The following is a 69983-nucleotide window of genomic DNA, read 5'->3' on the forward strand; positions in this document are numbered from 1 at the left end:
TTGTCTGTATGTGTGAGTGGGATATATTTTCACAGAAGCTTCTAAGAACTTCAAATATGTCATAATTATTCCTACCGTGTGCAATCAGTGTTCTTCTGTCTAATAAAGTGCACGGCAGAGTCTTGTACCTATAGGCTTTACAATGTTACTTGACAGGAAAGAGTCTTATCTGTAGATCTGATTCTCTCCGTCCCCTCCCCATAGGAGGCACTGTAATCAGTAGGTTCAGAGTCTGGTTGAGTTGGGGGAGCTCTGGCTCAGGGTCATCTGGGACGTTGGCAGGCAAGCTAGCAACCGAATTGACAGTTAGCTCAAGGCATAGATGGGTGGGAACAGACTTCCAAGATAATTTACCTGGTTAGTGGCAGGTCTCCCCTCCCCCCCACATGTGAACCTCTCCACTTCTCAGGATTAACTCAAGATCCCAGGAAACCACCTAAAATAGAAGTCACAGATTTTTCGTTTGGTTGTTGTTATTGTTGTTTGCCTCCAGGGTTGTCGCTGGGGCTCGGTGCCTACACTACGAATCCACTGCTCCTGGAGGCCATTTTTTCCAATTTATTGGATAGGACAGAGAGAAATTGAGAGGAGTGGGGGAGACAGAGGGAGAGAGAGAGAGAGAGACAGACGCCTGCAGACCTGCTTCAGCACATATGAATCAGATCTCCTGCAGATGGTGATGGGCTGGGGTTCGAACCAGGATTCTTGCGTGGGTCCTTGTGCTTTGGACTATGTGCTTTTAACTGGGTGCCCCCTCCCCAGCCCCCACCTCCCCCCGTCACAGTGTCTTTCTAACTTAATCTCAGAGGGGAGGTGGTGTGTCCTGTCTGTCATCTTTGATTCGTTAGAAAGGAGTCCGTGAGACCCATCCTCTCTCTGGGGAGGGAATGATACTGGGCAGGGATGCCAGGAAGCAGGCACCACTGGGCGCCTCCTAAGCAAAGCCCAGCTCAGTCCCCCAGAAACTGAAGGCTTCACTCTGGAAGGGGCTTCCAGGACCTCGAATGCCGCCTGTCCTGGTGCACATGTTTCATCAGTTGCTAAACAACACACATAGCACCCTTCCTGGTCCACAGTACAGTTCAGCTAGTTCTGGGGTCGCTGCCTGATGCAGGGGCACGGTGGTGGGATGCAGAAGTTATACAGCATGGCTCCTGTCCTCAGAGAGTACATGGCTGAGTGGGTGGCAGAGAAACAGACCAATCAGAGGGTCTGGCTAGATGGAGATGAGGCCCAGGTACCGTTACCAGGAGCAGAGGCACCTCAAAGTCGATGACAGCCTGGCAGCAACGGGGAGTCCTACAAATACAAAAGGGGATGGAGGGACAGGTGGTGGCGCATCTGGATGAGCAACCATATTACAGTGCTCAAGGATCCAGGTTCAAGCCCCTGGTCCCCACCTACAGGGGGAATGCTTCACAAGTGGTGAAGCAGGGCTGCAGGTGTCTCTCTGTCTCTCTCCCTCTATCTGCCCCCACTCCTCTCAATTTCTCTATCCAATAATAAGTAAATTAGAGGTTAAAAGAGAGAGAGATATAGAGAGAGAGCATTTAAAATAGGGAGGGGGTGGGGCCAGGTGGTGGCACATTTGTTTGAGTGTACATGGTACAGAGATTTGGGTTTGAGTCCCAGTCCCCACCTGCAGGGGGAAAGTTTTGCAAGTCGTGAAGAAGGGCTGCAGGTCTCTCTCTCTCTCTCTCTCTCTCTCTCTCTCTCTCTTCCCCTTCCCTCTTGATTTCTGGCTTTCTATCCAATAACTAAATAAAGATATTAGAATTTTTTTCTAAAAAAGGAAAGAATATATTTTTAAAAAAGGGAATGGAAAGGAGTCACGAATGACACTTGGAACTATGTTTGGTAGGTGTGTGTGTGTGTGTGTGTGTGTGTGTGTGTGTGTGTGTGTGTGTGTGTTGTGAGTGCAGGATCTAGAACTAGGCTCAGGCCAACTGCTTTTTGCTCCAAGCTAAGGGCTATTTCAGGGTCAGCAGAAGACAGGGAACCAGGAACGATATGGTTGACTTTGGATCACAGCATGCTCAGCGAGGCAGAGACAAGGAAGGGAAAGGCAACGAACAGGGGTCTAGAGGCTGCAGCGGGGAGAATAGTTACAGCATTTTGCTGTTCTTGGCAAGACATGAGAAGAGCCAGAGTCATGGTGGCAGCAGTGGATCTGGGGAGAAAGGGGCTGGTTTTAGACTTCAGGAGGCAGAATCAACAAGCCTGAGTGGCCAAGTGGGGTCCGGGAGGAGAGGATGGAGTACAGTGAAGCCCAGGATATAACTGAGGCCAGAGGGGGTGTTGATTCCTGCCTAAAAAGAGGACAGCTTCTTCAAAGGACAAAGCTACAAAGGACAAAGTGAATTCTGTTTTAATTTCTTTCTTTCTTTATCCTTCTTTCCTTCCTCCCCTTTCTTCTTTCTTTCTTTCTTTCTTTCTTTCTTTCTTTCTTTCTTTCTTTCTTCTCTTTCTTTTACCAGAGCACTGCTCAGCTCTGGCTGATGGTGGTATGGGGATTGAACTTGGGACTTTGGAACCTCAGGAATGAGAGTCTCTTTGCAGAACCATTATGCTATCTACCCCCAGCCCAGTGGGTTCTGTCTTAAGCGTGTTAAACCCAAGATACCTTTGGTCAGTCTGCTGCAGTAAACAGGTGACGGAGAAGCATACGCGAGCCCAGGACCATCAGTTCTCTTCTTCTACACAGAACTCTCTGAGTTAGATGGAACTTCCCACGGCCCATGAGTCAGATGGTAAAGTAGACGCGGATCCCCTACAGCAACACTGTCTAGTAAAATCTGTGATGATGGATAGGTAGGTGGGGAATTCCCAATATGGCAGCTAAGTAAGACTGTGGAGTACTAACACAGGCAAGAATTGGACTTTGGATTGGATTGGATTTAACTGATTTATTTCTTTTATTATTATTAATTGTTTTATCTTACAAAATTACCTGTCAAGAGGGGGTTGAAGTCCACACCATTCCCACCACCAGAGTTCTGAATCTTCAATCTTCCCACTGCAATCCACCACAGTTCCCCTAAGTTTGTAGACATGGGCCAACCATTCTCTCTGCAACTACCTGTCTACATTTTATACATAGCTGCCCCCTATTTTCCCTGATTCAATCCTCTCTTCCCCTCCAAGCCACTCATGACATTGTAGCAACTTCCATATGTCCCTCTCTCCTTTTCCTTCTCTCTCTCTGGGTGCTTATGCAGCTGGAGTGCAGAGTCCTCTTGTCTTCATCCTATCACTTCTCCCTCGCTGGGAGTATGGATCAAGGTTGATTATGGGAAGCAGAAGGTGGGAGTTCTGGCTTCTGTAGCTGCTTCTCCACTGAGCATGGGCACCGGCGGGTGGATCCATATCCCCAGCCTGTTTCTGTCTTTTCCTAGTGGACCAGAGCTCTGGAGATGTGAGGGTCCAGGACACATTGGTGAGGTCATCTGCCCAGAGAAGTCAGGATAGAGTCATGGTAGTATCTGTAACTTGGTGTCTGGAAGGTGGTATGGCATTGTGGTCACATGGTGATCTGGAAAGAGAGAGCTAACTGATTTCTTTCTATATTTATTTATTTATTTTCCCTTTTGTTGCCCTTGTTGTTTTATTGTTGTAGTTATTATTGTTGTTATTGTTGTTGATGTCATCATTGTTGGATAAGACAGAGAGAAATGGAGAGAGGAGGGGAAGACAGAGAGGGGGAGGGAAAGAAAGACACCTGCAGACCTACTTCACCGCCTGTGAAGTGACTGCCCTGCAGGTGGGGAGCCGGGGGGGGGGGGGGGGGGTTGAACAGGGATCCTTGTGCTTTGTGCCAGGTGCGCTTAACCCGCTGCGCTACTGCCCAACCCCCTGTGGTTTCTTTTTCATACATCTATTTTTACTTCTTTCATGGCAGAGGTTGGCCATGGCAGGCAGGATGCCAGAATGGAGTCTGGGGCCCAGGCAACTACCAGGCACCCATGTCTATTAATGTCGGCGTACACCGCCATTGGTGGTGAGGGGCATTACACTGAGCAGTGCAGTGACAGTGAAACCATCTCTGGTTAGAGAGCAGGGAAGTGACCCGGAAACACTTCTTGGGAAACTAGGCTAGATGGCTCAGAAGAGTTTTCAAGGGGAAAGAGTCCAGAGAAAGTGAGGAGGGAAAAGTAGGGAGAGGAGAGGAGGAGGAAGAGCAGCTGGAGAGGGAGGCGGTGGTCCTTGTAAGTGAGAGGGATTGGGGGCAGATAAGAGGCAGATCTGCTTTGTGAAACCATCCGTCAAAATGGTCCCAGGTGATCAAACAGTTAAAAAGCGGCTTCAGGGAGTCTGGCACTAGCACAGCGGGTTAAGCGCAAGGACCAGTGTAAGGATCACGGTTCGAGCCCCCGGCTCCCCAACTGCAGGGGAGTCGCCTCACAGCCGGTGAAGCAGGTCTGCAGGTGTCTGTCTTTCTCTCCCGCTCTCTGTCTTCCCCTCCTCTCTCCATTTCTCTCTGTCCTATCCAGCAACGACGACATCAACAACAATAACCACCACAACAATAAAATAACAAGGACAACAAAAGGGAAAATAAATAAATAAGTATTTTTTAAAAAGTGGCTGCAAATGGTTTCCATGGGCTGGAGACTACAATGCTTTGATGGACAGGTGAGAGGGGGAGGGACTATGGACAGCAAACATAGACTATTCTGTATTGTTATTATTACTGTTGTTATTAGTTGTGGTGCTGGGGTCTTAAGCGTGCATGATTCCACTGCTCCCAGGCCCATTTTATCATTCTCTTTATTTAAGACCTATGGAGAGGGGTTGGGTGGTGATGCACTGGGTGAAGTGCACATAGTACAAAGAGCAAGGACCGAGCAAGGATCCCGGTTCAAGCCCCCCCCCCCACCCTCGGCTCCCCACCTGTAGGGGAGTCGCTTCACAAGCAGTGAAGCAGGATTGCAGGTGTCTCTCTTTCTCTCCCCTTCTCTATCTCCCTCTCCTCTCTCAAGTTCTCTCTGTCCTGTCCAATAAAATGAAAAAATAAAATAAAATAAAAAGGCTTCCAGGTGCAGTGGATTTATAGTGCAGGCACCCAGCCCCAGCGATGACCCTGCAGGCAGAAATAAATAAATAAATAAATAAATAAATAAATAAATAAATAAATAAATAAATAGGATCTATGGAGTGGAGATCCATAAGGAGAGACAGAGACACAAGAATAGGTACCACAGCAAGCCTCCCTGGTGCCGCTGCCTGTGCAGGTAACCTACATCCAGGACCTGACCTGGGGGAGCTTCGGGGGTGGGGAGGAGAGATCTGCAAACCTCCCAGATGCTCTGGGGCTTCCGTCAGCCAGGCCACATGCCCACTGGGACTCATCCTTTCCAGCACAGGGTAGCGTCCAATGTGCACACGTACTGAAACCGAAACAAGAGACACTGGCAAGAAAGAATAAAGCAAGTGATTGATTACCTGCTCAGCAAAGCTCCACTTTCCAGAAACGAGCAGGATTAAACATCAGGAGCAGAGGTGGGAGAAAAAGGCTGCTGTGAGTGCTTACATACACACACGTAGCAGCAGTCTCCCATATTCCCCAGCTGGGGTGATGACTGGTTTTTTTTTTTTTTTCTATATTTTCTCATAGCCTTTTCTGAAAACAGCTATTGTATGTGTATGTGTCTGGTTGACACGATGGAGAAGATAAGATAAAACAAACAACTTTTTTCTGGATTTTTTTTTTTTTTACCAGAGCACTGCTTAGCTCTGGTATATGGTGGTGTGAAGGTTTGAACCTGGGACTGGTGTGAGAGTCTGTTTGCATAACTATTATGCTACCTACCCCATCCCCACATTTTTAAAAAGATTAAAAAATTTTTTTTAACTTATTTTATTGATTTATTCCTTTTTGTTGTTGTATTGTTGTAGTTATTATTGTCGTCGTCGTTGTTGGATAGGACAGAGAGAAAATGGAGAGAGGAGAGGAAGACGGGGGGGTGGGGGGAGAAAGACAGACACCTGCAGACCTGCTTCACCGCCTGTGAAGCGACGCCCCTGCAGGTGGGGAGCTGGGGACTCGAACCGGGATCCTTACGCCAGTTCTTGTGCTTTGTGCCATGTGCGCTTAACCTGCTGCACTGCCACCCGACTCCCTTTTTTTTTTTTTTTTTTTTTTTAACACTAATGATCTGTTCTGGTTACAAACTCAGGCAAATCCCAAAAAGCCAAACTTCAGGATGATGACTGACAAGGTAGATGTTGACAAACCAGCAGTCTGTAGCTCCCTTTACACTGAATAATATCACAAACAAATCAAGTCAGGGAGTTTGAAAGCATCATCTTGTGTGCTTAACTTTGGCAAACCAGAAATGATCATTTGTATCATTTGCAGGATGAGTAAGTTCCTCCCAGGTCTTGTCTAGATAGAACTTCCTAAGGGGAACTTTACTTTTTTCTTTCTTTTTTTTAAATATATTTTATTTATTCATGAGAGAGATAGGAGAGAGAAAGAACCAGACATCACTCTGGCACATGTGCTGCCAGGGATCAAACTCAGGACCTCATGCTTAAGAGTCCAAAGCTTTATCACTGCGTTACCTCCCAGACCACTCTTTTTTCTTTATTTCATTCTTTACTTTTATTTTTATTTTTTTGCTTATGGCTTCAAAATCTCCCCCAGAATATCCTCAACAACCCTCCTCCCCCCCAAAACAAGGGAAGAGGAAGCAGGGAGAGAGAATGGCAGGAAGTGAAATGGCCTGTCCCGCTCCTCCTGGTGGGCTCTGGCAGAGTCACATCTCCCTCAGGTAGGCCACCCAGGTGCCCACAGAAATGTCTGCCACTGGAGGAAGCGCCCCTGGGACAACCTGGGGAGGAGTGACCCAGTTTCCAGGACCAGGCTGTAGGGACGGGTAGGATAGAATGAAATATGCTCTTATGGAATTATTGCAGGCTGAAATCCTGTAGTGACCCTTTCAGGAAAGCACCCCCCCCAAAATCCTGTTTATGATCCCTGCCCTGGAAATTAAACACTCCCATTGCTTCTCCAATGCTTAATGCCCCTTTAGGGGGATCTGCCATGGGTCTTCTCACCAAGACACTGGAGGAGAAGCATGGGCCCCAGGCAGGGTGGGCTGGCTCAACTCAAACACAGGCAAAGTGGTCTTGGGACAGGGGCTTTACTGGCTTAGTTAGAAGACTGATATTTCATCTGAGGCAACTGGATAGGATGACCACTGAGTGTTGGTAGGAGGCCACAGGCCCCCTTGTCTCTGGCCCAGGCCCTTTCTGCAAATGAGCTGATGGGGTGAGTCAGGGAGGACCCAGTGTCATTCTGCAGGACCCCTTCTGCCTGCTTCCAGACTCCCAACTGGAGGGGAGCTTTACACTGCAGGCGGGAAGCTTCTTCCCAGAACAGAGAAGAGGCTGTTGAGGTTAACAGGGTGACACACACACTCAAGTAACCACCATGTGGCGCGGAGTGTGTGTCCTTCAACCTCCTGGACATGAGCCCACAGCTCCGGCTGACGGCAGCCCCGTGCGGGTGTGCTGTCCACGCTACAGGTGCCCACATGTGTGTGTGGGTGGGGGGGGGGTTGTTCAGAGCTGTTGGGTGGCCTGCCCTCTGCTCTCCTCTCGGGGAAAGGTTACCTGTGTCTCTCTCCACCTCCCTCAACAAAGGTACATGGTCTAAGGTAGCACTGTTCCAAAAACTGGGTCTGAGCTGGTGTGACTTCCCATCCAAAGGGCTTCTGGGTGGGTAGGTGGGTGAGCAGACCAGATGCTTCATAGTTGCTGCCTTTCTAGTCAGCCTGGTGCATAATTCCAGAAAAAGAACGATTCTGTTTTATTTATTTTTAAATATTTATTTATTTCCTTTTGTTGCCCTTGTTTTATTGTAGTTCTTATGGTTGTTGTTGTTATTGATGTTGTCATTGTTGGATAGGGCAGAGAGAAATGGAGAGAGGAGGGAAAGACAGAGAGGGGGAGAGAAAGACAGACACCTGCAGACCTGCTTCACCGCCTGTGAAGTGACTCCCCTGCAGGTGGGGAGCCGGGGCTAGAATTGGGGTCTTTAATCCCAATTCCAGTCCTTGCACTCTGTGCCACGTGCATTTACCCCCTGCGCTAACGCCCGAATCCCAGGACTCTGCTTTATTAAACTTGTCTGCACTCAGGTAAAGTGGTTTGTTTATCCTTTGCACAGCTTTCCTTTAAAATGGAGTGTATGTATGTGTGTGTGTGGGGGGGGGTGTGGAACAGGGGGACTGAAGAGTGAGCATGTGCAGAGTGTGTGTGTGTGTGTGTGTGTGTGTGTGTGTGACAGGGGACTGAGGAGTGAGCATGTGCAGAGTGTGTGTGTGGGGGGGGGGACAGAGGACTGAGGAGTGAGCATGTGCAGTGTGTGTGTGTGTGTGTGTGTGTGTGTGTGTGTGTGTGAGACAGGGGACTGAGGAGTGAGCATGTGCAGAGTGTGTGTGTGTGTGTGTGTGTGTGTGTGTGTGTGTGTGTGTGTGAGACAGGGGACTGAGGAGTGAGCATGTGCAGAGTGTGTGTGTGTGTGTGTATGTGTGTGTGACAGGGGACTGAGGAGTGAGCGTGTGCAGAGTGTGTGTGTGTGTGTGTGACGGGACTGAGGAGTGAGCATGTGCAAAGTGTGTGTGTGGGGGGGACAGGGGACTGAGGAGTGAGCATGTGCAGAGTGTGTGTGTGTGTGTGTGTGTGACAGGGGACTGAGGAGTGAGCATGTGCAAAGTGTGTGTGTGTGTGTGTGTGTGTGTGTGTGTGACGGGACTGAGCATGTACAGTGTGTGTGTGTGTGTGTGTGTGTGTATGACAGGGGACTGAGGAGTGAGCATGTGCAGAGTGTGTGTGTGGGGGGGACAGGGGACTGAGGAGTGAGCATGTGCAGAGTGTGTGTGTGTGTGTGTGTGTGTGTGTGTGTGACAGGGGACTGAGGAGCATGTGCAGAGTGTGTGTGTGTGTGTGTGACAGGGGACTGAGGAGTGAGCATGTGCAGAGTGTGTGTGTGTGTGTGTGTGTGTGTGTGTGTGTGTGACAGGGGGACTGAGGAGTGAGCATGTGCAGAGTGTGTGTGTGTGTGTGTGTGTGTGTGTGTGTGTGAGACACGGGGACTGAGGAGTGAGCATGTGCGGAAATCCATCACCTTGCTTTTCAGTTTCCAGGCAACCATGCAGGATTACAACAGGTCACATGATCTCCCTGCTGCCAGGGAGAAGGGGAAATGGAACACTGTGCTGTAGGGAGACAGGGGCTGGATGTAAGCTAAGGACTCTGGGATTCTTCTCCAGAAATATCATCAACAAGTCGTCAAGGACCAGGTGGCCAGAAAGGACTCCTGGCTTCTCACCATAAGCTTACCCCAGCCTCCCATCAGGTGGAAACATGCCACCAGATAGGAAGTGGGGGTCGGGGTGGAGAGAGGCTTTTTGCCCAAGGTGACCCAGCACCTGGTGTGGAAACTGGGCCCTAGCTGGGGGCTGTTACAGAAGATCCTGTCTCATCCAGGCCCTGCTCTCTGTGTCCAGCTCCCATCCCTCCCTGGGATAAGGGGGAAGCGGGAATGTTTGAGGAGAAAGCTGAGCCTGTGATGATGGGGGGGGGGGGCGGGGGAGGACAGTGTGGGTCAGTGGAGACAGCCTGGAGCCTGGAGGGGAGGACCACCACCTATGAAGACCCAATCTCCACTCCCCCCCCCCTTTTTATTTAAAGTCTCCTCTTTCGGATCATTGTTGATTTTGATTTTGGATGTTCTGATTTTTCTGTCTCCCTCCCCTACACTGTGTATGTGTGTGAGTGTGTGTTTATGTGCATACAACTGTGTAAACAACTGCTGTTGTTTACACTATAGATGCTTCTAAGGCAATTCGTTCTCCTCTGTATACACTTTTGTTCCGATAATAACACCCTCTGTGGCCTGGAACCACAAGGACAGCTTTGCTCTCAGCTCTCTGGGGGTCCCTTAAGGGAGGGGGGGTGTTGGGGGCGGGTGGGTGTGCCCTTGGCCTGGATCCCACATACCAGCATTCCTGAAGGGAAGGCAATTGGACCAGCAATCTGAAGTGGATTGGCTTCCAGTTTCCTCACACCCAGCAGTTGTCTTAAGACAAAGATGAGTCACCAGGCCACCCTCTCTCAGCAGCTCCCCTGGTTAGCCCAGAGGGAGTTGGATGTCATAGGCTGAGGCAGGCCAGGGCTCTATGGCAGCCTGGCCACCTGGGGTAGTGAGTCTAGAGGTGGGCCCTCAGCAGAGAAACAGATATTTGGGGGTGAAAGGTGCCACCTGCCACGGTGCTCAAGAGCTGAGAAGTCCTGTACTGCAGACTGCAAGGACTCTTGTCCCCGTCACAATCTTGTAGGCAAGGAGGTAACTTGTCCCTTCCTATTAAGTGATGAGTGACACACTTCCCTTCTCTTTACTGATGAAAACCTGAACAGAACAACATGGCTGTTGCATGGCTTAGTAGTGGGAGTCCCTGACAGCTGGTGAGAGAGGCATGTGTGTTTCAATAAAGGGTCTGCCATCTATTAAGTTGAACAAAAAGGCATATGAAGAGTAGAGAGTCCATGTCTGCCCTGCCCCCAGCTCTAACGACACCCTCTTCTTCCGTTCACTTCTTGAAACTGATGGCTTTACACGTTTGTATTTTTAAAAATAGTTATTTCTTTATTCCCTTTTGTTGCCCTTGTTTGTTTTTTATTGTTGTTGTAGTTCTTGTTGTTATTGATGTCATCGTCCTTGGCTAGGACAGAGAGAAATGGAGAGAGGATGGGAAGACAGAGAGGGGGAGAGAAAGACAGACACCTGTAGACCTGCTTCACGGCCTGTGAAGCGACTCCCCTGCAGGTGGGGATCCGGGGGCTTGAACCCAGATCCTTATGCTGGTCCTTGCGCTTTGTGCCACCTGTGCTTAACCCGCTGCGCTACCGCCCAACTCCCACGTTTGTATTTTTTTAAGAGGAAGAAAAGTTAAGTATTAGTTCATCCTAGGAAGGATCATTCTGTAACAACAGAAAGAAAAAATGAATACATTTCTGAGTCCATGGCATATTTCCTTTTTTAGTTCGAGTAAGAAGCAAAGGTTGTGCTTCATACGCATTGTTATGGGAAGGCAGAAGAAGAATTCAAAGGTGACAGTGGGTGAAAAGTTTTCAGTCCATTACAAACTAGGGTGTATGGGTCGGGTGGGGGGGTGACATTCCATGTCTTTACGCGTGACATATGGGAGGCTGCCGGAGGCTGGGAAGGGAGCCTGGGTATGCATTAGGTTTGAGTTAGCCAAGGCTGTCAAGGAGGGTTCTGATGGCCAGGCTGGGGTGTGTGGGGGTCATCCTCCAGGGAACGGAGGCATGCTTCCCCCTCCTCCCTTCAACCTGCCCCATCCTCTCCCTGCTCCTCGCACACGCACAGAGCACCACGCTGCAGACCCACGCGGGACACCGCAGGACTACAACTACCTTTCCAGGACTCGAGTTCCCCCCCGGGGGGGGGGGCGGGAACAGACACTCAAACAAACAAACAAACCAAACAACCTCCAATTTGCGGCCGAAAAGCATCTGGTGATAGAGAAAGGGCCAAATGCTGCTTGCTTGCAGTTCTGGCCATGGCCAGATCGCTCCAATACACTGTTGCTCTCCAGAGCTGGGGAGGACGAGGTCGGGCAGGCGAAGAATGAGCGGGGTGGTCGTGGGCGGGGGGGGAGTCTGAGCCCAGACGACGCAGAACTTGAAAGACCCGCGGCGGGGAACGCCCCTGGGGGCCGCGGGGCGCCAGGCGGAGGGTGGAGCGGGGCGGGGAAAGGGTTAACTCGGGAGCCCCGCGTGCGGCGGGGCCGGTCGGGGTCGCTGTCCCTTTAAGGCGGGCGGCGCGGGCCGGCGAGCGCGTCTGTGATTGGCGCGGCGGGATCACTGGCTGCCCCGCCCCGGGTGGAGGGAGGGAGGGGGAGGGGGCTGGGGCTGGAGCCGGCCGCGCTTTGATAAGGTCCTGGCAAGTCGGTAACGAGCCGCGAGCCGGGAAATCGAAATAGCCGCGCTCGGCCATGGATCCCGGGGCCGCCAGGCGACCCGGGCGCCCGTCGCCCCCGCCGAGAGCCCTGCTGTAAAAGGTGGGGGTGGAGGCGCGGCCCCGGCCGAGCCGCTTCAAAGAAAAGCTCCTTTTTTTTCCCTTTTAGGAGGGGGGGCGAGGTGGGCGCGGGCGGCGGGGGCGGGAGGGGGCGCGGCGGCGGCGAGACGCGGCTGGAGGGGGGGCTGCGCGCAGAGCCTCGCGGAGAAGGGGCGGCGGGGGCGCGGGGGGCGGCGCGGGGCGGCGCGGGGCGCGGCGGGCGCGCACCCCCCTGCCAGGACCGTGGCCGGCCGGCCCTTTGAAGCGCTCGGTGGGAGCCGCGGCGCAGTTTCTGGTGGAAGCGCCCGGAGGACACTCGGTGCGCGAGCGGCGGCTGCGAACGGGACCCGCGGGGCTCGCCGGCCGGCCGGGGGCGGAGGCCCGCGCGCAGCTTTTGCATAAAAGGGGGCGGCGGGGGCGCACCGCTTCTCCCCCTCCCACCCGCCTCCCTCCCCGCCGCGGCTCGCTCGAATCCCGGGACTGGGGCGGCGCGCAGCTCCCTCCCACCCCCTCCCCCCATGTTCCCCGACGCCGGGACCGGCCCGGGGGGGCCCGGGGTTGCCGTGGCGAGCCGAGCCGGGGGCCCTGCCCGGGGCGCCTGCGAGCGAGGAGGTCGGGTCGCGGATCGATGGTGAGCGCGGAGGCTGCGGCGGGCGGGCGGGCGGGCGGCCCGCGGCGCTTTGATGTCCCGGGCGGCGCTTTGAAGTTGGCGGCGGCCGGCTATTTCGGGGCGCTCTCCGGGAGGGCGCGGCGGGGCCTGGCGCCCGGCGCTCCCGGGGGCTCCACCGGGCTCCTGCGTGCGCCCCCCGCGCACGGGGACCCCCGTCCTCCTCTGCAGGGGGGGTGGGGGGCCCCGGGCTGGGACTTGTGCAAGTGGCGACGGGCAGGCTGGGGGGTAGGGGGGACCGGGGAGCCGTGCGGAGACCGCCCCCTCCCTCCCTCCCTCCCCGGTGGTCGGATCGCCGTCCCGAGGCCGGAGGCGCGGCGGAGCGTGAGCGCGCGGGGCTGCCTTTGGACGGCGGGATGAAAGGGTGGCGGCGCCCCCCGCCCCCTGCTGCCCCCGCCTCCCCGCCCCGCCTCCGCGCCTCCCCTGCAGCCTCTGGTCCCGGCTTAGGGGCCCCCGGACGCCGGCTGGGGCGCAGTCTGCGCGCTGGAGCCGCCGGAGCCCGGGGCGCCCGCGTCCCCCCGCCCCCTTCCCTGCCCGGGATCCCCGGCCTCCGCGCCCCCCACCCGGCCTCCGCGCCCCCTTTTTTGCGGAGCCGCCGAGCCTCCTCCGCCCGTCGCCATTTCTTTCCGGACGAGGCTGCCGCTCTCCGCGGCTCCGGGGACCGCCCCGCGCCCGGGCCCGGGGTGCTCAGCTGCGGGCGCCTCTCGGGGGGGTCCCACCCGGCGCCGGGCTCCGGACGCGGCCGGTGGGATTCGGACCCGAGGCGGGGCAGGGGGGCGGGGGCCGGGGGCAGGACGGAGATGAGAACTGGGCTCCGAGCCGCCTTCGCCTTCCAGGTAACGGGGCCGCCGCACCTCCCCTCCGCTCCCTGGGCCTCGGTTCCCGGGCGGCCACCGCGCCGCCTGGCGCCCTCCTTGGGCGCGGGGTCCCGGGGCCCTGGGTCGGGGGTTCCTCCCCAGGGTCGTCCCTGCCTTCCTCAGTTTAATTCCTCCCGTGGGGAAAGCGGGTTGCTCAGTGGTTAGATGAAGACTTTTCTCCTTTAGGGAAACAAGATTTAGGGGCGCGGTGGAGTTTGGGGGCTCTTGGCACAGGCCGTGGTAGCTGGAGCCTGTTGGGTGAGATGGGGGGGCGGGGAATGCAGGTCCCCAAGGCTTCTCTGGCTCTCTCAAAGTTAAAGATCAAAGTGTCTTCTGGAGTGAGTCGGTGTCTGTTTTTTTTTTTTGTTTGTTTGTTTGTTTGTTTTCCGGGGTGGGGGGGTGGCTGGAGAGACGAGATGTAGACTTGAGTCCGGTCGCTGGCAGGAGGCGGGGGCGCAGGGAACTTGTCCATGGAGGTGCGGGAGTGGGGGGCTTCCAGATGGGAATTTAGCCCTGTGCTGGGCAGGCTTCTTTTTTTTTGGGGGGTGGTGGTGGTGGTGGTGGTGGTGGTGGTGGTGGTGGTTGTGGTTGTTATTGTTGAGAATCTTAACAATTTTTTAAGGAGTGGAAAAGGTGGGCGGGGGGGGTGTAGAGGGAATATGGGTGTTTGTGTGTGTGTGTTGGGGGGCGGGATGGGAACCAGATGCCACGGAGGGCACGTTTGCAGCTCGAGTTCTCTGGGGGGAGAACCCATTGGGAACACTTCCCGACATGGGTGTCACCTGCACGCTGCCCCGCGGCTCTGCGTCTTTGGATGCTCTCAGGGCAGGGCAGTCGGCTGGCGACCCTGTGAGGGGCAGTGGGAGTGGGCTTGGGTTTGGGGGAGGTTACGGCTTACACCTCTGACGCCCCCTCCGCGCCCACCCCCCCTCACCCCCGGGCTGGGAGCTCAGATTCCACCTTTGAAAAAGCTGCGCCTGATACTTTAGCTGAGCGCCTCGCAGATAGCTGGGTCGCTTGATTTGAATTTGAGGAGTTGAAAAGCCTGTTTACTCTCTTGCTTTGATGTTGGATAGATCTGGTTTTGATTAGATCAATACCCTTCCCCCCTCCCCCCTCCCCTCCCCCCCTCCTCTTCCCTTTCTTTCCAGAAAGGAGGCTCAGATGAGCCCCTGCTGACTTGCGAGAGAAAGAGACCACGCTGATTGCTGAGAGGAACTGGAAGAAGAGGAAGAAGGAAAAAAAAAAAAAAAAAAAAGCTTAAACTCAGTGAGACAGCAACTCCCACACCATGAGCAGCGCTGTGTTGATGGCTCGCCTCCCAGACCCGGGCAGCAGCTTTCGTGAGGATGCCCCGAGGCCCCCCGTTCCGGGGGAAGAAGGGGAGACCCCGTCATGCCAGTCTGGGCTGGGCAAGGGCCAGGTCACCAGGCCCATGCCTGTCTCCTCCAACGCCAGACGCAATGAGGATGGTTTGGGGGAGCCCGAGGGGCGGGCCTCTCCAGATTCCCCTCTGACCCGATGGACCAAGTCCCTGCATTCCCTGTTGGGCGATCAGGATGGTGCTTATCTCTTCCGGACTTTCCTGGAGAGGGAGAAATGCGTGGATACCTTAGACTTCTGGTTTGCCTGCAATGGGTTCAGGCAGATGAACCTGAAGGATACCAAAACTCTCCGTGTAGCCAAAGCGATCTACAAAAGGTACATCGAGAACAACAGCATTGTCTCCAGGCAGCTGAAACCCGCCACCAAGACCTACATCCGAGACGGCATCAAGAAGCAGCAGATCGACTCCGTCATGTTTGACCAGGCGCAGACTGAGGTCCAGTCTGTGATGGAGGACAACGCCTACCAGATGTTCTTGACTTCTGACATATACCTCGAATATGTGCGGAGCGGGGGCGAAAACCCAGCTTACATGGCCCACGGGGGACTGGGCAGCCTGAAGGTGGTGTGCGGCTACCTCCCCACCTTGAACGAAGAGGAAGAGTGGACTTGTGCCGACTTCAAGTGCAAACTCTCACCCACGGTGGTCGGCTTGTCCAGCAAAACCCTGAGGGCTACGGCCAGCGTGAGGTCCACTGAGACTGTGGACAACGGGTACAGGTAAGGCCTCGGCGGGGGCTGGGGTGAGATGGGAGCTTGGCGGCAGATGGGTTGGGTGAGTTCCAGAGGGCAGGTGAGAGGATGAGTGCAGTCTGTGCTCGTGTGTGTGTGTCTGTGTGTGTCTGTGTGTGTGTGTGTGTGTGCGCGCGTGCACACGCGCGCGCGCTGCAGAGGCTGACAGAGGTCTGCGGAGCCCAGCGAGTGCTAGAACCGCTGGCCACCTTCCCTTTGATCCTGTTTGTTGTTTAAAGGGGAGAAAAGTGACCTACCTACGGCGCTCCAGTGCTGACTTCAAACGGTGGCCAGCAGTATTCATTAATGTGGGTTACTTATTATCCGGCACCAATCTTGGAAGGGTTGAGAGAGAGGACAGCAGCAGCTTTTGAAGCCTCTCTGAGTCACCCAATACACTGAGCGCCGGGTTTGGGAAGGGGTCATTCTCCACTAATCAAGAGTGGACTCAGTGTGGCCAGGGAGGCAGCTGGGTTGTATTGGAGGCACCGGAAGTAGGGTGCACCCATTGACCGTGGGGGTAAGTGGGATCTTTTGAACTTTTATGTTAAGATAAGAGCCAGCAATTAGCCTAACAGCTGAATTTGTGGTTTTCTTTGTAGCATTAGATATTCAGCCAGCTAGAAGCCCTTCTAACTTGGGAAGGCTCTGTGACTCTTCCATAGGGAAGGGGACCCTTTCAACTTTTGAGCCTGCTGGTATATTACTAGGTTTGAAATGCTCTCAGCCGTAGAATTAGCCCATGGTGGATTGTCTCACTGCTCAGTCAGTGCCGGTGGAGAAGGGGACTGAGGAGTGCTTCTCCTCTGGTCTTTGAGTTTCAAAGACTAGCAAAGCAACCCTTGAGGGACTAAGCCAAGTCTTTTCGATGCTTGACCTTTGGAGACAACTTTAGAACTTCTGTTAGCATCTGTTTTTTTTCCTTTTTTTTTTTTTTCCACCTCTTGTTTTAAGCCTCTTGTTTCTGACATGTTGGAGGAGCTGTGCTCTGAGCCCTTGATTGCTATGGGAATGGTTTGTCCTGCGCTCTCTCTGTTGTGTGCTTGCTTGTGTGAGGAAAGGCGGCGGGTGGGGGGCCATGATCTGTGGAGCCGGGTCGTCTTTCTGTGGGGTAGGACTTCCAGGTGACCTGCCTTCAGGAAGGAGATGCAGGGGAGCCTGGTCGCAGCCAGGAGAAATCAAGGAACTATTGGTGCGAGAGAAGCGTTTGCTCTCCGGCCACCAGGGGGCACACGTCCAGTCTTGGAACCAGTCTCCCCAGGCTCCAGACATCTGGGCAATCCCTGGGTGCCAACCGCCACTGCCCTTTCCTTTGTTCCTGTATGTGAGCCTCTGGATAAACGTCCGCTGTCCTGGCCCTGGCCTGCCCGGTGGCCGTAGCTGAGACTGCTTGGAGTCTGGATGCTAGGCTGCGTCTCCCTGCGTCTCCCCATGTCAGGACAGAGCACCACCTTTGTAGGTAGCACCAGCATCTTGGTGGTTTGGGGTACAGCCCTCCCCAGACAGGCACCTGCTGGGTTTCTTCCCCTTTGTGGGCAGTAGGCAAAGCCTTCAGCTGGTATATCAACCGGCCTCAAATATGCTGGAGATTGTTCTCGTGGGACTTCAGAGACCCTGGAGGCAGGGGACCAAGGTGTTCTGTGATTCTGCTTACTTTTGGGTGGGGAATGTTAGTAGCAAGCTCCATTGATAGATGACCACACTGCCCCGATTTTTATTATACATTTTCTATGATCTGTATTTATTCGATAGAGATAGCCAGACATTGAGAGGAGGGGGAGAAAGAGAGACAGAGACACCTGCAGAACAGTTTCATCACTTGTAAAGCTCTCTCTCTGCGGGGGGGTGTGTGTGTCGGGGGGATTGAACCTGGGTCCTTGCTCATCATAACTAATGTGTGCTCAACCAGGTGCGCACAACCTGGCTTAATGACACTTTTCGCTAGTCACCCACTTGGTTTCCACACTAGACTCTTGTGTTGCTAAAAGCAGAATATTCCCCCCCGGGCTGCCTAAAGCCTGTGCTGTCATAGTGTTTAAACCACATCCAACTTTTATTGTACCGCGAGAGTATTCAAGTGTCTGTGATGTTTGGGAACTGTCTGTCCTAAATCTCTCAGTGGCCTGTCCAGCACTCAGCTGTGGGCTGGACCCTTTTTTGAACCCCGTGTCTGCACCTGTAAGATGAGAGAGCACCAGCCTCTTCTATTTCTACCACGCAGGTCACTGTTAGGATCTTAAACAATCAGCGTAGAAGCCCTGTGTAAAGAGCGAAGGTTTGGAGCGGATGCGAAAGTATTTGACTAGCAAAAATGACAAGGATGATAGTGGGCAGCCAGGTTGGGATGTCACGTTCACAGAGAGCCTTCTGGGCTTGAGCGCGCGCTCCCTGTGAGCAGGACATGGCCTCCTCCCCATGTTTCAGCTCCCCGCGGGCTGCAGTTGGATGTGCCTTCCCAGTGAGTCCCATGCAGCTTTTGGGGTCTTGTGTAAGTCTGTCTGCTGCTCCCCAAGCCCTCGCTCACAGAGCAGAGGTCCCTGACATCAGTTAGTAGAATGAATGAAAGGGAAGGCAGGAACTGCCCCCCCCCCCCTTCATAAGTTCTTGAGGAGAGAGGTCTGGGTGGCTACATTCCAAAGCCTTGGCCAGGCTGCCAGCCCTGTATTTACCTTGGGGCGGGGCGGGGCGGGGAGTAGAGGGGAGGGGAAGGGGGTGTCTGGCTCAGAGGAGACTCATTCTGAAGGACTTGTTTGTGTCCTTACTGATTTGGTGTCAGGTTTAATATAAATAGTTGGAGCGGAAGAGCAGGAATTATCCTCATGGGGAAGGACTCTGGTTTGCATGTGGTTGAGTGGGAGGCCTGGCCTTTTGATGGTCTCTATAAATAACCCCCAGCAAGAGTCACCTGTTGGTGGCAGCGCGTGTACCCAAACCCCAGCTGGCAGACAGCCTCAGAGCCACAGAGGTGTGCGTGGAGGGGTGATGGGGCCGGGCTCTCAGCCCAGCGTTTTATTTTGAGGCAAGGAGGGGACTTTGGTGCATTCAAGGAGCCTCCCTGTGGGCCACAGGCTTGTGGGTCTCACGTCAACCCAAAGCAGGCCTCAGCTCTCCCATCACCCCCTCTGCTGTGGCCACACTGGTAGTAAGCGGGTGTGTGTGTGTGTGTGTGTGTATGTTACATGGTCCTCTGCTAGCTCCAAGGGCTTCCGGTTCCCTGGTTTTTGTGTGTGTGTGTGTGTGTGTGTGTGTGTGTGTGTGTGTGTGTGTGTGTGTGTGTTACATGGTCCTCTGCTAGCTCCAAGGGCTTCCGGTTCCCTGGTTGTTTTTTTGTGTGTGTGTGTGTGTGTGTGTGTGTTACATGGTCCTCTGCTAGCTCCAAGAACTTCTGGTTCCCTGGTTGTTTTTTGTGTGTGTGTTTGTGTGTGTGTGTGTGTGTTACATGGTCCTCTGCTAGCTCCAAGAACTTCTGGTTCCCTGGTTTTTGTTGTGTGTGTCTGTGTGTGTCTGTGTGTGTGTGCGCGCGCGCGCTACATGGTCCTCTGCTAGCTCCACGGGCTTCCTGTTCCCTGGTTTTGTGTGTGTGTGTGTGTGTGTGTGTGTGTGTGTGTGTGTGTTACATGGTCCTCTGCTAGCTCCAAGGGCTTCCTGTTCCCTGGGTTTGTTTGTGTGTGTGTGTGTGTGTGTGTGTGTGTGTGTGTGTGTGTGTGTGTGTGTGTGTGTTACATGGTCCTCTGCTAGCTCCAAGGGCTTCCGGTTCCCTGGGTTTGTTTTTTTTTTGTGTGTGTGTGTGTGTTTGATGGGCAGGCACAGGAATCAAGCTTGGCTTCCATTATCAAAAGAAAATGATGCCACGGGAAGGGAGAGACACTTTGGAAACACGAGTCTGCATGCAGTTGGGGGAGGGCCGCTCCTGATGGTGGCAGCTCTTTGCGGAGATCCACTTGTCAGTGTTGGCCTCTTTTCACCTGGCTCCGCTCATCGAAAGCCCCCCTTGAGAAGCTAATTTAGAAAATGCTGGTGTGGAGAGAACGTTGCCTCCCTGCCTGGTGTGCTGAGTCTGACTCTGTGAGGCGGCCCTTGGCCCCTGACCACACAGCGGGAGGAGCAGCAAATGCCTTGTAGGCTGCAGTGCTTTGAAAAGGGCCCAGGACGCATGTCTGGTGGGCATTTCTGAGGTGCTTTTTGCTTGACTGGTTCCCCTCTCTGGAGAGGGACCAAGATAAGAGATAAGAGTGGGAGGGGGAGTCCCAGCCTCCGCCACCTGACAGCTGAACTCCTGTTGCAAATGAAGCCTGTGGACACTAGCCAGCACCGACTACCATAGGCCTCTGCTCTCGGGAGGAATTTAAAGTCCTTGTAGCTCAACAGGCTCGAAGAAATAATCAAAGCATCTGGGTACAATTACTGTAGCATGGTCAAGTTTCTTTTCTTTTTAAAGTAATCACAAGAAAACAGCTTTTAATCCCTTTCTTTCTTTCTTTCTTTCTTTCTTTCTTTCTTTCTTTCTTTCTTTCTTAAATGATGTGGTGATTTTGACAAAGTTCTAGGCTCTGGAAAACTGGGTCTCTGTCCCTCCCTCTTCTCCACCCTGCCTCCTTGCCCTGCCTCAGCTTGTTGGGACTTTAGGACTCTGGTGTGGCAGTCAGCTGAGCTAAGAGCAGGCTGGTCCACTAAGGACTGATCGCACAGTGGGCCTCTGTTGTGGAAGGGGAAGGAGGTGACTTTATTTCAGGTTCCATGTGTCCAACAGGATCGCCAGGCTGTCAGGGCCCGTGCTGGGGACTGGGATTCCGTGTACCCTCTTCGCCACTGTTTCTGGGGAGAGGGAGAGAGACGCCTCCTGAGTCATGTTCTCCCTGCAGAGGTTGGATTACAACCCTTCCATCTGGGACATGTTGATGTGTTCATACCACAAAGATAGCAACACCAAAGACATGGGAAGCTATTTAAGGCTCTTAGACATTTTTTTTTCTCTTTCTTTTCTTTTCTTTTCTTTTCCTTTCCTTTCTTTTCTTTTTTTTCTTTCTGATCTCCTGTGCCTCTGAGACAAGTCTTTTCAACCCACCTGATGGACCTGTCTGTCAAGGAGGGTCAGAGAATTCTGGGCTTCTGCCAGGTGGTACCCACTAAGACTCCTGTGATGAGGGCTGAGGTAGCCTTGCCCACAGGATGCTTGTCACCCAATTGAATAGCATAGATGCCTGACATGTGGACCCACCAGTGCTCTGAGAGAGAAAGGAGGGCCCTGGTTTCTTGGGTGGGCTTCCTTCCCCTCTCTTCCACTTCCTTCCCCTCCCTCCCTCCCTCCCTTTCTTTCTTCTTTCTTTTTCTTCCTTCCTTTCCTTTCTAGCATTACTGTGCTCTGCCTCCCAAACTGTGGTGCCCCTGCCTGGCTTGTGTGAGTCAAGTTCCTAAGCACTTCATGCAGAGAATTCTCTTTGAGCCTCAGGCTTGAGAGTCTCTTTGCATAACCATTATGCTATCTCTACCTTTGCCCTGGACTGTACCTTTTTTTTAAAAAAAAATTGTTTTATATTTATTTATTCCCTTTTGTTGTCCTTGTTGTTTTATTGTTGTAGTTATTATTGACGTTGTTGTTGGATAGGACAGAGAGAAACGGAGAGAGGAGGGGGAGAGAAAGATAGACACCTGCAGGCCTGCTTCACCGCTTGTGAAGTGACTCCCCTGCAGGTGGGGAGCTGGGGCTTGAACCGGGATCCTTAAGCCCAAGCCAGTCCTTGCGCTTTGCTCCACGTCCGCTTAACCCACTGCGCTACCGCCCGACTCCCTGGACTATACCTTTTAAAGGTGGATACAAGTCTTCCAGCAAAGCTAGCCCCTGCTGTCAGCTCCTGACTTCCAGTGCCCACTCAAGGACTTCCAGAACTGATGGATGGATAACTACCTCCTAGAATCTAGGAAGGGACCCTAAGACTCAGCCTGGCCCTGACCACCCCACCACCTAGGGAGTAGGTGTGCCTGGGACTGTGCGCTCACCTGCCCACATTCACTCCCAGTGTCCACTCCGACCTTTCAGACGCCCTGTCTGCTTCCTGACTCACTGTCTCTCTTCTCTTTCTTCGGTCATGGTGCCCAGCAGAATACGACTTGTCTTCTTGAACTTCCTCCTCCACGTGGGGACTGCTGTTTCTCAATCAGCCCTCTCTCCTTCCCTTTCACTTCCTCCCACTCCTCACCAAACTACCTTTTCTTCCTTGTTCTCACTCTCTTCCGGTGTTGTGGTGAGTAACAGGGAATCCTGCACTGAGAAAGTTCTCCGTTCTCATTTAATTGGAATGAGAAATCCTGAGAAGCAGTGAGACTTCCTGTCTTCTGAGACACACAGGAGAACAGGCACAGAGGGGTCCAAGTCCAGTGACGGCTGTAGGCCATTCCGTGTCCAAGGTGGTCGCTGGGTTCAAGTGCAGACCCTTCTGCTCAGAAGCTGTGGCTCCTAAGAGCCGTAGGGGGGCAGCCATCACCGTCAGTACCCACCCAGCTCTCCTCGGGTGTAGACGGTGTCACTCACAGGTGGCTGTGTCGTGTCTTGTGTGACCTACAACTTGGCCCCCACTCAGGGCTCTGCCACCTGCTTGGTGTTGATGAGAATCAAGAGACTGAGCAGCCAGTAGGCATTCATTGAGCACCTACTGTGTGCGGGAGGGTGAGGGCCCACCCATTTACTAAGTCTTGACTTTCTGGACATTTGTTGTTTGTTTGTTTTTGTTGCTTTGTTGTTGGCCTCCTGGGACGTTGCTGGGGCTAAGTGCCAGCACTAGGAATCCATCGCTCTGAGAGACCATTTTTTCCCCCATTCTTTTTATTGATAGGACAGAGAGAAATTGAGAGAGTGGGAGAGAAAGCTAGATACCCATAAACCTGCTTCATCTCTTGTGAAGCCACCTCCCTGCAGGTGGGGAGCCCGGGGCTCGAACCGAGATCCTTACGCTAATATCCTCTTAACCCGATGCCCCGCCACCCAAAACTCCCCAGCACCACCACCAGGAACACTTCTCAGCTGAGTGAGTAGCTTGGTTAGAGACTTCCTAGGGGTCATTCTAAAATGGAAAACTCTTGGGCCAGGGAGTTAGCACAGAGGTAATGCACCAGGCTGTCCTATGCGATACCCCAAGCGTTGCAGGTTCAGTCCCCGGCCAGAGCTGAACTGTGCTCTGCCTGTCCGTCTCTCAACAAAAATGAATGTCCATTATTTGGAATGTTGCTTTTCTTGTTAACTTTTTTTTTAAAAAAAATTATTTATTCCCTTTTGTTGCTCTTGTTGTTTCATTGTTGTTGTTATTATTTTTGTTGTTATTGGTGTCCTTGTTGGATAGGACAGAGAGAAATGGAGAGAGGAGGGGAAGACAGAGAGGGGGAGAGAAAGACAGACACCTGCAGACCTGCTTCACTGCCTGTGAAGCGACTCCCTGCAGGTGGGGAGCCGGGGACTAGAACCGGGATCCTTACTCCACTCCTTGCACTTTGGGCCACCTGTGCTTAACCCACTGCCCCCACCTCCTCCTTCCTGTACACCCTGATGTCACATTGGGGTCACCTTCTGAGCACCCTTCCTAGTGCTGTCTCCCTAAGCCTTTCCCCAGACCCACAGGAGACTTTAGAGTGTCGCCTCAGATTCCTGTCATCTGTCAGGTTCACCTGGCTTCTAACCCGCGTCAGGGAGTCAGACCAGGATTATCAGCTGTAGCTCACACACCCTGCCTCTTATTCCTAGTCTTAAAAAAAAATTTTTTTTTATTCCCTTTTGTTGCCCTTGTAGTTTTATTGTTGTAGTTATTATTGTTGTTAGATAGGACAGAGAGAAATGGAGAGAGGAGGGGAAGACAGAGAGGAGGAGAGAAAGATAGACACCTGCAGACCTGCTTCACCGCCTGGGAAGCGACTCCCCTGCAGGTGGGGAGCCGGGGTTCAAACCGGGATCCTTATGCCGGTCCTTGTGCTTTGCGCCACCTGCGCTTAACCCGCTGCGCTATAGCCCGACTCCCTAAAAAAATTTTTTTTTTTAATTATTTACTATTGGATAGAGACAGAAAAATTGAGGGAGAGGGGCAAGAAGAGACCGCCACCTGCAGCCCTGCTCCTCATGAAGCTTTCCCCCTGCAGGCGGGGTCCAGGGACTTGGACTCAGGTCCTTGCTTACACTAGTGTGAGCGCTTAACCAGGTGTGCCACCACCTGGCCCCTGAAGCTAGTCTTTATAATAGGAAGCAAAAACAGAATGGGAAAGACTATACTCCCTGGAGAGAAAGAGGAAGCAAGGAAGGAAGGAAGGAAGGAAGGAAGGAAGGAAGGAAGGAAGGAAGGGCCACATTGACTTGTTATGGCCTTGTGATGTAGGGTGTGTCCTTGCACTTGTCCCTTCTTCCCCCAGCTGGCTGGAGGATTGAGTAGGCTGGTGTGACCCCAGGCTCCTGATGACGCACCCTCTCAGGCTTCTTACCCCCCTCACCTGCCCTTAGGGTTCCAGGAGACCCAGAGTAGAAATGAGTAGGACCCAGACGCACACGTGCAGACAACCTTGACTTTGACCTTCCAGAGGCCGCTCTCACCTGCCAACTCCAAGATGGTCTGCACAGACTGAGCTTAGCACCTAAGAGACTGCTATTGTGGTCTGGGAGGTTGGCGCAGTGGATAAAGCATTGGACTCTCAGGCATGAGGTCCCGAGTTCAGTCCCCGACAGCACACGTACCAGGGTGATGATGACTGGTTCTTTCTCTCTCTTTCCTCCTATCTTTCTCATTAATTAATAAAATCTTTGAGAGAGGGAGAGAGAGAGAGAAAGACTGCTGTTGTCCTAACCACCTCCATTTGGTTTCCTTGCTGTGGGCTGACTCAGTGGGTCAATTGGTAGGCAGGGGTCTTTGTAACTGAGGCCCCCTGCAACCCCAGGCTTCCTGACCCTTGCTTGCATCTTCCCCGCCCCCCATCACAGGAACCCCTTCCTTATTCTGCTCCCGCTCTGCTCCCAGGCCGGTGACACAGAGGAATGTGGCCCAGCAGGGGGCAGGCACGCTGGTTGTTTGGGGAGATCAAGAGGCCAAACTGGGGGGGCAGAGGCCACTGAGACAAAAGGGTAGGAGACCCCCGGGGAAGGGGCCTGGGCCTGCCCTTGAAACAGCTGTGCTGCTCCTTTTAATCCTGCTGGCTGAGGCCAGCACAGGAGAAGGCAGGCCGCAGATCTCAGCCTAGGGTGACTGAGGCTGAAGTGTCCTGAACTTTGCTGTCCCAGCTGTCCAGCTCCCTGCAGGATCAGAGTTGAAATGGCAGGAGTACTCCCAGGCTTTGCATCTAGAGAACTGTTCTCCCAGACCAGGGGCTCAGATGTCACGGGGCCCCCAAATTTCATTTTTCTGGGGGTGGGGAGGGGAGAAATAGGTCACTGTCACTGACTTGGTTCCTTCCTCCCTTCCTTGCATAGCCTTCCCCCTACTTCCTGTGCAGTCCTGTTCTTTGCTTTGTGTAAGTGTGCACTTTATAGACCACCCCCCAGACTGAGTTCGGGGTCTCCTGTCCCCTGGCAGACCCACCTTTGGTGACAGGAACCCGGCCCGCTTGCTTTATTCAACAGGTAAGTTGATGACTCAGCAGACCTCCCTTCCTTGCTCTCTGGCCTGGGCCGCAGGTTGGCCTAGGGTATATTATGGGCTCAGAGACTAGGACCACATGGAGACCTGGGCTTCTTTCCTTTTCTTTTCTATTCTCCTTCCTTCCTTCCTTCCTTCCTTCCTTCCTTCCTTCCTTCCTTCCTTCCTTCCTTTTGTTGCCCTTATTTTATTGTTGTAGTTATTGTTGTTGTTGTTGTTAGATAGGACAGAGAGAAATGGAGAGAGGAGGGGAAGACAGAGGGGAGAGAAAGACAGACACCTGCAGACCTGCTTCACCGCCTGTGTAGCGACTCCCCTGCAGGTGGGGAGCCGGGGGCTCGAACCGGGATCCTTCTGCCGGTCCTTGCGCTTTGCACCACCTGCGCTTAACCCGCTGCACTACAGCCTGACTCCCAACCTGGGTTTCTTTTTGTAATTTACTTACTTTATTTTATTTTTAGTGTGTGTGTGTGTGTGTGTGTGTGTGTGTGTGTGTGTGTGTGTGTGTGTGTTTGGTGTGTATGTGATTGAATATTGATTTATAAAATTCCAAGATAACAGGTGTACAACTCCACACTGTTCCCACCACCAGAATACTGGATCCCCAGTCCCTCCATTGGAAGCTACAGCAGTTCTCCTAAGGTTGCAGATAGGGGTTAACAGTTATTTCTTCAACCATCTGTCTATATTTGTATAGATTTGCCTTTTTTTCCTTCCTTTTTCTTTCCAAATCTCATATACACCTATTATTACAACCAAATGACCCTCCCCCTCTCCGCTTCTCTCTCTGGTTCCTGATGGAGTTGGAGTTCAGAGCCCTCTGGTCATCTTCCCCTATCACGCCTCCCCCACTGGGAATATGGACCAGAATTCTTTTGGGGGTGCAGGAGGTGGGAGTTGTGGCTTCTGGAATTGCCTCTCCGCTGGACACGGGCGTTGGCAGGTGACCTGGGTTTCTCACGTGGACTGGTGCTGACTCCACTGTTCTCCTTCCCCTGCAGGCCCTTCAAGAGGAGTGACCCTATGAGCCCATACCACGTAGGCTCTGGCTATGTCTTTGCGCCGGCCACAAGCGCCAACGATAGCGAGATATCCAGCGACGCACTGACAGACGATTCCATGTCCATGACGGACAGTAGCGCGTAAGTGTCCTGGTATCCTCCCCTCGAGTATGTGGGTGGCGGTGTGACTCCCTTTCCCTGGCCGGCTGGACAGAGCTACAGCCAGCCTGTCCTGGCTCTCTGCAAATCCCATCGTATGCGCATGTGAACATTTGTTTGGTTGGACTGAAGGGGTTGAGAGGGGGAAGTCTGGGGGAGTGAAAAGCTGACAGCCTTGTCAGGGAAGCAAAGAAATAGCCGGTCAAGATGATGAGTCCTTACAAGCAGTCAGAGTCCGCCTGCACTTGGCAATCTGCCTGCCTTCCCTTTGGGCAAAAGTACCTGGCTGATCTTTGTTTCTTTTAAAAATATTTTTATTTATTTATTATTGGATAGGGGCAGAGAGAAATTAAGAGGAGAGAGGGAGATAAAGTGGGGAAGTGACAGAGAGACACCCACAGCCCTGCTTCACCACCTGTGAAGCTTTCTCTCTGCAGGTGGGGACTGGGGGCTTGAACCCGCGTCCTCACACACTGTAATGTGTGCACTCAACCAGCTGTGTACCGCCTGGTCCCCGGCTGATCTTTAAGCCCGTGTGTCCCACATGCAGAAGTAAGAGATGGAGGACAAAGTGAGGGGTTATTACTGCTACTTAAAAGCCAAGGCACTGGAGTGGGGTGTGTGTAACAGGAATCCAGAATCCCCCCGAGGATGCCCGTGGGTGGCGTTTCCTCACAGATGTGCGCCTGGTTCAGTGGGGTGACTGTTGTGCTGTCAGGGACGGACGCTCCAGAGTGGGGTCTGATCTCGGGCCCTTTCCGGATGGAGGCCTTGGATTTCGGATTTCGGGAAGCAGCCCAGGCCCATCAGTGTGTCTGATGAGGTCAGCAGACCATCAGGGAGGGCCGTGGTTTTGAGTTTGAGGTCATTTGAGGTCATGCAGTGGTGATATCTGGGTGGAGAGAGTGATCTTCTGAGTCTCAAGGTGTGTGTGTGTATGTCTGTGTGTGTGTGTGTGTATCAGCATTGTCCAGAGTCTCAAGGGGTGTGTGTGTGTGTGTGTGTGTGTGTGTGTGTGTGTGTGTGTATCAGCATTGTCCAGAGTCTCAAGGTGTGTGTGTGTGTGTGTGTGTGTGTGTGTGTATGTGCGTGCACGCGAGAGCATTGGCCAGAGTCTCAAGGTGTGTGTGTGTGTGTGTGTATATCAGCACTGGCCAGAGTCTCAAGGGGTGTGTGTGTGTGTGTGTGTGTATCAGCATTGTCCAGAGTCTCAAGGTGTGTGTGTGTGTGTGAGCATTGGCCAGAGTCTCAAGGTGTGTGTGTGTGTGTGTGTGTATCAGCACTGGCCAGAGTCTCAAGGGGTGTGTGTGTGTGTGTGTGTGTGTGTATCAGCATTGGCCAGAGTCTCAAGGTGTGTGTGTGTGTGTGTGTATCAGCACTGGCCAGAGTCTTAAGGTGTGTGTGTGTGTGTGTGTGTGTGTGTGTGTATCAGCATTGTCCAGAGTCTCAAGGTGTGTGTGTGTGTGTGTGTGTGTATGTATGTATCAGCATTGGCCAGAGTCTCGTGTATGTGTGTGCGTGCGTGTGCGTATGTGTGTGTGTATGTGTGTATCAGCACTGGCCAGACTTTGAGATTCTCACTCAAAGACCCCAGGGAGGTGGAGACTGGGACTGGGTGAAACTCACCTAAGCACACAGTTGGGAACCTTTGAGAGAGCGTAATGGTTATGCAAACAGACTCTCCCATACCTGAGGCTCCAGAGTGCACCACCCCGAGCTGATCAGTGCTCTGGTTAAAACAAAAAGTCAGATGGTCTTTGAAGACTTCTCCACAACCATTTTGGAGTCAGAATTTCTGCAAAAGGAAACTTTTGAATGGCAAACCCATCAAGCAGTCTAAGTTCTGGCAACGCTCACTGAGAGTTTGTTCCTTTTCGCTTCCTCAAACTGGACCGTCTACTCCTTGAGTTTGTTTGAAATTATCTGGTTTCTGTTGGCCAGTGTCCTGTTGCTGGGTTGGTGGCAGGGGACCAGTTGGAAGGAACGCTGATGAGGCTGGTTCGGGACTCTCTCACTGATTATCCTGGTGGTGTTGACTTGTCACCTCATATTCCCTTTCCAGTGAAAGAGGAGAGAGAGAGAGAGAGAGAGAGAGAGAGAGAGAGAGAGAGAGAGAGAGAGAGAGAGAGGTCTCCTTATGGCCAATGGCTACATTTCGATAGTAGACTTACCTTCCATATCTGTAATAAAATAGAGGGAGGGCAAGGTTTTCATGCAGTGTAAAGACATGAGAGCTTCCACAGAAACAAGTTGTCCATATTGACTAAACTTTTTTTTTTAAGATTTTTTTTTTTTTGCCTCCAGGGTTATTGTTGGGGCTCGGTGCCTGTACCATGAATCCACTGCTCACAGAGGCTATTTTTTTCCCCTTTTTTTGTTGCCCTGGTTGTTTTATCGTCGTTGTGGTTGTTATTATTATTGTTATTGATATTGTTGTTTGATAGGACAGAGAGAAATGGAGAGAGGAGGGCAAGACAGAGAGCGGGAGAGAAAGACAGACACCTGCAGACCTGCTTCACCGCCTGTGAAGTGACCCCTCTGCAGGTGGGGAGCCGGGGGCTCAAACCAGGATCCTTACGCCTGTCCGCACACTTTGCACCATGTGAGCTTAAGCCACTGTGCTACCGCCCGACTCCCTAAAGATTAGTTTTTATTTCAGCATGTGGGGGAGGCGGGGGGCTGAGCACCATTCTAAAACATGTCACACCTGGAAACTATTAAATTGGGAGCCTTGGGCATACAGGCAAATGCAAGTCCTGTGCTCTGCCAGCTGAGCTATCTCTCCAGTGGCAATCTTGACTAAGCTCCTTGAATGTCTATATTTGAAAATAAATAAATAAAGTTATCCTTCGGTTGGCCTAGTTCTTAAATAGTAGGTTTTGGTCTGTCTTGTTCGACGACGCTCAGATGAGACCTGACTTATTTCTAATAATGTATTTAATTAGCTTTATTATTGTAATAGTAATTAACTGTGCTATTACTCATAGAATGCCCAGTTATTCGGATAATCTGCCCATAGACACATGGAGATGCTCTTGGAGATATGTAGAAATGGGCTCTTAGAACGACAGCCCTATAAATCAGCATTTGCTCAATAAAATGATCCTGGAGTTGGAAAGTTTCTGAGAGGGCTGGGTGGTGGCACCTAGTTCTAAGCACAAGGATCCAGGTTCGAGGCCCTGCTCCCTGTCTGCAGCAAGAGACGCTTCACAAGCAGGTCTGCAGATGTCTCTCTGTCTCTCTCCCTCTCTATCTCCCCCTTCCTCTCTCAGTTTCTCTCTGTCCTAGCCTACAAGATGGAAAAAATGGCTGCCAGGAGCAGTGGATTCCTAATTCCTAGTACAGACAGCAAGCCCCAGCCATAATCCTGGAGGTAAAAAAAAAAAAACCAAACATACGGAGACTCCTCCTCTTAAAAAAAGTTTTATTTAGAGTGTGTGTATGTGTGTGTGATGGGAATCTAACCCGGGACTTCAAGATGCAGGCTATGCACTCTGCCGCTGAGCTAGAGCCTCAGCTCCTTAACCAATACTTTCCACCTCTGCGTTTGTTTCTGGGACAGAAATTGAACCCAGGGCCTCGCGCATGCAGGGCAGGGACACTGAGCCACGGCCCTTGCCCTCGCCCTCTCCTTTGCTTAGTATTCCCCCCCCCCCCCCCCCCGTCACGTTACCTGTGGTCATGTCTCTCTGCTGCCAGCTTGCTTCAAGTAGCATTGCTCCACCGGTTACCAGCCTGTGCAGAGCCCCAGTGTGGCAGGGACGCTCAGGATCCCGTAGATTTGAAAGCGGCCAGTTGGGCAGAGCGACACTGGTGCATGTGGGCTGCCCGCCACTACGCAGCTCCTGTCTCCTCTTCTCCGAGACCCTTGTTGGCCTGCTTCTCTTTCCCAGCCTGCATTTCAGTGCCAGCCCTGAGGTGCGCTATTCTGGATCTGTGATGAGCTAATTGGGTGTAGTCCCGAGACATAGTTCTGTCGGCGCCTCCCAAGGCCCAGCCAGAGGTAGATGAGCCTTGTGACGGACGTGGAGTGGAGGAGGCCAGGCCCAGTGCCCTCTGCACGGCTCTCCAAGTCACAGGCGCCACTCAGAACCACCGTCTCCCTAGGCCCCGTTACTGTTACTCTCTGCCTGTTACTCCCTTTCTCCAAGCTTGGGCATGACCAACCTGGGCTGTGCTCTCAGACCAGCTGATAGTGACATCACTGAACCACTTTGAGTTTCTTTTTCTTTTTTTTTATTATCTTGGTTTATTTATTGGATAGACAGCCAGAAATTGAGAGGGGAGGGAGAGATAGAGAGACAGAGAGACACCTGCAGCCCTGCTTCACCAGTCGTGAAGCTTCCCCCTCCCCCCGCAGGTGGGGACCGGGGGCTTGAAGCTGGGTCTTTGTGCACTGTAAGCATGTGCTCAGCCAGGCGCGCCACCCCCCAGCCCCTGAGTGTCTCTTTCTTTTTGCTGTCGTGACACAGTGGAAATGACTGAGCAGTGTTTACTCCAGAGTCTTCAGTGGCAGGACCTCTGGGCAGTGTGTATCCTCCCTCCCACTCTGTAGTTCCTTGGGATCGACGACGAGGAAACCCCATTGCCAAAGCCTAGAGAATTCCTTGGGTGGCAGCTCTGAGCCTGCTCCCAGGTGGCCGGATGCTGGGACAGGTGGCTGGATGCTGGGGACAGGTGACCGGATGCTGGGACAGGTGGCCGGATGCTAGGACAGGTGGCCAGATCCTAGGATGCAGCTGCCACAGGTGCCCACCCTCACCCCGTGGTCCTGCTTATGCAGCAGTGTGGGGTTGCTCTGTTGGGAGCTGTCTGGCCAAGGCCCTGGAGCACATGCTGCTTGCCTTGGGGGAAGCGGCATCTTCAGAACTAGAGCCTTGTCTGCAAAGTCAGACCTTTTGTCCTGTAGATCACAAACTGTCTTGGGGTGCCAGTCACCAGGGAATCCCTGGAGACCCCCCCCCCCCTTTTCTTTAAACCAGATCCCTGCTCAGCTCTGGTTTATGGTGGTGCTGGGGATTGAACCTGGGGCTTTGGAGCCTCAAACATGAGAGTGAGTCTCCTTGCATAAACTGTTAGGCTACCTATCCCTGCCCCCCTTTTTTTTTTAAATTTTGATTTTATTTATTAGTGGATAGAGACAGATAATGAGAGGGAGAGAGAGACCCCTGCAGCCCTGCTTCACCACTTGTGAAGCTGCAGGTGGGGACCAGGGGCTTGAACTCGGGTCCTTCTGCACTATAGTGCGTGCGCTTAACCAGGTACACCGACGCCTGGCCCTGAGCCCTCTCCACTCTCCTACCCAGCCGGCTTGAAATCCTGGCCTGTGGATGGCGCTTTCTGGGTATGTGTGGTATCTGCTCCTGGCCGGGCGCGTCCCCTGGGTTTCCCAGGGCTGGGATTAGACCCCTCTCGGGAGCTCTGCCAGTTGTGTGGACCCAGGGCAGAGAGCGAGCACCGAGTGAGAAACAGTGTGGGGGGGACGCAGAAGCTGAGCTGAATCGCTTTCAGCCCATTGTTCCTCGGGGGAAGCTTAGAGGGGATGAGAGGGTAGCAGCCCCCTTTGAAATTTCCTTGAACAAGTGAATAGGAGTGCCCTGGGAAGCGTGAAAAGCCCTAGCGGCTCCTCAGGGTGGTCACAATGGCCAGGCAGGCAGCAAGGCAGACAGTGAGGGGCTGGGGGGGGGGGCAGAGTCGGCCTCCCTGCTGGGTGGTGGGGAGGAGGTGCAGCTGGGAATGGGGGAATGGGGGAATGGGGGTCACAGACAGCCTTCAATAGCCTCCAGGGGGTTGGAGTTCATTAGACACAAGCCAGGGAAAGCAGTCCTCTCATTGGCTTGGCGACAGAACCGGCTCAGTTCTGGTTGCCTTTTGTAAGGGGCAGAGCTTGCACTGGGTCTGGGGGGCTCCAGAATGGGGCTGGGAGGGAAGTAAATAAAGAAGTCACTGCCTTTGGACTGCCCCTCCGCTCCCCCATACCCACCACTGACTTCTGTTTGCCTGCACGACAAAAAGCCCGGTTGAAGATGACTGTGGCCTGGATCTTCGCAGTTTGACCTCTGAGAGAATGCCACCCTGGGAGCCTGATTCTCCGAAGCGTATTTTCTCTGAAGAAATGGCTTTTTTTTTTTTTAATGGCCTCCAGGGTTATCGCTGGGGCTCGCTGCCGGCACTACGAATCCTCTGCTCCTAGAAGCCATTTTCCCATTTTGTTGCCCTTGTTAATGGTTATTGTTGCCATTGTGGTTGTTGTTGGACAGGACAGAGAGAAATGGAGAGAGGAGGGGAAGACAGAGAGGGGGAGAGAAAGACAGACACCTGCGGACCTGCTTCACCGCTTATGAAGCAGCCCCCCCTGCAGGTAGGGAATTGGGGGCTTGAACCGGGATCCTCACGACGGTCCTTGTGCTTTGTGCCACCTGTGCTTAACCCACTGTGCTACCGCCCAGTCCCAGATCCCCTTCTTTGTCCGTTGCTCCTGCTCTGGGTGTCACCAAATCAGGACAACACAGCCGGACACTGGCACTCCGCACAGAGGGTGGCACGGATCATTTATTTTAATTTCTCTATTATCTTATTCGTGGATTTACTTTGGACACCAGGGGAAGCCTCTGAGTGAACTTCAAATATTACCTTATCTTACAGACCAGGCTTCTGATGTCAACTGTGATCAGAGGCTGCCCTCAGAGCGGCTGCCAGATGAGGAACACACACACACACACACACACACACACACACACACACACACACGACACGTGCTCAAGAGCCTACGATTTCAAAGTGCCGGGAAAGATGACGTCCAGGTTAGGCAGGCCCCGCGAGTCAGAAGGCTAAGCTAATTGGCTCGGCTTAATGGCAGCTAAGTGGAGTCCACACTTCAAAACCAGTGCTCCCCAGAAACAGCTGGGCCCGGCAGTGGGCTCTCGTCAGCTAAAATGTGTACAATTGAAGCGTGTACAGGGACCAGACTCCGGAGCTCTGGAGCTCTTCAGCTCACAGTTTAGAGGCTAAATCAAGAAGCGAGGGCCCCTCCTGGCATGAGGTGATGATCTGGAAGGTCTTTGTCGGGGGTGGGGGGGCATAGCGGGGAGAGGTGGGACACAGAGAATTGGGGGGAATTAGAACCCCATTTCCTCATAGGCTCCTGTGAAACCCACTTGAACCGCTACAAACTGAAATCTCCCTTTTCTTCCCAGAAAGGCCATGGGTATGTGTCGCTTGGGAGTTTGTGAGGCCTGGTTAAGCGCACACATTACAGTACACAAGGACCCAGGTTCAAGCCCCTGGTCCCCACCTACAGGGGGAAAGCTTTATGAGTGGTGAAGTAGAGCTGGAGAGCTCTGTCTTTCTCCCTCTCTGTCTCCCCCTTCCCTCTCAATTTGTCCATCTCTATTCAATAATAAATACAAAATAATTCTGAAAGAAAAAAAAACCTCAAGGTTTCTTCTTAAAAATGATAATTTGTGGGGGTTGGGTGGTTGCGCAGCGGGTTTAAGCACAGGTGGCGCAAAGCATAAGGATCCCGGCTCGAGCCCCTGGTTCCCCACCTGCGGGGGAGTCGCTTCCCAGGCAGTGAAGCAGGTCTGCAGGTGTCTGTCTTTCTCTCCCCCTCTCTGTCTTGCCCTCCTCTCTCCATGTCTCTCTGTCCTATCCAACTACGGTGACACCGTCATCAACAACAATAACTACAACAAAAATTTAAAAAATGACAATGTGTGTTTGTCCTCAGTCAGCTAGGATGATCTGTTTCCCTAACGCCTCCCTCCCCTGCCCCGTCTCTTCTGTGAAAAACAAAAACAAGTTTCATCACTGATGAGCAAAGAGAACAGATGGGCAGAGGAGGAGACATTCTCAGAGGAGATGACTAGATGCCTCCTCTTGGGCTCTCGAAGCCCTGTCCTCATGGGACCCTCAGGCTGCTTGACCCCTGCCCCCCAAGCTCACCACGAAGAGGTCTGGTGCAGCCTCAGGACGGCAGAAGCTGCATAGATCACCATGCCATTCAGCCCCGGGCACCCCTCCAGGCCCCCTCCCACAAGGGATTGTAGGTGACAAACTTAGGCATGTTAACCTTGCCTTGGGAACCACCTGGCACGCCCCAGAGCCAGTGCACCTTCAGCGTTGGCAGGGGACTTTCCAGAACGTTCCGGGATGGCCCCTTCGCCCTCTCACAATACCAAGTCACTTCTGTGGAGCTTAGATAATGGCGCCCCCACACTGGGATATAGTCAGGAAGACTGACCTTTCCGGGAGCTGAATGTGGAGCCCGGCAGCCCCATGTCTCGATCCGAGGTTTAACAGCTATGACTGCGACTCTGGGCTTCTGTAAGATGCCAGCTCTGGCTCTTGTCCCATCAAAGAGGGATTGCAGGGGGGCCGGGTGGTGGCGCACCTGGTTGAGCGCACATGTCACAATGCGCAAGGACCCGGGTTCAAGCCCCCCGGTCCCCACTTGCAGAGGGAAGACTTCACAAGTGGTGAAGCAGGGCTGCGGGTGTCTCTCTGTCTCTCACCCTTTCTATCCCTCCCCCCTCTCGGTTTCTGACTGTCTCTATCCCATCAATAAAGAAAGAGAATTAAAAATAAATAAAAAAAAAAAGAGGGATTGCATCTCCGAGGGCACTAAGTCACAAGAGCGACTTGGGGACAGAGGAGAGACCACCTAGGATACTGGAATCTGACTCCTGTGAAGCTTGGTCACTGAGCCTGTCAGGTGGGCTCCAGAGTCCCGGGTTTTTCTCCCATGGCTTGTAAACTACCCCCAAGGTGAAACTCATCCATTTTTTGGTTGATTAACATCAAGTGGTTCAATAAGTGACTGGTCTGAGAACTTCCAGTCCCACTTGACTGTGGAGAGCCCGGTCACGCCCTGGGCCTGAGTGAGCAAGGGGCGGTCGAGGACAGTTGGCCCAGTGAGCTGAACAAGCTGTTCTGTGATGCCCCGTCTCTGTCCTCTCCTGGCCTCCCTCTGGGGCAGGTTGATACTTGTGTTGAGGCCTGGCTTCATTGTGTTCTCCCGTTTCCCCTTTATTCACCATACAGTGCTTCTTAACCAGGTGACAGACCCCTGGATGGATGTATTGTGTGGTCTGGGTCATTACTCAGTGATTCTGCCCTCTGGCCTAGGTCAGCAGGCTTCCAGAAAATGTAAAAACATTAAGAACTCTAGGACCCTCCTGTATATAAGGAGGTAGGAGTCAGCAAGCTGCCCTGGCAGTCCCCCAAGGATTTACAGGTCCTGCTGACTCTCATCTAGTGCTGATGAACTCCGAAAGATGTTTTTCCTCCTCCTACCCTGTAATGGACCAAACACCTCCCACCCCCGAGGGAAATGGAAATAGCCACACACCTAATTTCAGTATTTATGACCTTCAAGTATGTATGATTCAGTATGAAAATGTTTGAACCTGAAGCCTTCTGCAAATAAGTGGCCCTCCGGAAGGGACCTTTGTGGGGAAAGAGTCATACTCCAACCATTTAGCCGCCTCCGAGAACAAAATCTTAAAAATTTATTATGATTAATAAGACTAAGACAACGGGGACAATTCCACACAGTTCCCACCACCAGAATTCTGTGTCCCATCCCCTCCATTGGAAGCTTCCCTGTTCTTTATCTATCTCGGAACATGGACCAAAGATCTCTATGGGGAGCAGAAGGTGGGAGTTCTGGCTTCTGTAATTGCTTCTCTGCTGGACATGGACGTTGGCAGGTGGATCCATCCCCCAGCCTGTTTCTGTCTTTCCCTAGTGGGGCAGGGCTTTGGAGAAGTGAGGTTCTGGGAAACATTGCCCAGGGAGGTCAGGATGGAGTTATAGTAGTGATACAGACTTTTAAAAAAAAAACTTAATTTTTTCCCTTTTGTTGCCCTTGTTTATTGTCATTGTTGTTATTGTTGTACTTGTTGGATAGGACAGAGAGAAATGAAGAGAGGAGGGGGAGACAGACGGGGAGAGAGATAGACACCTGCAGACCTGCTTCACCGCCTGTGAAGCAACTCCTTGCAGGTGGGGAGCCGGAAGTTCGAACTGGGATCCTGATGCTGGTCTGTGCGCTTTCCGCCATGTGCACTTAACCCGCTGCACTACCGCCCAACTCCCGGACTTTTTTTTTTTTAGTAGGATCTGAGAGAAGGAGGGAACTCCAAAAGTATGCTGCTATTTTCTGAGTGGAAGATACTTGAAAACTACCAGGAGGTTGACTAGAAATATTTACGCAAGGGCTGGGTTGTGACGCACCTGGTTGTCACAGTGCACAAGGACTCAGGTTCAAGGCCCTGGTCCCCATCTGCAGAGGGAAAGCTTTGCAAGTGAAACAGGGCGGCAGGTGTCTCTCTGTCTCTCTCCCTTTCTATCTCCCCCTTCCCTCTTGATGGTTGACTGCCTATCCAATAAATAAAGATAATAAAAAAAAGTCTTCAAAAATCACGCACATCTTCACCCATGCTTAGCGGATGTAGGCCCTTCCTTGCAATAGTTAGCCCTGGGATATTTTTCCTGTGGGTCCAGTGCTGTACCACCGAGCCGCCTCCAGGACCAGCCTTGGGGTGCTCTGTAAGGCCCTGGTTTCCTAAATTGGAGAGCATATCACAGTGAGAATAGACTGTGGGGAGGACTGAATGGCCTTCAAATCAAGATTCTTCCTGAGACAACTTGAAAACGGGTGGATTAATGCCTTTATTCTCTGGGCCGGCTGGAGTACGCATAACCCTGTTCCAAGGCCCATGCTGAGAGACGGCACTCTTTCCAAGCTGATGTTCTTCTGCCTAAGACAGCCAGGTGTAGAGAAATGATTGATGGGGGCCAGGTGGTGGCACATCTGGTTGAGCACACACACATTGCAGTGTGCAGGGATGCAGGTTTGAGCCCCTGGTCCCCACGTGTAGAGTGAGAAAGCTTCATGAGTGGTGAAGCAGAGCTCCAGGTGTCTCTCCGTTTCTCTTCCTTTCTATCTCCCCCTCCCCTTTCAATTTCTCTGTCTCTATCCGATAATAAAAAATTAATAAATAGGGAGTCAGGCAGGAGCGCAGTGAGTTAAGCGCACATGGCGCAAAGCGCAAGGAACGGCATAAGGATCCCGGTTCGAGCCCCCGGCTCCACACCTGCAGGGGAGTCACTTCACAGGCAGTGAAGCAGGTCTGTAGGTGTCTATCTCTCTCTCCCCTTCTCTGTCTTCTCCTCCTCTCCATTTCTCTCTGTCCTATCCAACAACGACGGCATCAATAATAATAAAAATAAATAAAATATATTAAAAATTAATAATAAATAATAGAACATACTTAAAAAACAGATGATTGAGGGGTGGGAGGTTCAGCGGCTGGTCTTGAAATGAACGGCCTTTCCCTGTGGGGAGCCATCAGGGCGTCTAGATCCAAGGGTGCTCTGGCAAGGTGGGTGACGCTATCCACTGGCAGCACCCTCACCGGCCTGTGGGTCATCTTTCCCTTCCCCACAGAGATGGAATCCCTCCTTACCGCGTGGGGAGTAAGAAGCAACTCCAGCGGGAGATGCATCGCAGCGTGAAGGCCAATGGCCAAGTGTCTCTACCTCATTTTCCGGTGAGTATAGGCAGGAGGGGTAACTGTCAGCCATCATGAGTCCTGAGAAGACGGGGTAGGAACTGAGGGCAGACGGGAAGACGGGACTGGGGAGGGAGAGGCAAGAGCTGTACCCAGGGTCTCTGCAGGCAGGTGGGGGGAAGACATGGGGAAGAGGTGTTGCTTAATGTGTTTCATTGGCTATGACGTCGAAGAGAGCTGGATCTTTATGGAACTCAAGATGTCCTACTGAGACCATGGTATTTCCTTCCTTCCTTCCTTCCTTCCTTCCTTCCTTCCTCCCTCCCTCCCTCCCTCCCTCCCTCCCTCCCTCCCTCCCTTCCTTCCTCTCTCTCTTTCTTTTTTTCCTAGCTTGATTTTATTTATTATTGGATAAAGGCAGAGAAATTTAGAGAGAGACACCTGCAGTCCTGCTCCATCACTTGTGACGCTTTCCCCCTGCAGGTGGGGCCCAGGGGCTTGAACCCAGGACCTCGGACACAGTAATGTGTGCGCTTAGCCAGGTGCGCCACTGCCTGGCCCCGAACTTGGCATTTTCTTTTTCTTTTATTTAATCCAATTTACTTATTTTGCCTCCAGGATTATCGCTGGGGCTTGGTGCCTGCACTACAAATACACAGCTCCCCGGGGGCCGTGTTTTCCCATGCCAGTGGACAGGACAGAGAAATTGAGAGAGGAGGGGGAGGGAGAGAGAAGGAGAAACACCTGCAGACCTGTTTTGCCGCTTGTAAAGCTTCCCTCTTGCAGGTGGGGAGCTGGGAGTTCCAACCTCGGGCGCTTGTGCGAGTCCTTGGGCTTAGTACTGTGTGTGTCTAACTGGGTGCACCAATGCCCAGCCCCTCCCCAACCGTGGCATTTTCTTAAATCAAAATAAGAAAAGTTGTCCACGAGAACATAAACTGCCTGAAAGCAGGGTGGTTTGTTTCTTCCTTTTTTTTTTTATTTATTATTTATTATTATTTTTTTAAATATTTATTTTATTTATTTATTCCCTTTTGTTGCCCTTGTTGTTTTATTGTTGTAGTTATTATTGTTGTTGTCGTTGTTGGATAGGACAGAGAGAAATGGAGAGAGGAGGGGAAGACAGAGAGGGGGAGAGAAAGATAGACACCTGCAGACCTGCTTCACCGCCTGTGAAGCGACTCCCCTGCAGGCGGGGAGCCGGGGTTCGAACCGGGATCCTTATGCTGGTCCTTGTGCTTTGCGCCACCTGCGCTTAACCCGCTGTGCTACGCCCGACTCCCTTGTTTCTTCCTTTTGAGGTCTGTATCCGCAGAGACCAGAACAGTGCCTGGCACGTAACAGTGCCTAATAAGTTCTAGCTCGCTGGAGTGAGTTATGGAGAAGATTAGAGGACTCTGTCTCTTATTCCAGGGAGATTACGCCCCTGGCAGGTTGTCCTGGTGTTGACTGCACAGCCTGGTCCTTCTAGCCATCTGCGTATCTGTTTGGCCCTTTCTCCTGCTGACTTCAGGAGTCCTGGAGGGCAGGCGGTAGCTTTGCCTTGTTCCCAGCCCGGGACTTGGGCTTTTAGTCTCTGCTGTAGTAGCCGCACCTAATAAATGCTGAGTGAACCAAGTGCTGGCAAGTGGCGGAGATGAGAAGTGAGCACGGTGTGAGGGACTTTTTCTGGAACCTTCCCTTCAATTTTCACTTCCCAGAGGGCAGCCCGCATGTGGACCCCTCTCCTCGAGACATCTTCACCCTCTGTGCTTCCTGCCTGGCCCCGAGTCGTCCTGGGGGGTGTGTGTGTGAGCATGTCAGTTCACAGCATGTACTCTGCAGGAATCCTTCCCACCAGCCTCGTGACTCAGTGGGTCCATTGGCGGTGTTGCCTTTAGAACATCAGCACACGGAGTCGCTAACCCCACTTGGCCTCAGTGTGCAGGTTGCTGCTGGGGCAGCTCTGCCCTGGAAGGCCCCCATCCCGGGCAGACCCAGCCTTGCCATACCATGAGCAAGTTAAGATTGCTTTGCTACGGGCCTGCAGACACCACCCTCCTTGAAGACAATACCCTCCCCCAAGGCAACATTGTTGACACACACACAGCCAGGCAGTGGCACACCTGGTTAAGCACACACACATTGCAGTGCGCAAGGACCCAGGTTCAAGCCTCCCCCCCTCCCCGGTCCCCACCTGCAGGGGGAAGTCTTCACGAGTGGTGAAGCAGGGCTGCAGGTGTCTCTGTCTTCCTCTCTATCTCCTCCTCACCTCTCAGTTTCTCTCTGTCGATTTAATAATAAATAAAAAGTTTTTAAAAGTTAAAAGCGTACACACACACACACACACACACACACACACACACACATGTTTAGAGACCATGGAGGGATTTTGTGTATCAGTAAAAGGAAAATCTTTGTTGCCCAGGTCTGTAAGTGGGATGATTCTGTCCTGGGGTGTGTAAATCGACTTTCCCCATCACATGGTGCTTTGATGGGGGCCCAAGGGAGCTGGCATGCATGTGGGGTAGTGTGTAGGGCTCAGCCCAGGGGTCGGCATGTTGAGGTAGGTTCATCTGGGGGGGGGGGGGCACGCTGGCCTCTACAGATAGACCTCCTGTGCCTCTCCCCACCCCACCCTTCGGGAGAGGGGCAGAACAGAACGAAAGGGAAAGGTAGAGGGCACAAGGCGGTGTGGGGAGGGGGAGAAGACCGCAGGAGGGGACGGAGTGGGCGGTGCAGGTCCTTGTGCTCTCTGCTGTTGGCAGGCGTTCCTGGGCCTTTTTATATTCCGCACTCGGTTTGGAGATGTTCCCTTTCCCCTTGATGGATCAGCTTCAGGCAGCCAGACTCAGCAGTGTTCTGCTACTAGCCTGCAGCCCCTTTCTTCATTTTCTGTACAAAGAGATGGGGAGGAGGGGCGGAGAAAAAACGGGGGAGATCCAGGACAGTGTTGAGACAACACCACCTCAAAGGTGCGCAGTGTGCGGCCGGCAAGGAAATTACCACTTCTTCTGGTCCGGGGCCGGCTGGCTCCCTCCCCCACTTTTTCTCTTCTTCCCCCTCCCCTTCTTCTTTTTCCTGCCCCCACCTCCACCTCCCTTCCAATCTTCTATTTTTTTTTATTTCCAGCCCTCTTTCTGTTTAGACTCTATTTTCTATTCCTCCTCGAGTTGGTTTCTCCCCTCCCCACCTCAGAGGGCTGCCTTTTTTTCTTTTTTTTTTTGATGTTTGACAACAGTCTTTGAAGATTTTCTACTTCAGAGTAGCTACTGATGGGCTGGTTGTACTACAGAGAGAACAAGCGGGACCTCTCGGAGTGCGACCAACTGCTCCTGCCCAAGGCAAACGCTGGCGGGGACCATGGCTCTCCATGAGGCCGGGCTCCCACATATAAAGCCGCTGAGCCGCCTGGCCGCTGAGCCAAGCACAGAGCCACGGAGAGCAGCCGGGGACCCGGGTGGCTCCGGCCCGGCCTCCACCACTGGCAGCAGCAGCAGCCCAAGCTTGGCCAGCCCCGGTTAACCGAGCCGTGTCTCTCTCCTCCCCGTGTCTCTGCAGAGAACCCACCGCCTGCCCAAGGAGATGACCCCCGTGGAACCTGCCGCCTTCGCGGCCGAGTTGATCTCCCGGCTGGAGAAGCTGAAGCTGGAGATGGAGAGCAGGCACAGCCTGGAGGAACGTCTGCAGCAGATCCGAGAGGTAGCGCCGGCCCCTGCCCCCTTCCAAGTCAAGCAGGTGGCCGGGAGCTCGCCAGCCCCGCGAGGGACCACCACCTCTCCCCTGCACCAGGGGCGCCCCTCTGCTTCCTGGGTCACTCCCCTCCCTTCCACCTTCCATTCCAGGATGAAGAGAAGGAGAGCTCCGAGTTGGCACTGAGCTCGCGGGAGGCCGGCGCCCCCCAGCACACCCTGTGTCTCCTGCCCTCCGGCAGCTACGAGGAAGACCCACAGACCATTTTGGACGACCACCTGTCCCGGGTCCTCAAGACCCCTGGCTGTCAGTCTCCGGGCGTGGGCCGCTACAGCCCCCGCTCCCGCTCCCCTGACCGCCACCACCACCATCACCCGCTGTACCACGCCCTCCTCCCGCCCGGGGGCAAGCTGCCCCCTGCCGCTGCCCCCTCGCCGGCTGGCTGCCCCCTCCTGGGGGCCAAGGGCTTCGTGACCAAGCAGACAACCAAGCACGTCCACCACCATTACATCCACCACCACGCGGTCCCCAAGACCAAGGAGGAGATCGAGGCTGAAGCTGCCCGGAGGGTGCGCTGCCTCTGCTCCGGGGGCTCTGAGTACTACAGCTGCTTGAAGTGGAAGAGTCACCCCAAGGCGCTGGAGCCCGGCCCAGCAGAGCAGTTGGGGTGAGTGTCCTCGTGCGTTTCTCCCCTTGCTCGAACCCTGGGGAGGTGTGTGGATAGGTGGGTGGGTGGGTGCACCAATGTCCAGGACGGAGGTTCGGGGTTGAGTTGGGGGTCAGCACAGATGCCTGGGTCACTTGTCTCCCTCTCCTCCACAAAACCCACTGCCCACAACAGGAGCCCTAGAGACAGAACAGGCTCTCTGGGCCGGGTTTGAGTCTTGCTTCCCTGCCCAAGCGAAATGAGAAAGACACCTGCCCCTGCTCCCCAAGGCTGGAGGGCTGCAGGCAGAGCGGGGGCCACTGTGGCTTCCCAGAGAGGAAGGAGAGAGGCCACAGGATGTCTGGTGGCTGCTAGAGGATGAAATGAGCACAGAACACACGGCACCCGCAGGCAGCCCCTCACCTTGGAGGTATGGGGGATGGGGTGGGGGGGCCCTGGCTGTGTTTGCATATCAGCCCCAAACAAGTGCGACTGTCGACTTCTCCTCTCTTAATATTAGATGGCACCCCGAGAAGACCACAGAAACGCCCAGCCTCGGCAGCCTCGCTTCTCCGTGTGATATTTCCCCCCTCCCTTCCTCTCTCAAGGCAGAATACAGGAACCAGGGGAGAAGCCACATTTCCCAGTTGTCCTAATCCAGTGCCTTCTCTTTTCTTTGTTCCTGTCCAGTGCCCAGAACGCCAAGAAGGCCCACCCCTTGGAACCCACCCGCGGGTCCCCAGCTGAACGTACCGGCCGGCACCACTTGTGGGGGGGAACCAACGGGCACCCCCGCGCCACCCCTCGGACCCACCCATTCACCCAGGACCCTGCGATGCCTCCCCTGACCCCACCCAATACCTTGGCCCAGCTGGAGGAGGCCTGTCGTCGGCTGGCGGAGGTGTCAAAGCCCCCAAAGCAGAGGTGAGTGACAAGGGTAACTCCAAGGCAGAAGGGGCAGGTGGGGGTGGGGTGGGGATCAGAGACAAGGACCCACCTGGGCCTTGACCCTCCTTGGGGAGGAGGAATCACTTAGGGCCTCAGTAAGGTTCTGGCCAACTTCTTCCTTTTAGTTATTTATGTTCATTCTGAAGTGATACCCTGCATTTATCTGTTGGGCCAGTCACACCTAAAAATGAGAGGCTGAGGGGGGCCGAGAGGTGGTGCACCCGGTTAAGTGCACATAGTACTAAGCACAGGGATCCGGGTTTGAGCCCCACCTGCACGGGGGATGCTTCACAAGTGGCGAAGTAGGTCTGCAGGTGTCTTAACTTTCTCCCTCTATCTCTCCCACCTCTCTCTTAATTCCTCTCTGTTCTGTCCAGTAAAATGGGAAGAAAATGGCCACCAGGAGCAGTGGGTTTATGGTGCTGGCACTGAGCCCCAGGGATAACCCTGGAGGAAAAGAAAAAACAGGTGGAGTTTCAGGATTTTCTTACAACTCTCCTTCACGGAGTTCCCAGTCCTTAGTGGCTGGTTAGTGATGAGATGTAGAGTCTTCAGCCCTTTGCAGGGGACTTGGGGTGCTGGGTGATTCTGTCCAGACACCCTCCAGGGGTGTAGGTGTCTGTCTCCTAAGAAGGCCACCCAAAGGTGTCCTCTCTTGTCCCAGGGGACAGTTAACTGACCTCTGACTCCTTGGCCTCAGGTGCTGCACAGCCGGTCAGCAGAGGGACAAGAACCACTCGGCTGCGGGTCTGACAGCAACCACAGCCTTCTCCAACCTGGGCCTGGCTGCAGAAGGGTGAGTGTCTTTGTCTGACATGACGGAGATCTGCATTCTCAGGGCACTTGCTGTCTGGGGCTGGTGTGTGTGTGGGGGGGGTGGGGATGTTGTGTGTGTGTGTGGGGGGGGTGTGTGTGTGTGGTGTGTGTGTGTGAGTGTGTATGGTGTGTGTGGGGGTGTGTGTGTGTTGCGTGGGTGTGGTGTGTGTGGTGTGTGTGTGTGTGGTGTGAGTGTGTATGGTGTGTGTGTGGGGGGTGTTGCGTGTGTGTGGTGTATGTGGTGTGTGTGTGTGTGGTGTGAGTGTGTGGTGTACGGCCTGTGCCTGTAAAGTCACCTGGGGCCCATTCGCATTAATGCCCATGAACAAGGAACACACTGCCGCCACCAGTCACAGGAGAACTGAGTCTGCCTTGCAGATACACTCACTGTGTCTTGTCCATACATAGGAACTTTCCCTTAGCAGTGGGAGGCCAGGGTTCCTCAAATAAAGACTGAGATAGAAACCAGCAGCAGGGGGCCTGGTGGTGGCTCACCCAGTTAAGCGCACAGAGTACTAAGTGCAAAGATCCCAGTTCGAGCCCCCGGCTCCCCACCTACGGGGGAGGGGGTCACTTTACAAGCGATGAAGCAGAGCTGCAGGTGTCTATCTTTCTCTTTCCCTCTCTTTCTCCCTCTCCTCTGTCAATTTCTTTTTGTCCTCTCCAATAAAAACGGGCAAAGATGGCTATGAGGAGCAGTGGATTCGTAGTGCTGGCACCGAGCCCCAACAGTAACCCTGGAAGGGGAAGAAAAAAAGCCAGCAGCAGGGACCCCAAAACCTGATGGAAAGACCCTGCCCCCGTTTAGTTGGCCACTCAGCCATACTAAGGACATCTGTGCCCCAGCAGAGTGGGCAGGTGGTCTCCATCTTTAACGAGACGAAGAAAGGGGGACCAGCTTTGTCGACAGCTTGGGGGAAAACACTGTTATCCTCTTCAGTCACACCGGCATCCTTTCTGTAAGTTCACACTCTTTCCAAGTGAACACAGATGCCTGCCTGGCTTGCCTTAACTATGGGATGGTACTATTTAAAAAAAATAATAAAATGTCGGCAATAGAAATCCTCTTGGTCTAAATAATCCCCGTTTTCCTCTTTGTCCTCGCCAGTGAATCACGTTAGAGGTCAGATGTTAAGCCGCCACCACCACTCAGGACTGTTCGATTTTAACTGGTTGACCTTAGGTCTACCAGCTGTCCCGGTCTGTAGCTTTTTCTTTCCTTCCCTCAAAATAAATGAGAATGGGGAGTCAGTGACGCCGGACTGTGTCTCCCCAGAGTGAGTGACTCTGGACTGGCTAGTCTCCCCGCGTCTGTGCCGCTCTAGCCGGTGGATGGGGTGGTTTCTCGTCTGTTGACTAGCAGACACTTTGTGCCCAACTGAGAGCAGCTGCTCTGTGGCCCATGTTCGGTGGCATTCAGGGACATGCAGGCAGTTTGTACAAGTAGGGGGATGGGACCCGATCTGGCCCAGACACACAGGGCTCTGACTGTGTGTCCACTGGAGGTGATGGCCTCTGGCTGTAGGGGCCCTGCTCCCCGTCCTCCTGTTTTTGTTTGGAACTGTGGCCTTCCTCGGCAGAGGAGACTGAACTCTGCATCCCATTTTCTTTCCAGCCACAAAGAGCCCAAGAAGCTGGCGGGTGTCCACGCGCTGCAGGCCAGCGAGCTGGTCGTCACTTACTTTTTCTGCGGAGAAGAAATTCCGTACAGGAGGATGCTGAAGGCTCAGAGCTTGACCTTGGGCCACTTTAAAGAGCAGCTCAGCAAAAAGGGAAATTACAGGTAAGGCCCTGCGGCTTCTCTCTGCTCCAGAGCTGGTTTGCTCAGAACCGAGATTCCGAGTCACTTCCTGGGCAGACCAGGGAGGGGCCAGGAGGAGAGCGGGGGCTCAGGAAACCCTTGGGGGAAGCCCATGGCAGTGGTGACCTGGCCTTCTCCAGCTCTTTCTCATTTCCTCTGTCCCTTCTTCACCACAAACGGAAATATCACAGCAGCTAAAGGAACTCAGTGGGGACCTGGTCTGGCTCCCCCACCCCTACCCCCAGGTGAACCACACTTGGAGAAGGGGGCCGGAAGGAAGAGCCAGGTAGGGGTCACAGTGCAGAGACGCTACATGGGAGGGAAGTGTGTGTGTGGGAGGCAGACCAAGGAGGAGGCAGGATCGGAAGAATCCAGGTAGCTCAGGTGGAGGGGAGATTGGCCACACTGAGGCTTCGTGAAGGGCAGAGACCATTGTCTGGAGATGCAGAAGCGGCGCTCTTCTCGTGTTCCTTACGTGAAGATGCTCCCTGCTCTGGTTCCCATCTCCTGTAGAGGAGGAAGGTGCTTCGAAATCCATGGTGGAAGGGGCAGGAGCTGTGGGTGGGCCTCAGTCGTCAGGTCTGGGCCCAGGCAGTGTGAGTGGTGCGCCTGGTTAAGTGCTCACATTCCAGGGCACAAGGTCCTAGGTTCAAGCCCCTGGTCCCCCCCTTGCAGAGAGAAAGTTTCACGAGTGGTGAAGCAGGGCTGCAGGTGTCTCTCTGTCTCTCTTTCTCTCCCTATTTACCCCTCCCCTCTCAATTTCTGTCTCTATCCAGTAATAAAGAAATAAAAATACTTAGAAAGAAAAAAGGTGGGGCCAGGCAGTGGCACACCTGGTTAAGTGCATACAGACAAGTGTGAAAGGAACCGGGTTCACGCCCCCGGTCCCCACCTGCAGGGGGAAAGCTTCACAAGTGGTGAAGCAGGGCTGCAGGTGTCTCTCTGCCACTTTCCGTCTCTACCTCCGCCTTCCCTCTCAATTTCTCTCTGTCCAATAATAAATAAAAAATAAAGTTAAAATGAAAAAAGAAAAGAAAAGCTCACCTATCGGGTCTAGTTGCTCTCCTAGCTGGAGTCTTGAGGGAGCTACAGCCCCCTCCCCCCCCCCGCCACTTCCTGTTCCCGTCTACCTGTCCCTGCTCCAAGGGTCAGGGCCCCAGTTCTCCACGGGAGACCCTGCCTCCTGCAGCCTCCTTTCCTGGCCACCTTCACCTTCACCCAGGGTCTTGAGGTGGGAGCAGATGACGGAGCGGGTCACAGGGCACACGGAGCTTAGGGCATACATAGGTCAGGTCCCTTCCCTGCCTCCACAGTCACTTCTGAAAATGCACCAATAAGAGTTGCAGACCAAGCAAGCCTGCCTCTTTATTTATTTATTTATTTATTTTTTTAAAATCTTGAGCAGATACAAGCTGAAACTAATCACACAAGTGTGCCCGTCCAGGGATTCATTTTGATCTCGGCTTTGACTCAGCTGGACTCTGAGTGGAGCTGCAGGTGACCTTCGGGGGAGAAAGGTCACCAAGTGCGGGGTGGGGGTGGGGTGGGGGGCGCTGCCGTGCCGAGGAGGCCGCTGCGTGCTCAGCCACTCTGGCCACATCTGGCTCTGATTTTTTTGCTCAGGCACACACTTAATAAGCCTGACTTTGAAGCCCCAGCCTCTCCTTTAATGCACAAAGACTTGCCCAAATGCTCGGCCCTCAAACATTCTTTGCTGATTGGATCAGGCTGTGGCAAGGCCCTTCCCAGCTGCCTTATCTCTCTCTCTCTCTCTCCCCCCCCCCCCCAACTCTCTCAGCCTGAACTTGTCCTTCTGGGGGTGCCAGGGGTGGCGGTGAGCACTGGGTGACATGTCTCTCCCTCCCAGCACTGCTCCAGGATCTCACTTCTCACCCCCTCACCTCCCCCACCGCCTCCAGCCTCCCCGGCTAGGAGGAGCAAGGGACCTGGGCTGCATTGAGTAATCTCAACATGGCAAGGGTTCAAAAGGAGAACAGCCCCTCCAGACATGCCAGACACTATTGATGCCAGATGTCAGAAGAAAGCAGAGTTTGCCACATAAAGCAAGTTGCAGTGGAAAAGCTTGGGGAACATGACAGCAGCACAGTGTTTGAAGTCTCGGGGGTGGGACCGGGGAGAAGGCCTCTCTCCTCTCTGGAAGAGGTGGCCGTTATGTAAAAGGTCATCGAACGTTTGCTCAGAAAAACTCAAATCTTGGTAAACCCACAGGGCCTGGGGGCAAAGCGGTGGGCTCGACGGGGGTCTCCGACTCACAGTTGGAAAAGCAACTCCCCCTCCGCGCCCTTCCCCCCTTTGTGGTGTCACACCCTGCTCTCTCTCCCTTCTTCTCTCAGCCTTTTGGACATCATCCCCTGCTGCCTTGATAGGAAGCATTTGCACTGCTGACCCAGTTGAGAGCCCCGCCGGTGACACACACACACACACACACACACACACACACACACACACACACACACACACACACACACACACACACCACCCACCCACCCGTGGTATAACTCAGCCGGGAGTGCTAAAAACAGAGAACTTGACTGAACCCAGCTGTTTCACTTTATTTAGTCTTATCTCCTATGAAAGTATTCGGCTTGCCTTCATTAAGGGGGGGGGGGGTGGAATTAACTTTAACCAAGGAGAATTTTTTTTCTTTTGTAAGACAAAGAAAAAAAATAAAACATAACCTTGAGACATTATTAATATGTATTTTTTTGGTGGTGGTGAGGTTGTCTCTCACCTCCTAGCCAGGACCCTCTCCACACCAGTGGCCTTGATGGACTGAAGATGACAGCTTATGGAGAGAGTGCACGCCCGGCTCACTGGGGACAGGGGAGGAGCAAAAGGGAGTCAGGGCTTCATTTTATTTCCATTTGTGACTCTCCTGAGAGAGACTGGCCATTTGCGTTCATACAGTTAAACAGCCTTAGAAGCAAGGAGGCCAGGTAGGATAGAAGAAACCTTTACTCTAAGGCTTAGGGCTTAATAGAAGGGCCTTCCATGTATGACCCTGGAGAGATAGGTGAGGAGGAACAAGATGGGGCCTGGGTCTGTCCCCCGCTCCCCTGCTAAGATTGAGCCAACCTGTCCTGCCTTCCAACCTGGCAGCAAAGAAACCAACCCCTCCCCTGGCTGCCAGAGTCCACCCCAAATACTTTGCTTACTGGGGTGCTGGCGCAGCGTAAAGACAGGGTGCCAGCCTTGAGTCTGAGGACCCAGCTGCACCCTGCCTTCTGCACACTTGTGTGGGTCCCAGGTGGTCAAGTCTGGGGTCTTGCTGCTGCAGGTGAGGTCCCAGCATGCTGAGCCCTTGCCTTTTCCCCATCTTCCATGGAAAGGGCTGGAAGAAGTCACGCTTCTCTGCCAGGCACCGTCCTCAGCAGGTGTGCCAGGTGGCAGCAGCAGCTCTGGACTGAAGGTGGCAGAGGTGCCTGCCTGGCCTTCCGAGTGACACCAGACCTGCCACTTGAGGCCAGCCCCCTTGCCACCCTCCGCCAGACCTGCAGGTGTTTATGTGCACACCTGCCGTAGGCAAGAACTCTACAGATACCTTTACCCTCCACGCAGACCACTTTTCTTCTACACAAAGTGGGAATAACAAAACAAACAGACAAAACAAAACAAACAAACGAAAAACGCAGTCTTACCAAGACATTCTTTGGGTTTCCCCTTTTAGATATTACTTCAAAAAGGCCAGTGACGAATTTGCCTGCGGAGCAGTTTTTGAGGAGGTCTGGGACGACGAGACGGTGCTCCCCATGTACGAAGGCAGGATTCTGGGCAAGGTGGAGAGGATAGACTGAATCTGTGAGCTCTGACCTCGGGCACACTGGAGTCGCACAAGCCCTCACCCCCATTCCTTGGACATGAGTCACAGCCACGAAACGTTTTGAAGGAAAACCATGAATGAAGAAGACAGAAGTCTAGGGAAGAGTGGGCCACTGGGCCTTGGCGTGGGTCGGTCCTTTTTATTCCCGAGCTGAGTACTAAGCTAGGAAAAGCCGGAACTATTTATTAAAAAACATGATGACCACTCTTGGCTGTTGCAGATGCTGACTTTTGGAGAGACTGCCATACATAATAGATGACTTCCTAGGGGTCTGAAATCCATAAACTAAGAGCAACTCTGTATAGCTTACCTTAACAGGAGTCCTTACTGATATTTATTGAACAATTGACTCCCCCCCCCCCTTCCCTCCCCCCTCCCAGTTTATGGAAATGCTGCTCTCAACAATGGAAAGGGGAAAGGTAGTGTTCGGTCATCCCTGTCTAAGCTTAGGAGCTGAGCTAGGAGTGCATTCATGCCTTCTTCACCAAGCGAGGAATTATGCCCTGTGAAGATAGACTTAAAAAAAAAAAAAAAAGGTGCCCTACCATTGACATTTGCAGACTTTGGTGCATTTTTTCCGTTCTATGCTGCTCAATCTTGTCTTAAAGGTCTTGAGGGCTGCCTTAGGTAATATCACCGCCATTTTGAGCTTGCTATGTCGGATGGCATGGCCCACCATGGCAGAGGGGCAAGCCTCACCGTGGAGGCCCATCACGTAATGTCATGGTGTCTTCTCACCGAGGCCCGGCACCCGGTGTCTGAGGCCCGCTGGTTCCTGGTGTCTCCGGATACGCTTTTACCGAGATAAGAGGTCTTTGGGGTTTTGTTCCCTGTTCTGTTTTGTTGAGTCTTCAGACCCCTCAGTCCTGGAACGTCCTCCCCTGCCTTGCAAAGACACGAATGATTGCGTGGGAAGACGCTTTTCCTCTAGACGCCTTCATCTTGACGTTCGGGTTTTTTGTGTTAAGTTAACGTGTACATTTCTGTTTGCCATTGTTACTTGTACTATATGTCTTGTATATGTTGTATGGCAAAAGAGTATTCCTCCACTATCTCTAGTGCTTGACTTTAAACCAGTACAGTGCCTGTACCTGCACGGGGAGGGTCCCGCCCCGCCCCCGTGTGTCGCCCTATATTGAGGGCTCAAGCTTTCCCTTGTTTTTTGAAAGGGGTTTATGTATAAATATATTTTATGCCTTTTTATTACAAGTCTTGTACTCAATGACTTTTGCCATGGCATTTTGTTCTACTTATACTGTAAATTATGCGTTATAAAAGAGTTCATTTAAGAAAAATTACTTGGTACAATAATTATTGTAATTAAGAGATGTAGCCTTTATTAAAATTTTATATTTTTCAAAAATGTTGGCCTCATCTTTTGAATGCCCAGGGTGGGAGCAGGCCAGGGGCCCCCTTCTGAATGTGGACATCAGGGCTACATTTCCCAGCTCTCTCCAGTTAACCACGCTGACCTTGTCCTGCCCTCATACCATCGGCCTGCAGAGGGAGGGGAGATAATTCACCTTGCCATGAGGAGGCTCTGGGTTCTGGTCCTGGGAACTCATGGATGGCTCCATGGAACCTCTGTGCATGGTAGAGTGAATCTGAGGCCTCTCTGTCTCTCTCTCTCTCTCGTCTCCTCTCCAGAATGGGGGGCTGAATAGAACAGCATATGTAAAACAAGAACACCTACCTCTGGACAGAGTTTTGCCATAGATGAGAGTTATAGACGTAGCCTCTGGTGTCCTCTGCCCTCTTACCATTCACCATCCACTTCTTTCTCAGAAGCAATCTTACCAGTGAGAGGCTGAGATGGAAACTCCTTAGAAATCCCTGCATCTCAACGGGTGTATCAGAGGTGAAAACCTTTATAAGCTTCCCAGGTCATCCCAGGCGGCACCCATGAACCCTGGACTTCACTGCTGACCAGACACCTCTCCGATTGCCAGATAGCTGCCACTGGTGACTTGAGGAGGATTTGGGCCCCTCAGGAAGTGGAGAATGGCAGGTGGCTCAGGAACTGGGGCAGAGGCATCTTCTGCACCATTGAGTGGACAGTTTGCTTCAGAGAACTATGGGTGTTTGTGAACGAGTGTTGTAGCCAACGCCCCACAGGCTGACTGGACATCTGTGAGGGAGAAAGTAACTTCTCAGTAGACTTGCTTCCCTGGCTCAACCAACAGCAGTTGCTCGTTGGTGTGAAGATTTGTGAGTCTTTGTCATTGTAACAACTGTGTCTTCCTCTAAGGAGGGATCTACCTATAGCTTTATTAGACTCTCAAAGGGGATCAATGCCTTGAAGAAAGAGCTTGAACTGTTAGCCCTTTTCTTCCCAGTCCCCAAATCATTTAAGATCCAATTCTTTTGGTCCGGCTGGCAGTGTAACTGGCTGAGCGCACATGTTACAGTGCACAAGGACCAGGTTCAAGCCCCCAGTCCCCACCTGCAGGGGGAAAGCTTTGCGAGTGGTGAAGCAGGGCTGCAGGTGTCTCTCTGTCTCTCTTCTTCTCTGTCACTCCCTTCCCTCTTGATTTTTGATGGTCTCTATCCAATAAATGAAGATTAAAAAATAACATCCAATTTTTCCATACTCCCAAGTATGGGAAAAATGAAAGAGGGAAAATGGCCTGAACCCCAACTCCATCAGGACCCGGAGAGAAAAGAGGAAAAAGGGAGGGACATGTGGATGGAGTAACGGGTAGGTGTGACTTGGAAAGGAAGAGAAGATGGAACCATAGGGGACAAGAAAAAAAAAAAAAAAAGGTGAGGGAATATATACAAATATAGACAGGTAGTGGTTGAAATAATATAATCCAGAGACCAGCTGTAGCTTTCAGTCGAGGGATTGGAAAGCAGTACAGAGTTGTACCCCTGTTATCTAAACCAATATTAAATCACAAATAATAATGAAAAGATCCAGTTCTTCCAGAAACCCCTCCCTCCCCCAGCCGCGTGGGTCTCAAATGGGAGTAATCCCAGCACATGTGCCCTGGCCTGGGTTCTCTGGTTAATCACTGACTAGCCCATCAGAGAGGGGCAGTGTAGACCTTGAATCCACCTGAGCAGTACCTGCGGAGTCGGCTTCCCCACAGGCTGGGTGTTAGTGGCATCGGGTCGGGTGTCTCGTGAGGGTCTCCAGGCCCCTCCGGTCCCATGGTCCCAATAACAACCTCCCTCATGATCAGCCCCTTGGGTGGACGCTACCCTCTAGATTCCCATGCTGCCATCTCTGGTCCTGGCCCAGCACCAAGGAAATGCTACACAAATGTAAGCAAACTGCTGGGTTTGGAAACAGGCTTTCAGCTAGAGTAGCTTTGCACCCAAAAGAATTTGTAGTTTCTTCTTTAGCAAGTCTATGCGTGACAATATTTTAAAATTTATTAGAGATTTAATAATGATGAACAAGATTGTAAGGTAAGAGGGGTACGATTCCATAGGATTCCCACCACCAGAGTTCCGTATCCCATCCCCTCCACTAGAACCTTCCCTATTCTTTATCCCTCTGGGAGTATGGACCAGAATTCTTTATGGGGTGCAGAAGGTGGGAGTTCTGGCTTCTGTAACTCCTCCTTCTAGATATGGGTGTTGGCAGGTCAATTCATATCCCCAGCCTGTTTCTATCTTTCCCTAGTTGGGTCAGGGCTCTGGAGAGGGGAGGTTCTGGGACACATTGGTGAGGTCATTCTGCCCATGCAACTGGGTGGCTGAAAGGCGGTAAGATAGAAAGCAGAACAAAATTTTTTTAATAAGCAGGAACCCAAAGGTAGGAATAGAGCAGATGAAATTAGGGGGTCTTGGTGTGGGAAGAAGCTAGAAAGTCTATTTTAGGTATGTTCCAAGGGGACCCATGACTTTAGTCATTTTATTACTAAATTTAGTATCAGTAAAAGCTGACAGCTAACATGCAGGTGGACTAAAAATATTGTCTGGGAAGATGGTGCCAGAGTTGAGAATAGGACTAGAAAGCTGAATTTGGGCAGAGAGTAACTCCCCAAAGTGAGGAAAGTACATAAATATGACTAACTGCGAACCCCATCAGTCGACCTAGGGCCTGTCTTCATCACTGTTTAGCACAGGAGCCTGTGTGACCTGAGTCCCTGTCTGTATGCCCATTCTTCTTTTTTTAAGGCTCTTTTTAAAAAATATTTATTTATTCCCTTCTGTTGCCTTTGTTGTTTTACTGTTGTAGATCCTATTATTGTTGTTACTGATGTCATCTTTGCTGGATAGGGCAGAGAGAAATGGAGAGAGGAGGGAAAGACAGAGAGGGGGAGAGAAAGACAGACACCTGCAGACCTGCTTCACCGCCTGGGAAGCGACTCCCCTGCAGGTGGGGAACCGGGGGCTCGAACCGGGATCCTTACACTGGCGGTCCTTGTGCTTGGCGCTGTGTGTGCTTAACCGGCTGTGCGACCGCCCGACTCCCCTATATGCCAATTCTTAATGTTCTGTGGGAGCTTTTCCCTGGGGTGTTGGTTCATCTGGTGGGGATTTGGGAAAAACATCCTTCTTGACTCCCTCTAACCTGGAACATGCTGGGTCCATGGTCATGCTGGGAAAAAAAAAGGGGGGAGAAGTCTAATAAAGCAAGCTTCTACTTGGTGTATTGCACCAAGTAAAAACTCTGGGGTAGGGAGTCGGGCGGTGGCGCAGTGGGTTAAGCGCACGTGGCGCAAAGAGCAGGAACCGGCGTAAGGATCCCGGTTCGAGTCCCCGGCTCCCCACCTGCAGGGGAGTCGCTTCACAGGCGGTGAAGCAGGTCTGCAGGTGTCTATCTTTCTCTCCCCTCTCTCTCTGTCTTCCCCTCCTCTCTCCATTTCTCTCTGTCCTATCCACCAACAAAGCAACGTCAACAATGGCAATAATAACCGCAACGAGGCTGCAACAACTAGGGCAACAAAAAGGGGGAAAAATGGCCTCCAGGAGCGGTGGATTCATGGTGCAGGCACCGAGCCCAACAACTCTGGGGTAGCGTAGGGGGCTTTCAGGTCCTGGTACAGGATGGAAGAGGAACAAGGCTGAGGCTCAGAGTGTTTTGCATAAAACTGAGAAATCTTACATATGTATCAACAATTAAATCATTAATTCCCTGAATAAAAAATTTTTTTCAATAAGGGCGGAGGTAGATAGCATAATAATATGTGAAGAGATTCACATGCCTGTGGCTCCGAAGTTCCAGGTTCAATCCCCTGTACCGTCATAAACCAGAGCTGAGCAGTACTCTGGTAAAATAAAAAAAATTAGAAGAATGAGCCTTTAGTATACTCTGATCTGTCCTGACAAGTGGTGTTAGAACCTTGGTTTAAAAGAATCAAATCTTCCAAAAAACCCACAGAAACACTACCATTAGCCAACAGCTACCCCCCAGATGAAGACATCTTGCAGCCCGGGAGTTGCTATAATGGCTAGACCCGTTGACCTGTCAGCCTGAGGTTCCAAGTTCAGTCTCCTGCACTGTATGTGCCAGAGTGGTGTGTGCTCCCCCACACCATCATTAATATGATCTTTATTTAAAAGAAATAAAATGATGCAAAGAGACTCTTGTGCCCGAGGCTCCAAAGTCCCAGGTTCAATCTTCCCAGCACCACCATAAACCAGAGCTGAGCAGGACTCTGGTTATAAAAAAAAAAAAAAAAGACAACTTGGTGTTAGCTATTAACAGAATAATTTGAGAGAGTAGTGAGCTTTCTTGGCAGAGCATCTAGATCTAAAAAAAAAAAAACAGGTAGAATTTGCACAAAACCTTGAAAATACCCTTTATGGTACAGACAAAGGTTGCCAAGGTCAGTGCTGTTCTGTGGAGAGAGCCTTGGGCAGGGCAGCTCTGACCTGTGGGTCTCTCTGAGCCCCAGTGACTAGTGTTCTCTGAGACTCTGCTGGGCCTTGTATTTCCTTCCTCTCTCCCCACTTCCTCCCTTTCCCTGTGTTCTCTGGCCTTTGGGGTGGGGTGCCCAGTTCAGCCTGTCTCATTTGTGCTATTTGCTTTTCCACCCCTGAGCTGTAAGTCCCTTTGAGAGCAAAGCAGAGTCCCTGAACGTGGAAGGAACTTCACGGACAGAATGTCACCATGAGTGATAAATGATGTGTCCGAGAGACTAATTCTCAGGACGACTCAGCCCCATATCTGATACTGGATCCATTCTCCCAAGCTCGACTTCCTCCCAGATTACATCAAGGACTTTGTGCTTGTTTTGTTGCATCTCTCCTCTTCTTTTTCCTCTCTTTTTTTTTTTACCTCTTGTTCTCTCTACTTCTTTTTATTTTTTTTCTTTAAAAAATGTTTTTTTAATTAGGGGGCGGGGTAGATAGCATAATGATTATGCAAAAAAAAATTATGTTTATTTAATGGATAGAGATAGCCAGAAATTGAGAGGAAGGGGGAATAGAGAGGGAGAGAAACAGAGAGACACCTGCAGCCCTGTGTCACAGCTCACAAAACTTTGCCCCTGCAGGTGGGGGGCAGGGGCTCAAACCTGGGTCTATATGCATTGTAACATGTGTGATGAACCAGGTGTGCCACCACCTGGCCCTTCCTTCCTTCCTTCCTTCCTTCCTTCCTTCCTTCCTTCCTTCCTTCCTTCCTTCCTTCCTTTCTTTCCTTCTTTCTTTCTTCCTTTCTCTTTCTTCCTCTCTTCTTCCTTTCTCTCTTTCTTTCTTTTAAATAAAGAACTCTTTATAAAACTTCTTCATTCTATGTATTTGATAAGACAGAAACTGAGATAGGAAGGGGAGACAGGGATAGAGAAAGACACCCACAGCACTATTTTATTTCTAGTGACACTTCTCCCTGCAGGTGAGGACTGGGGAACTTGAGCCTGGGTCCTTGCACACGGTGATACGTGTGCTCAACCAGATGCTCTCCTCACCGCCTGTTCCCCTGCTTGTTTGTTTTCCAACATGATACACAGGCAGGATCAGGGTGGCATATGCGATTCACATGGAACTGGGGACTGAGTCTTGGCCCTGCCTCCCAGTGAGCTCAATAAGGGGAAAAAGTGCAAGTCCGCTCTCTGCTGCGGTGTGGTTGGGTCTGCCAGGTTCAGCAAATGGAAACTCAGGATTCAGGATCAAACCTGAATTTCAGACAGGCAATGCATTTTACATAAGCAATGCAATAGAGTTGCCAGAGCTAGTCCCGTCTCCCGGTTAATTCTGAATCACAGAAGAGTAATTGATACTTCTGGAACCTGGGGCCAGGTGGTGGTGCACCGGATTAAGGATGGAGCTCCCGGCTGGCTCCCCCACCGGCAGGGGAGTCACTTCACAAGCGGTGAAGCAGGTCTGCAGGTGTCTGTCTTTCTCTCCCCCTTTTTATCTTCCCTTCCTCTCTCCATTTTTCTCTGTCCTTTCAACAAAAGGATGTCATGGCAGTAGAGTACACACAGCATCTCAGATTTGATTGCCAGCATCACATTTAAAAAAAGAAGAGGGCCTAGGTGGTGGTGCACCTGCTGGAGTGCTCACATTACCATGTGCAAGGACCCAGGTTCAAGCCCCTGGTCCCCAGTTGCAAGGGGGAAGCTTCACAAGTGGTAAAGCAGGGCTGCAGGTGTCAGTATGTCTGTCTATCATCTATCTATCTATCATCAATCAATCAATATATCTGTCTATCTATCTGTCTGTTTATTATCTATCTATCTGTCTATTATCTGTCTGTCTACCTATCTGTCTATTATCTATCTATTATCTATCTGTCTGTCTGTCTATCTGTCTATTATCTATTTATCTATCTATCTGTCTATTATCTGTCTATCTATCTATCTATCTATTCCTGTGTCTCTTTCTCTCCCTCTCTACTACTCTCTCCCTCTCAACTTCTGTCTGTATCCAAAATGAAAAAAAAAAAAACAACAAACAATCAGGGAAGAAGGAAAGAACCCATTTTGTTTGTTGATCCACAGAAAGCAACTCCCTCTCTGCTGAAAGTTATATTATCCCATTGGAGCCAACCCGTCACATCTTCAGACTCCACTTCTAGTTCTCTTGCTATTTCCACCACATCTGCAGTTACTTTCAAAACGATCACAAAGAGTAACATCAAAGGCCCCTGAACACAGATCACCATAACAGATACAACCACCACGGAAAAGTTGGAAAGTCTGTGAAGATGACCAAAATGTGACAGAGATGAGAGACGAGCCCTTGTGAGTCGGAAAATGGTGCCGTCAGACGCGCTGGCCGTGGGGTTGCCGCTGAGCTCCAGAGGCCTTCGGTCTGTAGAGCAGATGGTGCTGTGCACACAGTGAAAGCAGAGAGCGGTCAGGCGAGGTGTGCCCAAGGCTCCAGAAGCATCTATGTCTTGTCTGTTGTTCAGATCTGACTTGGGTTCTGGGATGAAATCTGGCAACTCTAGTGATGACGGGTTTGCTGCCTGCTCCACCGTCTTCCCCCTTCACGTCTGTTGGGCTTCCTCCTTCCTTCCCACCTTCCTTCCCTCCCTCCCTCCCTCCCTCCTTCCTTCCTTCCTTCCTTCCTTGCTTCCTTCCTTGCTTCCTTCCTTCCTCCCTTCCTTTCTTTCTTCTTCTTTCTCTTCTTTCCTTTTTGCTTTCTTTTCTCTCATTATTTATAATTTAAAAATATAATTTTATTTTAATGAGAGATAGAGGAAGACAAAGACCAGAGCACTGCTCAGCTCTGGGTTATGGTGATGCTGAGGATTGAACCTGGGACTTTTGGTGCCTCAGGCATGAGCGTCTTTGTGCATAACCATTATGCTGTCTCCCCAGCCCCCTTCCTCCTTTCTTTCTTTCTTTCTTTCTTTCTTTCTTTCTTTCTTTCTTTCTTCTCTTTCTCTATTTATTTCTTTCTTCTTTCTTCTCTTTCTTTCTTTCTTTCTCTATTTCTTTCTTTCTCTCTTTCCTTTCTTCTTCCCCCATGCTTCCTATCTTCCTTTTTTTTAATTGATAAGAAAAAAATTGAGAGGGGAGGGGGAGAGAGAGAGATGGAAAGACACCTGAAACCCTGCTTCATCACTTGTGAAACATCCCCCCTGCAGGTGGGGGGCAAGGGGCTAGAACCCGGGTCTTTGAGCTAACATGCACACTCAGCTGGGTAGTACTGAGCTCTCTTGTAGTGCAGGGCTTGCAAAGGAAGCACTCCTTCAAACTCCGTTGCCTCTAGATGCCAAGTGAGTTCTGCTGTTTGAATTGGCTCCGTTGGAGGGAGAAGTGTCTTCCTTTTGGCTCTAGTCCACCCAGCAACACGCAAAGTCCTAGAAACAATGGATTTGACTGCAGCCACGTGGACATCTGTCCCCAGTGTCCTAGGCTGGAGCAGGAAGAGCTGACCAGGACCCCCGTCCTGTGTTCCGCTCAGGGCTGTGCTGCGGCCAGAGTTGATTCTTGGTAATGGATCAAGGTAGGTGAGCACCGCAGGGGCTAGAACAGCCTGAGCCCAGGCTCCAGGCTCGGCTCACTCCCACATGATGTGAACCTCACGTGCTTCCTTCGCAAGCCCTGTCCTACAAGAGAGCTCAGTACTACCCAGTTGAGTGTGCTAACTTAGCTCAAGGACCGGGTTCAAGCCCCTCAGTTCACACCCACATGGATTCCTGTCAACAATATGGTCAGCACTTGCTACCTTGAATACATTCTTTTTTAAAATTTCTGTTGAAAATACTCTTTTCTGTTGCAAATGCTGTGCACGATGCAACCCAAACTGGGTAGTTTAGATCAGCAGAAATGTTTTGTCTCTGTGTTCTGGAGACTGAGAGTTTGAAACCTCGGTATCCACAGGCTTGTACTCATTCTGAATACTATCTTAGTACTTCTTTCCTTCTTCTCGAAGGTCCCAGGCCCTCCCTCTGCATGTGTCTGCCCCTACTCTGCTGTCCCCTTTTGATAAGGGCATCAGTCAGTTGGGTTGGGCCCACAGTAGTGATGCCATCTTAACTTGGTTCACTCTACAACAGCCTTATTTCCCAAAAAGTCTTTTTCTTTTTAACATTAAATTTATTTATTTATTTATTTTAAATATTTTCATTTATTTTATTTTAATGAGAAAGAGTAGTAGAGGGAAAGATACTGAGAGAGACCAGAACACTGCTTAGTTCTGCCTTATGGTGGTACTGGGGATTGAACCTGACATCTCAGAGTTTCAGGCTTTTAAGGCCTTTGCATAACCATTATGCTATCTCCACAGCCCCATTAATTTTATTTTAGTGAGAAAGAGAGAGAGAGAGAGAGAGAGAGAGAGAGAGGCCAGAGCAGTACTCAGCTCTGGATTATGCTGGTGCTGGGGACTGAACCTAGAACTTCGGAGCCTCAGGTCTTTTGCAGAACCATTATGCTGTCACCCCAGCTGAAAAAAACTTTTTCTGAGGTGCTGACCATTAGAACTCCACTATAACTTTTTGTTTTCTGGGGGGAGGGTGCAATTCAGTACATAATATACACCCAGAATAGTGTCTGTTGTCTAATTGATAGAATTGTGACACCCATAATTTATCCGAATGGGGGAGCACACATCATTCAAAGAGAAAAACTATGACCCCGTGTAAGTTGTCTCTGGAGCCCTGCCTCACACCACCACTCACTTCTGTGCTGGCAAGCCCTTTTCCACCAGGCTCTCCTCATGCACCCTGGCAGACTGAGCAGCTGTTGTCAGGCACACCCAGAGGAACATACTCAGAAACTAATGTGTCTCCAGCCAGCAATAGGCCCAACAGGAAAATCCAGGTGGCCCAACTCTGCCCAGAACCTGAAACTTCCTCTCAACTCACGTTTATGGAAGGTAAAAACAAGATGAAAAAAACAGTAGAGACAATAGTCTTTCTGGAAACCTTGGCTACCAAGATGCTGAAACCTGAAATAGGAACAGGAGAAGCCCCAGGGGATTTCTGTCTTCAAAGATTTCCAGAGTGAGAATACAAGGCAATGTATTTGTATTTTATTTATTTATTTTTCACCAGACGGGTAAATCTGAGTCTTGACGCTGGCACTGTAAATCCACTGCTCCTGGAAGCCCCTCTTTTTTTTTTTCCTTCTTCTTTCTTTGTAATTTTTATTAGATAGAACAGATAGAAATTGAGAAAGGATGGGGAGATAGGAAGAAGGTGAGAGTTGGGCGATAGGGCAGCGGGTTAAGCGCACGTGGCGCAAAGCGCAAAGTCTGGCATAAGGATCCCAGTTTGAGCCCCCGGCTGCCCACCTGCAGGGGAGTCGCTTCACAGGCGGTGAAGCAGGTCTGTAGGTGTCCGTCTTTCTCTCCCCGTCTCTGTCTTCCTCTCCTCTCTCCATTTCTCTCTGTCCTATCCAACAATGACATCAATAACAACAATAATAACTACAGCAATAAAACAAGGACAACAAAAGGGGATACATTAAAAAAAAAAGAAAGAAAGAGGGAGGGAATGAGAAACACCTGCAGACCTGCTTCGTCACTCACGTACATGAGGAGTGGGGGCTCGAACCTGGGTCCTTGTGCTTGGTCATGTATGCCCTTAACGGAGTACACCACTGTCTGGCCCCCCGAAGGCAACTGACTTCCCTGTGGCTTTCAGTCCTCTCCTGTCCTGGAGGCTGCTTCCCCGATGGGCTGTACAAACCACTTTGTCTCATGGCCAGGGAGGCGGTGTAGCGGTGAGAGCAGAGGACTTGCACGATGCGCTGAGCTTCTTCTCTAGCATCGCATACACTGATGCTCAGAATTTCCCTCTTCTCCCATCCATAAGTAAATGAATCTTTCTTCTTCTTCTTCTTCTTGTTATTATTTTTGCAAAATCTCTTCCTCTCTAGGATTCTCAAGTGCAGCACAGATCCGTGAGGGTCCTATCATTTTTCTCAAGGACAGGAATCCACTCCCTGGTGGTTGGGAGTCTCACTGACTTTGGGGGACAGGGAGCCTTCGGAAACTGAGCCTCAGACCCAGGTGTCTTGGTTTTTCCAAGAGGGTAAAAAAAAAAATCAATCGTTTGAGATAATCAATTGTATAAATGATCTGGGAATTATTGTCAAGCACTTGGCCCGTTGAAGACAGCTCGAAGCAATTAGTCTTCTGATCAACATGGTTTGTCAACATGAAAGCTGCGGGCTGAGGCATCCGGGCTGAGGTATCCTCCAGATGAGATAGATGGCCACAGGCCTTTGTTGTTCATTCATCCTGCCCTCAAAGGCCCAGGGGGTGAGGGGAGGGGGAGGCGGGGTGAGGCTGGGGGAGTCCCAGCTGCGGTCCATCTGAGCCCTATTCCCTTCATGGCACTCTCTCCACTCTGACTCAGTGGGAATCTCGCCTTGGCTTCCAGACCAGGCCTCCCTAGAGAAGCAGAGACCCCTCCCAACCTCGCTAGAAGAGGAAGGGCTGCTTCAACCACCTGCTTCCCAGTGGGCCAGGAGCCAATTACCCAGATGGATAGCTAGCCAGGTCCCCAGGGTGAGGAACAGAGAGAGGTGGGGAGAAAGGATCTCAGTGGCAGAGCGGATTATGATTCTGGAGATTGGCTCGTTGAACATTTGACATAAGCAGTTAGGGAATATCCTCCCTCCTTTAATTTGTGTTTTTCCTTACCACAAAAATAAACAGCCACAGTAAAACAACATTAAATCACAAAAATGACCAAGAAACCCAGCTATAATCTTGGGACCTGGATATACCAATGGATAATGTTCCAGCATATTTCCTTCCAATATGTGGCTTGCTCTCTTGCTCAGTATTCTGAGTATGTCATTAAAAAAAAAAAAAAAGCTATGTTCCTACATGGGTGAAGAGTTTTATTGCTCCAAGCAGATACTGTTGTCATTTCTGCAGACTACTGGTCACTGCAGACCTACCCACCTGTTCACAATGCTTTGTAGCTGGGTTTTTCTCTTCCAACAAGCAGCCTAACATGGACTCTCCTTTTTTTTTCTTTTCCCTTTTATTGGGGGATTCATGGTTTACAGTTTCCAGTAAAATACCATCATTTGTACATGCGTAACATTTCCTAATTTTCCACATAGCAATTCAGCCCCTACTAGGTCCTCCTCAGCCATCATGTTCCAGGACCTGAACACAGCTGTGGGTCTGGTCTACCGCACACCAACTCCAGTCCAAGTTCTGCTTAGTGTTTTCCCTTCTGACCTTGTTTTCTGATGTCTGTCTGTGAGTGAGATCATCCCATTTTCATCCTTTTGTTCCTGACTTATCTCACCTAATATGATTACTTCAAACTCATTCCAAAATGAGGTGAAGAAGGTGAACTCCCCATTTAATAGCTGAGTCGTATTCCATTGTGTATATAGACCACAACTGGCTCAGCCACTCACCTGTTGTTGGACACCTGGGTTGCTTCCAGGTTCTGGCTATTACAAGTTGTGCTGCTATGAACCTAGGTGTACACAAATCTTTTAGATGGGTGTGCTTAATTCCTTAGGATCTATCCCCAGGAGAGGAATTGCAGGATCATAGGGTAGGTCCACTTCTAGCCTTCAGAGAGTTCTCCAGACTGCTCTCCACAGAGGTTGACCAACTGACATTCCCACCAGCAGTGCAGGAGGGTTCCTTTGTTGCCACAACCTCTCCAGCATTTGTTGCTGTTACCTTTTCTGATGTATGACATTCTCACAGGAGTAAAGTGGTATCTTGTCTTGATTTGCATTTCTTTGACAATCAGTGACTTGGAGTGTTTTCTCATATGTTTGTTGGCCTTTTGGATCTCTTCTATGGTGAATATTCTGTTCATATCCTTTCCCCATTTTTGGATGGGGCTATTTGTTTTCTTGTTGCTGAATTTGGTGAACTCTTTATATATTTTGATGTATGCCATGTAAAGATCTTCTCCCATTCTGTAAGGGGTCTCTTTATTTAGGTGATGGTTTCTTTTGCTGTGCAGAAGCTTTTCAATTTAATGTAGTCCCATTGGTTTATTTTTGTTTTAGTCTTCTTTGTAACTGGATTTGTATCATTGAAGATGCTTTTAAAATTTAGACAGAGGTGTAAGTCAATTGCTGGATGTCTAATAGAAAAAAATGTCTAATTGACCCAGAAAAAGAGTGAGGTTCTACCTCACCAATGTGAAAAAAAAATTAGGCAGAAAAGAGTTCTGACAATATTTTCCTCTAAGTATTTGATCGTTTCTGGTGTAACATCCAAGAGTCCTTGATAACATGGACTCTTTCATGTTTAAGCAGGAGGCAGGCTAGGCCCAGGCTAAGCTGTGGGCACCCCAGGCATTGGAGGACAGATTTTTGTAGCAGAAAGGCATGGACAGGGGCCTGCCCAGCCTCTTACCTGTTGGGAAGTCTGCTCCTTGGTCATCAGCTTGATTCCTCAGCTCTCTGGTGAGCCCCTAGCTCCTGGCCTCCAACCAGCAATCGACTTCTGATCAGGTGTTGCTTACAGTCCTGGTTTATGTCTGTCCTTCTGCTCCCAATGCACAGTGACATTCCAGTTACACACACACACACACGCACGCACACACACACACCCTCCAGAATCCTCATCAACAACATCAATAAGGTTTATTTCTGCACCAGCCATGTGCTGTGTTTCTATTTGTGATTAATAGTGGTTCTTAAGATCATACCTCTACAGGGTGGAGACTCTCACAACACCCAGCACCAAAGCTCTGTGCCTCCACTTTCCTGATGATAACCACTCCAACATTCTCTCAAAGTCTTAGAGACGGCTTGTTTACTGTGGGGTTTGCTGTTTCTGACCTTACTTTACTAAACATAATCACCTCCAGTTCCATCCATGTTGTCCCCCCAAAATACAGTATCGTTTGTTTTGATTACTAGGTATTTGCTGTTCTTTAAATTAATTAGCTTAATTAATTAATTAATTAATTTATTATTGGATAGAGAGAGAAATTGAGAAGAGAGAGTGGGAGATAGGGAAAAGAGGCAGAAAGACGCCTGCACAGAAGGGGCAGATGAGGCTCCAGTGGGCACAGAGGAGAGATTTTAGAAATTTGTCTGAGCTAAGTTAACTTAGATTTTTTTTTGAGAAGCTCTGTAAGGAGAAAAGCACTAAATTACCAGCAAAAGTGAAAGAAAGGAAAGAAAGAAAGACACCTGCAGCCCTGTTTCACCATTTGTGAAGCTTTCCCTCTGTAGGTGGGGGCCAGGGGCTTGAACCTGGGTCCTTGAGCACTGTAACATGTGAACTTAACCAGGTGCACCATCACCTAGACCTAATATTTGCTGGGTTTTTAAAAAATTGTTTAAATACTTATTTATTTTCCCTTTTGTTGCCCTCGTTTTTTATTGTTGTAATCATTATTATTATTATTTTTTCTTTTTTTTTTCCTTTTTTTAAAAATTTTATTTATTTATTCCCTTTTGTTGCCCTTGTTGTTTTTTTATTGTTGTAGTTATTATTGATGTCGTCATTGTTGGATAGGACAGAGAGAAATGGAGAGAGGAGGGGAAGACAGAGAGGAGGAGAGAAAGATAGACACCTGCAGACCTGCTTCATTCACCGCCTGGGAAGTGACTCCCCTGCAGGTGGGGAGCCGGGGGCTCGAACCGGGATCCTGACGCCGGTCCTTGAGCTTAGCGCCACCTGCGCTTAACCCGCTGCGCTACAGCCCGACTCCCTGTTGTAATTATTATTGTTATTGATGTTGCCGTTGTTAGGACAGAGAGAAATAGACGAGGGGAAGAGAAAGACACCTGCAGACCTGCTTGCTTCACTGACTGTGAGGCGACCCCCCCCCTCCCCCGCAGGTGGGGGCTCGAACTGGGATCCTTATGCTGGTCCTTGCTCTTTGCATCACCTGTGCTTATCCTGCTGCGCTACGCCGACTCGACTCCCTATTTACTGTTTTAACGGGTCCAGGATCTGTGTCTTAGTCTCCTGATCACAGCACCTTGGGCTTTGCCTGGGTAGTATTTCTTCCTTAGGTACAGAGAGGATCCAGGACCTAACATCAATGTATTTCATCACTATTGTGATTGGTTCAGGGATGGGCATGTGACTCACATTGATCCAATGAGAATTGGCCCTGGGACTTGGGCTAAGAATTCAGAGCAAGAAGTCTTCTTCTTCTGGAGCTTCTGAGATAGGAGAGCAAAATCCCAAAGCTTCTGTGGCTCAGATGTGGGAAGCATCTACCTGGGGTTGATGCCAACAGTAAGGAAGTCAGAGGCCCCATGTAGGAGAGCTTTGGGCAGAAAGCTAACTGTCAGCTTCTCTGGGAACCTGAGATGCAGCTCCTGGGCAAGGCCCAGCTCTGTGAATCAGTAAATTCAGTCCTCTGTTTTTGTTTGTTTGTTGTTTCCTTCCTTCCTTCCTTCCTTCCTTCCTTCCTTCCTTCCTTCCTTCATTCCTCCCTTCCTCCCTTCCTCCCTTCCTCTCCTCTCTTTCTCTCTCTCTCTTTCTTTCTTTCTTTCTTTCTTTCTTTCTTTCTTTCTTTCTTTCTTTCTTTCTTTTTCTTAAATTGAATTGGCTTGGGTTCTTGTAATTCTCAACCAAAAGAATTCTGATTAAGCATGCAGCTCCTGCCCCAGAGGGCAGGGGGGTGGGAGTTGAGTCTGGGAGTTGTGGGAGGGAATCTCTTCTCAAAGCTGAGTTAGATGGCAGGACCCAGGTGCCTGGAGAATACCTGTTAGACGCTCACCTTGTCCAGAATCCAGGAGCAGATGTGCCCAGGCAGTCCCTCTAACTCTCCTCCTCTATTCCTCTCTGCCTCTCCCCACCTTCTCTCCTCCATTACCCCTCTCCCTCCTCCAGCTCTGCCCCCTGCCCCCTCCCCCATCTCTCACAGGATTATTGTGGCTGGCAGACATTGCCCCCCCCTTTAACTCTACTCTACTCCCCTCCCCACCACCCCCAAAGGGGCCCTCCAGGCAAGGATACCCCCAACCCCTCTCATCCTGAGACCAGAAAGCCCAGGGCCAGGGAAATGGCCAGAACGCAGAAGGGAAGTGAGTTCTGAACCTGCTCTCTTGCTAGTATTTTTCTTCCCTGGGGGCCTGGAGCAAAGACTTCTGGGATTGGAGTCTTTATAGATCCTCACCCCCTTGGCAACCCAGCACTCCTGTCCGACCTGGAGTGTTTAATTACCAAGGAAAAGAATGATTTTTTTTTCCCCTGAGAATCCATTTAATTATTTGATTGCACAGTAACCAAAGAGTGCGAGAGGCCTGTAGCCAGAAGGGACTTCAAAGCAATGCCTTGATGTCGCTGAGTGGGGCATTAATGGGTTCTGAAGGCAGGAGATTGCTGAAGAGAGGGAAAGTATTCAAAGCCCCTGCAGATCCTGCCAGCAATCTCCAAAAATGCATAAACACTGGAATGCTCCACCAGAGAGGGGAGGCGAGTTCAAAGGGACTGGGAGAGTTTTCATGTAAAGTTTAGAGTTTAAGGCGTGACTGTTGGCTACAGAGCCTCAGCGTTTGAACTCTTGTTTATTAAAAACAGTTTCCCAGCCATGCAGCGGGTCCCAAAGACAACAGAGAAAGGCAGGTTTTTTGTTGTGTGTGTGTGTATGTGTGGTGTGTGTGTGTGTGTGTGTGTGTGTGTTTCCAGGGTAAAAGATTGAAAGGTTTCATGGATTTCTACCTAGGGTGTGTCTGCCCACCCCCCACTCCCTTGCTTATTTTCTTTTTAAATTTTTTTATCATCTTTATTTATTTATTGGACAGAGACCCAGAAATCGAGAGAGAAGCGGGTGATAAAGAGGAAAGGAGACAGAGAGACACCTGCAGCCCTGCTTCACCACTTGCAGAGCTTTCTCCCTTCAGGTGGGGACTAGGGGCTCGAACCTGGGTCCCTTCACATTGTAACGTGTGTGCACAACCAGGTGTGCCACCACCTGGTCCCTGTGCTTGCTTCTTTCTCCCTTTCTTTCTTTCTTTCTTTCTTTCTTTCTTTCTTTCCTTCCTTCCTTCCTTCCTTCCTTCTTTCTTTCTTTCTTTCTTTCTTTCTTTCTTTCTTTCTTTCTTTCTTTCTTTTTTATCAAGACTTGAAAATCTCACCATTAGGAGGAGATGGTGAAAAGAAGAAGATGATGATGAAGGAGGAGGAGGAGGAGGAGGAACTGGTGGCTGGGAAATACTGCCCCCATCCACCTGTCTGACCTAAGGAGAACAGTTCTGCTGAGGGACTAGGGGTTGAGCTGAGTTGCCTCCGCCCTCCCACCCCCCCAATCCTACCCTTGCCCCCCATTTCCCACAACCCCCCACCCTTGCCCCCACCCTCCAGAAACTTAGGAACCTAGGGTTCTTTCAGAGCTGGGGGGGATAGATGGTCTAGATTCTGCCTCTGGCTGACTCCACAGGCTGCTGGAAGCGCGGTTTTCTCTCTGGTCCTCCTAGTTTCCCAGGATGGCTGAGAAAAAGACTCAGACAAACCCTCCAGCTTCCCAGGGTCTGATTTCTGAGCCCTGGAACCCGGGTCAATATCTAGTCATGACCCTACATTCTCTCCTGCCTAAGGGGGTAAATCACATTTAAAAGTGTGTCTTGGGTCCAGGCAGTGGTGCACCTGGTTAAACACACACACACAGACACACACACACACACAGACACACACACACCCACACACACACAGAGAAAGACACACACACACACAGACACACACACACCCACACACACACAGAGAGAGACACACACACACACAGACACACACACACCCACACACACCCACACACACACACAGACACACACACACACACAGACACACACAGACACAGACACACACACACAGACACACACACACAGACACACACACACACACACACACACACACACACACACAGTGCTTAAGGACCTGAGTTCAAGCCCCTGATCCCCACCTGCAGGGGGAAAGCTTCATGAGTGGTGAAGTAGAGCTGTAGATGTCTCTCTGTCTCTCTCCCTCTCTGCTTCGCTCCCACTCCCCTCTCAATTTCTCTGTCTCCATCCAATAATAAATTAAATTAAATTAAATTAAAATGTCTCATGGAGCCCTCCAACCCACTCTATATCCAAGACCTCAATTTTTCAGAGAGTAACTGAAACACACTTAAGACTGCTGGGCCAGTCTCACAGTCCCCAGGGCCAGGAGGCTGGTGCCCAGAGAGCTAGAAAGAGCTCACGGCAGGCCTGCTCCGTGGGAACTCAGGCACTGGGGGAAGCCGTCCCTGCTCAGCCTCCTCTTCACCTGCAGCCCATGAGGCTGGTGGCAGGCCCCAGAGGCTGCTCTATCCTTCCGGGCTCCCCATCCTGCCCTCCCCATGGCAATTCTGTCTTTAGAAACCACTGCAAAGCTTCTTGCTGTGGCCAGGCCCTTACTAAATTAGAACTTTTCTGCTCCCTCCTTGGAGGAGATGATCAAGACGCCCCCCAACACTGCACCTTCCACCCCACTTTATTCCAATACAAGGGACAGTATTTTAAAAAATTTTTTTAAGATTTGTTTATTTATTTTCCCTTTTGTTGCTCTTGTTTTTTATTGTTGTAGTTATTACTGTTGTCATCGTTGCTGGATAGGACAGAAAGAAATGGAGAGAGGAGGGGAAGACAGAGAGGGGGAAAGAAAGACAGACACCTGCAGACCTGCTTCACCGCCTGTGAAGTGACCCCCCCTGGAGATGGGGAGGGGGAGGGGGTAGCTCTCAAACAGGGATCCTTAGGCCAGTCTTTGTGCTTTGCGTCACGTGCACTTAACCCACTGTGCTACCGCCCAACTCCCACAAGGGACCTTTTTTTTTTTTTTAAACTTGCTTGTTTGTTTTGTTTTTAAACATTTTGTTTAGCTTAACCAGAAGTCCCTTTGCTACCAGTCAGGATTTTCTTCAAACCATTGTGTGGACAAGATTCAGACTGCACCCTCCCTACCTCTTCCCACCCACCCCCTCCCCGTCTGTCTTACGGGAAGCTAGGGTCTTCGGGTAGTAGACTGTCTTTGTGACCTAAGGGAAGTCATCAGTTCCAAACCACGGAGTCCATGTTCACACTCATGTGCGCTCCCTTGCCAGTAAAAGTCATGTTTCTTTCTGAGTCAGAGGTAGTGAGTGGTGTTCTGGCCCACACAGAACAAGCACCTCCCCAGGAGAGCAAGTCTGGATCTATAGCAAGGACCAATTTCCATGGTGTAAAGGCTCCTACCGGGGTCAGTTCCAAACTGAAACCCGATGTCCTAACTCATCGGTCAGTGTGAGCTACCTCCAGGGACCTGCTGCAAATGGCTTCAGCACGAGAGCATTTCTGAGGGGAGCCTCACGGAGCCTTGATTGCTCTTCACAACGCCTCTCTTCCAAAAAAAAAAAAAAAAAAGCACACCCCCGCTAGAAGGTTAAAGAGTTTCTTAAAACATCAGTGGGTGTAAAGATGAAAGCATAAAGGATGTG

At 51.4% G+C, this 69983-nt stretch overlaps 1 protein-coding gene across 3 annotated transcripts; it reads left to right on the plus strand.

The window, feature by feature from the left end:
• The first annotated feature begins 11951 nt into the window (after positions 1-11951).
• Positions 11952-51095, plus strand: AXIN2 (axin 2). Of its 3 annotated transcripts, none has more exons than XM_060202616.1 (10): positions 11952-12092; positions 14764-15718; positions 26334-26474; positions 37945-38047; positions 41549-41689; positions 41833-42347; positions 43017-43250; positions 43975-44070; positions 45706-45873; positions 49580-51095. In XM_060202616.1, the coding sequence occupies exons 2-10, from the start codon at positions 14904-14906 to the stop codon at positions 49704-49706; spliced, it is 2340 nt and encodes a 779-aa protein (XP_060058599.1). In that variant the 5' UTR covers positions 11952-12092; positions 14764-14903; the 3' UTR covers positions 49707-51095. The 3 variants fall into 3 exon arrangements, with proteins under 3 accessions (XP_060058599.1, XP_007524372.2, XP_060058598.1); XM_007524310.3 differs by lacking the exon at positions 11952-12092 and adding an exon at positions 12577-12719; XM_060202615.1 differs by lacking the exon at positions 11952-12092 and adding an exon at positions 13463-13591.
• Positions 51096-69983: the final 18888 nt, after the last annotated feature.

This window comes from Erinaceus europaeus, chromosome 12 (assembly GCF_950295315.1).
Source record: "Erinaceus europaeus chromosome 12, mEriEur2.1, whole genome shotgun sequence".
Taxonomy (NCBI): domain Eukaryota; kingdom Metazoa; phylum Chordata; class Mammalia; order Eulipotyphla; family Erinaceidae; genus Erinaceus; species Erinaceus europaeus.

Excerpts from the sequence above, each read along its gene's own strand:
- AXIN2 (XM_060202616.1), top strand. The coding sequence starts at position 14,904 with ATGAGCAGCGCTGTGTTGATGGCTCGCCTCCCAGACCCGGGCAGCAGC. Across the intron at positions 38,048-41,548 it reads TGTCTCTACCTCATTTTCCG|AGAACCCACCGCCTGCCCAA; the intron begins GTGAGTATAGGC and ends GTGTCTCTGCAG. Across the intron at positions 43,251-43,974 it reads TCAAAGCCCCCAAAGCAGAG|GTGCTGCACAGCCGGTCAGC; the intron begins GTGAGTGACAAG and ends CCTTGGCCTCAG.